The sequence below is a fragment of the Gobius niger genome (genome assembly GCF_951799975.1).
Source record: "Gobius niger genome assembly, chromosome: 12".
Classification (NCBI taxonomy): domain Eukaryota; kingdom Metazoa; phylum Chordata; class Actinopteri; order Gobiiformes; family Gobiidae; genus Gobius; species Gobius niger.
This window is the reverse complement of record NC_136863.1, coordinates 7,125,068-7,197,156: the sequence shown is the minus strand read 5'-3', so window position 1 is coordinate 7,197,156 and position 72,089 is coordinate 7,125,068. Positions and strand designations below refer to the sequence as shown.

General features: G+C 41.5%; 5 protein-coding genes across 5 annotated transcripts in view; 1 reads left to right on the top strand and 4 right to left on the bottom strand.

The window, feature by feature from the left end:
• Nucleotides 1–18,047, bottom strand: part of nell2a (neural EGFL like 2a) — a 222,823-nt gene extending 204,776 nt beyond the window's left edge. Inside the window, exons 1-2 of the mRNA XM_079568360.1 lie at nt 17,583–18,047; nt 16,885–17,013 (exon numbers count right to left, since the gene is read on the bottom strand). Of these exons, the coding sequence (XP_079424486.1) occupies nt 16,885–17,013; nt 17,583–17,634 (181 nt within the window). The 5' untranslated portion in view covers nt 17,635–18,047. The remainder of the gene's footprint in view (nt 1–16,884; nt 17,014–17,582) is intronic.
• A 10,095-nt stretch (nt 18,048–28,142) lies between these two features.
• dbx2 (developing brain homeobox 2) lies at nt 28,143–33,227 on the top strand. The gene is made up of 4 exons (XM_079568016.1): nt 28,143–28,713; nt 29,441–29,539; nt 31,142–31,326; nt 32,974–33,227. The coding sequence occupies exons 1-4, from the start codon at nt 28,389–28,391 to the stop codon at nt 33,145–33,147; spliced, it is 783 nt and encodes a 260-aa protein (XP_079424142.1). The 5' UTR covers nt 28,143–28,388; the 3' UTR covers nt 33,148–33,227.
• A 1,269-nt stretch (nt 33,228–34,496) lies between these two features.
• Nucleotides 34,497–38,935, bottom strand: LOC306971667 (prolactin-like; the record flags this gene model as incomplete). Its single annotated transcript, XM_079568013.1, has 5 exons — nt 38,879–38,935; nt 38,636–38,808; nt 38,082–38,180; nt 36,369–36,554; nt 34,497–34,706 (listed from the first exon to the last, which is right to left on the bottom strand). The coding sequence occupies exons 1-5, from the start codon at nt 38,886–38,888 to the stop codon at nt 34,497–34,499; spliced, it is 678 nt and encodes a 225-aa protein (XP_079424139.1). The 5' UTR covers nt 38,889–38,935.
• A 3,309-nt stretch (nt 38,936–42,244) lies between these two features.
• On the bottom strand, nt 42,245–43,859 carry szl (sizzled; the record flags this gene model as incomplete). Its single annotated transcript, XM_079567869.1, has 4 exons — nt 42,245–42,563; nt 42,991–43,083; nt 43,278–43,444; nt 43,585–43,859. 4 exons carry the CDS (start codon nt 43,857–43,859, stop codon nt 42,253–42,255), a joined length of 846 nt encoding a protein of 281 aa, XP_079423995.1. The 3' UTR covers nt 42,245–42,252.
• A 1,430-nt stretch (nt 43,860–45,289) lies between these two features.
• On the bottom strand, nt 45,290–67,556 carry mov10l1 (Mov10 like RNA helicase 1; the record flags this gene model as incomplete). Its single annotated transcript, XM_079568358.1, has 25 exons — nt 45,290–45,335; nt 47,607–47,698; nt 47,772–47,912; nt 48,136–48,243; nt 50,063–50,212; nt 50,306–50,479; nt 53,340–53,486; nt 53,582–53,681; nt 53,832–53,953; nt 54,545–54,691; nt 56,454–56,635; nt 56,897–56,969; nt 57,044–57,132; nt 57,210–57,265; nt 57,355–57,446; nt 58,082–58,152; nt 58,220–58,397; nt 58,953–59,067; nt 59,288–59,485; nt 60,345–60,629; nt 63,337–63,474; nt 63,934–64,121; nt 64,264–64,376; nt 65,061–65,220; nt 67,371–67,556. 25 exons carry the CDS (start codon nt 67,554–67,556, stop codon nt 45,290–45,292), a joined length of 3,351 nt encoding a protein of 1,116 aa, XP_079424484.1.
• Nucleotides 67,557–72,089: the final 4,533 nt, after the last annotated feature.

Sequence of the window (72,089 nt, the reverse complement as noted above, 5' to 3'; positions counted from 1 at the left end):
GCTGCACACCCCTCTGTACCAGCAGAAGATGAGTGCGGGCATTTTATATTCTCACAAATTTGATACCCATAATTTCTGGCGTATAAGCTGCTACTTTTTTCCCACACTTTGAACCCTGTGGGCAATATTACGGTGCGGCCAATATATAGCCGCCAACAGGCACTAGAGGCGTCTCTAGCAGTAAACGCAAAAGTGAGACGGGCTTGGCGAAAGATTACGGCTGAACTTCTAATCAATCATGAGTAACTTTTAAAATGATGAAGGCTCACTTTAGCCTAAATGTGGAAGGGCTTTGCTCGCCTGGGGAGTGGTCCGAGCTGGAGATGTGGCCACAATGCGGACAGGCTACATGTCACATCCCTCCACATTGAGGTCGGCTACACTGGCCATTTCTGCGGGCCTTTTTTACACATTTATCAACTGCTGTCCCTGCCGCCCTCCCTCTGCCCGCAACTGCACCATCTCCGGGATGAGGTGCCTCTTCCTCCTCATCCACGCCATGGGCCGCCCTGAGCAGATGCACGGCACTATGAAAACCTGGGGCTTATATTTGAATGTGGCCTGTATGTGTACAAGGCAAATTTAGCTGGCACGGCTTATAGTACGGTGCGCTTAATTGGCCGAAACTGATGGTATTCCTATTTTCAAGGCATTTTAAAGAGGCTGGATGCAAGTTGGCCATTTTATCCTCACTACTGCCACCTCAGGCCATATGTGTAACTGCAGCTTCTATGTTAAGCTCGTGCATGACGGCATTCGGACCCGAAGTAACACCTTTTTGAGTGACAGTGCAGGATTTTGGAGGTGGTGGTGAGTACATCTGAGCACATTCTACACATTAGGACATTGCTGGAACATGAAGGGGGAGGAAAATACATAATTTTAAACTCCCTATAGTCCCTTTAACGTTACATAATGTGAAATAAAAAAGTACAGCTGCTTTGTGAGTGTTTTAAGTTCACATAATGGGTAAGTCTGCACAGCATATCACCAAATGATCGTTACTGCTGTAATGGTGACCCAATATCTGAATCCTGAGAAGCCGTAATATATCGCAGAATCACTGAACTCTTCCACATGACACAGTTTTTTGCTGACACAATGTAATACAAAAAACATGGTCACTTAAACATGTGAAATGCTTCAGTTTTAGTTATGATTTTAACATATGTTGAAGTAAAAATATAAAATTACTCTATTATATTCATTAATAAATAATACACGATCTTTACACTGTGGCTTGTTAAAACTGAGCCTGAACCAGCCCTAAGTGAATTGAAACAACACAAAATGAAGTGTTCCTAGACACAAAAGCGAATTGGCAACACAGCTCCACAGCTCCACAGCTTGGTATTTAGATCATGCCTCCTGAATCCCAGGGCTTAGCTACAAACCTTTTTCTCACACTATTCACTTCTACCCGCCTTTACTAACAGAGCAAGTACAACACAGTTTCTCACCAAAACTCTAGACACCAAAAAGATTAGGCTCCTGCCTCAAAACGCTCCGCTAATTTTATAATTTCCCTAAGGACACGTGTAGAGCACGACTAATATCAGGTAGAATCACTTGTGCTTTTGTATGTGAATAATTTGTGGGCTCTAGTGGATTGCCAGAACAAAATAACACATCCCACGTCTTTGCGGTTTTTCACCAAAAGCATTTTACAAGTACAAGATCTCTCGAGCTATCTGAGTGAGGACGCCAAAAAAACCATCGGATCAGGAGAAAAGCAAGGAAAACCAAATTTATTTACAAGAGGCACATGCATCGATGTGAAGCTTGTTCATCTGGTGAAGTGTGTTGAAGCTTTGTCCTCAATAGAACATGTAAAAGTCTGTTCATCTTGTCAGTCTTTTGTGACACTCTGGCAGGATGTTAAATTCACACATCAGGGTTTAAACAGGTAGCAAGAACCCAAACGTAATGCTTTTTAATGCCATTTCGATGCCCAAATACATTCTTTTTAATGGCACAAAACAAAACAAACATGTGCATATTTCATTTGTAAACATTCCATCAAACAGAGGAATGAGGGGAAATTGCGTTAGTCCAGAAGCAAATTGGACGCAACGGATCTAGCTTCGAATCTAATGCTTTTTATTAACATTTAAAGTCTCAATTTTGGCACAATTCATTGACTTTAATGCTTTTAAAAGTCCGCGGAAACCCTGTATATGCCATATTTTCCAGACTATAAGTCGCTCTGGAGTATAAGTCGCACCAGCCAAAAAATGCATAATGAAGAAGAAAGAAACATATATAAGTCGCACCAGCCAAAAAATGCATAATGAAGAAGAAAGAAACATATACAAGTCGCTCACCAGCCAAAAATTGCATAATGAAGAAGAAAGAAACATATATAAGTCGCACCAGCCAAAAAATGCATAATGAAGAAGAAAGAAACATATACAAGTCGCTCACCAGCCAAAAATTGCATAATGAAGAAGAAAGACACATATATAAGTTGTCCAGGAGTATAAGTCGCACCAGCCAAAAAATGCATAATTTAGAAGAAAGAAGTCGCTAACCAGCCAAAAAATGCATAATGAAGAAGAAAGAAACATATATAAGTCGCTCACCACCCAAAAAATGCATAATGAAGAAGAAAGAAACATATATAAGTTGAACCTGAGTATAAGTCGTACACCCAGCCAAACTATGAAAAAAGTGCAACTCATAGTTCGGAAAATACGGTAGAGTTGTTTTCTTTTTGTGTTCCTGATACACATGAGACCTGACCTGAAGATCCAGGCTCACTGTGGTCCCCTGCTCCTGACATTTTGTCCCAGTAGTTTTGAAAGACGGGTCAACTGTAGTGCAGGAGTTTTCAATCATAGACAGATTTTTTTTTGTGTGTCTACGATATAGTGATTTGGCCGAGTTCTGAGCAGGATGCCACACCTGTCAGTATCGGCCACATTATTGTGACAGTCCCAGGCTGGACTTGAAAACCAGTGACCCATGAAGGGCATTTGACAGATGCTAGACTATCTATTCACCAAAGCAGAGCAAGCGAATAGTGCTGGGAAAACTGTGTTATGTGTTATGTGTTAACTCACTGCGCCACATTTTTTATAACAATTACGCTAAAATAAATGACTCGCAGCGACTTATCGACTCCCATCGCTCATCAGGTGATCTCCTCTGAGCTGCAGGCTGGCTGCGGCGCCACGGCAACCACACAGTGAAAAAGTAGTAAACTGTGTGGCACGATCCCGTGGGCACATGACGTGACAAATAAGGACCGTTCAATAACTGTCACCATAGCGCCATGCTGTACATAAGGGCCACGAGTGAGTCCCAGTTCTCCCCTTGTTATGTGGAATCCCCCCTCCTATGCCGCGCTTTAGAACATCATCTTTTATTGAGAAAATTGCCACTTCACTGGTAAAAAACTTTGATCTCCACTGGTATAATCCCATCAAGCTACGTAATTACAATGAAACATGACAACTGTTGAAGTCACTTTAACCGTGACATTTTTTTTTTTTACATCGAAAGAGTCTAAAAATATGTGGTATGTTCACAACAAAGTAAAAACGAACCCACGCACTCAACATGTCAAGGTTTTCCTGTCTGAAAAATCACCTCTGCATGTGTTTAGACAAATATGCAAACTGACAGATGGAGCCGCGTACATCCCCTAAAGCGCCTTGTTGCCGAATATTATTCCACCTCTCGGGAGCATTTGCATTCGGCAGACCGTCCCTACCCCGCTGCGTGTCTCCGCTCTGCCGGAACAAATACCGGACTCCGCCAAGGGCACCTCCAGGACTTGCTTTGGACAGCAATTTCTCCTCAATTCTGAAATCGTCTCCTCCTCCTGTGACCGGCCGCATGACATTTCACAATACAGGCTTCTAATAGCAGCCTCCAAATCGGCCCGAAAGCATTAATGTCCCGGGGGAGAGGAGCACCTCAACCCACCAGGGTCAACAAAAATGTGGGAATCGTGGATTGGTTACAGCTGAGAAGGCAGGTGGAGACTGGGAATAGCAGGCAACAGTTTAGATGTAATGTATAGCTACAGGAGGCAATGTGTCAAAATACAGGAAGTTGGGCATGTGGACGGGGATCGGGGGAATAGTTATAGCTCTATAGCCTTGGTTTATTAGACTTATTAGAGCAAAATGAACTATTATTATAAGTTATTACTAGTTAAATGTGGTGTATTTTTCTTTATCATTGAGGCAAAGATTATGGCTGAGGTTTGCAAAACTGTAGCTGGTTTTACAGCGGACGCACAATCTATATTTTTACTGGGGAACATTTCCATTGTATTACACTGTATCACATTTAAAAGTTTATATTCCTTGCCTGTTTCAAAACTAGGCAAAAAGAAGCAACTCAAAACATGTTTTTTTAAATGGGGGGGGGGGGGGGGGGGGGGGGGGTGTTTATTTTATTTTTAGAGCTATTTATCAAGTTGCAATGGTGTTGTCTTGTTAAAAACACAGTTGTATTTCTAAGCACTCACGCATCTTGGAGTAATCTTTAAATCTGTCCCTATTTTTTGGCTATTTTTAGCAGAGCCACGGCAGAAGCTCCCAAAAGGCATCTCCTGTTCCCATAGAGCTCCTCCTGAGGTCCTACGTATACTGTTTTCTAAGGCCGACACAGATTTTTGGGGATTTTAATTGGCCAATGCTGATATTTTTGGCCGGTTTTTCAAATGTCTGGTCTATAATACTAGTATCTATAAATACTTGGCCACTCCAGCAGTAGCCAATTTTATTACTTGATTCATAGTTTCTGCCCCAGCTTTTATTAGCTGCCGTTAGCTTTAGCAAACTGTTTCTAGCCATGGCATTTTGTGGGGTGATCAACAATACAAACGCGGCGGTAAAAGCTAACTCAGCGTTTGGATTCTCCCAGTTCTGTGCTTCATAATGACATGCTGCATGTCCATATTCACTGAGGTTTAGTTGGTGAAACTTTTATTGTATAAACTTGTAGCTACGAGCTAACCAGTTTTCATGAGGCCTTTTTTGGGGGGACTCGTTTTAAAGCAGAACTAAGTCACTTGTTTACCTAATAACTCCATTCCCTCTGGGGGTAATACAAATGTTAATGGGATAATTGGAGGGTATCTCATCTCTCCCTGGTGTCTCTGGCCAGAAAACCACAATTGCAACTTTCCCTGCACCGGGTCGGAGGAGCAAGACACACTATACACACGATGATTGGAGGGTATTTCATCTCTCCCTGGTGTCTCTGGCCAGAATCACAAAGAAGCTAACAGGCTAACGGGCAAAGCTAACTGCGGGCTAGCACCACTTAAACGGTATTTACAGCCAAGTTTGAGTAAAAAAAAAGATCTCCACTGTATAATTGGATGAACAATATCCCTCTCTCTCTTTGTCCTTTCTGTCAGTGTAGTATTTACTCTCACGGACAATTAATGAGCAAAAAAACGCAACATGCTACGTCACCTGCAGTGGCGCTTATGGGGCATGAGTTACTTAGCTCTGCTTTAAAGCCTTGACTTAGCTCCTTAAAAAAACAGGAAGACTATCATTTTCAGTCCCGGAAATATTGGCTTTAATTGACGCTAGATTGGCCGATAGCCGATATTATAAAATTCCTAAATATTGGCCCAATATCTCGGTCGACATTAGGGTTAGTTTAATTGAATAACAAGGAATGAAACTACTGGATATTTGGTTTCAGCAGTTTTAGATCAATATTGCATTTTCTAACCAACAAAGCGTAACAACAATAGCGATGAAGATGTGCTTGACAAAACCCCCTCTTTAACATCAGACTGTCAAGGCACACTCACAGTCACTTCTCAATTCGGTGCATAATTCATTCCTTCCCTCCTCAGTCACTTCGCTCAAAGTACGGCCTCTCCAACCACCTCCAGTCACATCAGCACATTCAGGCGAGGCGGGTGCAGCGCTTTGCCCACGGACAAACACGTTCAGTGACGGGGATCCAACCACCCGGCGTTCTTTCCGTTTTTTTATTTTTAACATTTCATGCACACTTGAGAAACTGCTTTTGTTCTATTATTAAACCCCGTTCCTCCGCCTCCCCGCTCCAGACTTGTGACCGAGCGCGGCACAATGTATTGCATCATTACGGCAGAGTCCTCCAGAGCAGTTATTAGCAGCTGCCTTCGCTCTCGCCTGTAAATTGGAGCTGCGCAGTCGCTTCTATCCACAACACACAAATTGATGCAAAATAAATAAATAAATAAATAAATCCAAAGCGGTCTCCTCTCCCGCCGCCCTCCCTCCAAGCACGCACACAGAGCATGCCACCGCGCCGCCCGCCCGCCGCCGCCTCTGTATAATAAATTACTTTCTTCCAGGCCGTTTCGCTCGAGACTCGGGGAAATAATCACCACAACATCCGCGGAAACACCTCACCGCCAGCCTTCAAACGCGCAGAGAGGGGAGCAGGCTCCTGAGACAGACAGCGTTCAAAGACATGGACACAATTACAGCAGGAGAGACTGGAGTTCTGCTTCTGCTGCTGCTGACAACTGCGAAGGAGGTGACTGGGTTGTTTGCACTGTGAATGACTTTCGTTCTTACACTGGTAGCCACAAAGGGGACAGAGGTGGGCAGTGAAGACAGTCGGTGTAAACAAGTGAGACCAATGGTGCGGATAATATGATTCGAGTACAGAAGGTGGTGAGGGTCCTGGAAATTTGTGTTTTTGACGTTTGCTTTTTGTGGAACTTTGCTGACAGTTCTACAATGATTGGGGGAATTTCCCTAAAGCTTTTCGAGCATCCCAATCTTCACAGGGATGAGCCTTTACCACAAAAGGTCTTTTTCCGCCAATGTCTCCTTTCACAATATACTGAAGGAGAAAAACATTGAAAAGTTTGTTGACAGATGCAATCCGCCTGAATTTTTAACCTCTTAACACCGACTTTAACGGAGTGCATTTTCTCCAGTTCGGCTTTACCAAAATCTCAACGCTTCTTGCAGTCTACAGGCCAGTGTAATGCCTCATTTGAAAGCTAAGACCTACAAAACTGATGTAGGATTTTTCCTTGTGCATTGATGCCTCGTTGTTGTCACTTTTTCGTTGCTTTTTTGTCACGTTTTTGTTGTGACAAAAACATGAGAATACTGCATTTTCATTCTCATTTACGTCTTGCTTTTGTAGGTGGGGGTTAAAGGAACAGGCCACGGTTTTTCCAAACTGAGATTCTTACCTGACCTTAGACAAGGTGATATATAAATAATGCACTTGTGCGTGCCCGTAGAAGAGCTTGATCTTCACCACGTTTGGAGCTATAGGAATATACTGGGAGGGGCCAAATGACAAAAACATCTTTGGTCGTTTTGCGTGGCTGGGCGCACGCACAAAGACCAGACAGGTATGCATCAACTTGTCTAAGCTCAGGTAAGAACATATTTCAGCATGAAAAAACAATTCAGAATATATCTTTCAGGAGAGTCCTGGTCTGAGAGGAGGACCCTATTGTACAAGTTTTTAGTGATAGAGGAAACCAGTGTCACTGGAAGAAACCTACGCAGACACAGCGAGAACAAGACCTGACCCGTGGAACCTCAGGGACCTCGTTGTTATGGGGCGAGGCCGCTGAGAGCTGCCATGCCATGCCACCCATTACAACAACTAAATACAAAAATGTCAAATTTAGTTAATTTCAACCAATAGGCAGACAGAAAGAGAATAGATGCTTTTGAGGGTGTGGCAGAGGCTTCTACGTATTCCATGGACAGCCAAGAAAACAAACCAATACTTCCTGAAAGAAATACAAGTGAAAGCGTTTCCGATGAACATAATAGAGAGGAACAGACTGTCTTTCTTTGGGCATGTGGTCAGAGCAGACGACTGTTTAGAGAAAGCCATAGTGCAAGGGGCCATGGAGGGAAAGTGAGGCAGAGGAAGACCTAGGACAAGATGGTTGGACAATGTGCTGGAAAACTGGGGGTATTTCTGAAGAACTGCCTTGTTATGGCAAGAGACCAGATGAGATGGAGATGCCTGGTCGATTCGGTCACCAGGCAGGGGTCAGAGTCAACCTGATTTATTTTTTCATTTCTACTTGAAGCAGCTCTACCTGAATTACTCAGTTTTCAAACCGTGAAAGTCGGAGGTAGTCGAGCACAATCTCTCAGCTGTTGCCGAACCTCTTACCCCCAGCCTTAACCAAGCTTTACTCCACGATCCATTCACCTTCAGATTTATCAAGGGTCGGGTAGTGGAGACCAGAGACATCCACACTTCCCTGTACACGCCCCCACCGACATTCCGTTTTCTTTAAAGTATTAAGTAGTCGTGCTGCCATGAAGCTACTCTTTGAAGTACAATTCATCCAACAAGTACATGCAACATACTATAGAAAACAACAAAGAGAGGTGTGTGGGTGTTGCATGTTTGGGGGGGAGGGTCGTTCTCCTTTGTGGAGCCTTCAGGTTATTTATATAAGTCTGGACACATACAGCTGTCCAGATATTAAAATCTAGGATGGGGGGTGCTAATAATGTGATAACAGCGCTGCGGATCACCTGACAACACTGACGGAGCAGCACCTCCTGGGGGGCTCCTTCATGCATCTGTATTACGGCTCTCCCCGGGGGGGCGTGGGGGTGGTTGACTATGATGCCCTATATTGTAGCACTGACAGCTATGTTCCAAAGAAGCATGAGGAGGGCCATACTAATCATCCAAACCCCCCACCGCTGGGACGAACAGCAGATATATACGAATGCAATCGCGGTGGGAGAGAGATGGCGAGATATACGCGGTGCTGCGCTGGAGATTTCAAGAAGCGCCGGGAACCAGAGTGAGCAGTCAGATAACCAATACATTTTTGCTCTCAATATTTATCATTTGTATATTTATTTGCTTTTTTTTCAATGCAGTACTTTATTTTTTGGGCGAAGTAAGTTGTCTCTCATTATATGTCGTGTTTATTGTAGGATATAGGATAGGATTAGTTTTTGAGGCATACAAAGGTCTTCAATAATATTGTTTATTGCGACTTCAGATTTTGTTATTGTGACAGGCCTAACTTGATCTTTGCCAAAGGACTGAAAATCTTGCAGCGGTAAAGCTAGTTACTAAACCAATAACTTGATCTTTTTGGTAAGGTCTGCCTTGCTATGCACTGACCCACCTTCAATCAAAGCAGACAGGACCCAAACTTTGACCTGCTTCACAATTAATATTTTAGGATGATACTATGGGCACCAAGCACTTATCTACCTATGACAAATCCCCACACGGTTTGGGTATTGAATGCAAAAGGTATAATTTTATCTGGGCTGCGGGTAATTCCAAATGTATCTAAGTTTGATTAATCACAACTAGCAATTATTTTATCCAGTCCAACATTACTTCTATAGCACAAATTATAAACACGAGTTTCCAAAGTGCTGCACAACAAGAAAATCAAATATTACTAAACCAGAAGCAAGTAAATAATTAAAACCAATAAAACATTAAAAGCTACTACTAAAAACTCAATAAGACATATTGTTCTTTGCAAACATCAAACAATCCAATCTCCACTGTAGTTTAGATCAGTAGTTCTCAACTTGTGGGTCAGGACAAAAAATAAAATGTTGACATATTATTTTGACAGTAAGTTGGAATATTGTACCCCTCCTGGAACCGCCACCTTAATGTGGAGGGGTTTGAGACCACGAATGATCCTGGGGGCTCTGTTGTCGGGGGCTTCGTGCCCCTGGTAGGGCAAACAGGTCCTAGGTGATGGGTCAGACAAAGAGCGGTGCAATGTGATTCCCACGACCCGGAAAGAGAAAAGTGGAAGAAAATGAATGGATGAATGGATGAATGGATGGATGGATGGATGGATGGATGGATGGATGGAATATTGTATTGCCCTACTGGTTTAGACAATGCCTGTGAGCTTTAGCATTACTACAGCGGCCCATATTTCAGGCTTTCCTTAAACGTCTAAATTTACATTTCAAAACATAAAAAGAAAATCTAATCACAAATGCAATGCAAGAAAAATATAACTTTTCCTTTATTGTGCATCCCTAATTTCATACATATTTCAGTGTGGATAAAAACATTAGATCTGTACTAAAGACTCATCTATTTTGAGCTTAACAATCACCTTAAAGCCGTACATTTATTACGAACGCCCCTCCTCCCGTGCTGCCTCTCTTCTCTCTGCCCCCTCCCTGTATCAGAGGTAACGGTCTGTCCTCGGGCGTCCAGGCAGCGGCGCTGGGACTGCGCTGACGCTGGATGTGTTCTGGCTGCTTCATAATGAGCGCTGGTATGTCACTGTGGGGAATGTGTCCCGTCCCAGCCCGCCAAGCGACTACACAAGGCGAATCAGCAGCGCGGCCCCTCAAACAGCCGCCCTGCCCAGACACAGACACCCGCTCACCGCTTCCCTGTTTTAGGATTTATGTATCCTCTATCTCTCAACACGGCGGGGCGATGTCCGCTCGAAAATAAACCACAAGTCTGTTCTGCTGTGCATGTTTCTCCTCACCACTCTCATCACCTAAAACCTTCATACTGAGGTAGAAAACAGACTTTTGACCTGGTTTAAGTTATTCTCTGAAACTACTTGGCCAATCCACACATGGAACAAAAACTGGCATAAAGTTCAATATGATCTCTGTCAGCACAAATGAACAAGTTATTCACTGTGGCATTAAAAGAAATGGGGGCTTTATTCAACATAGGATTAATGTGGACCTATTGATCAATGTTGATTTTTCTGTGTGACAGTTTCTAATGCACCATCTTATGTCCAGAATGTCGGTGCTGAAAACAAGGAGAAGCACCACCAGAGTCTGTTAAAATGTTATCGAGTAATTTTGATCAGAATTTCAGCTTTAAAGGCTCATGTAAGTTATTCTCCTCATTATTTGAAGGGAAAAGACAGTATCTGGCATTTTTCATTTGGGTCACGGCTTGTCATCTTAGAGTAACAGTGGGTCCTGAAGCCATACCAATTGAGAACCACTGATTTAGATCTATTCTTGACCACAAACAAACCACAAGTCTGCTTTGCGGTGCATTTATTTACCCACCGTCTAATGTAAACATTGCACATGAAGAGTAATTACAAATCTGTTCAAAGAATAGATTTAGAAGCAGAAACCTTTAGCAATGCTTAGAGCAACCATTCAAATTGCAATTTTGTTTTCGTACATCGACATCTTTGAACTGTGCGGATGTCTCAAAAGCCTCCGTTCCTTCACCAAGCAACATAAGGATCTGATGTCTGTGTCTCGAAATGATAACGCCCCCCCCTTAAACTGGGGTTTGTCTAGAAAGGTGACAAAAATAAATCTGTGCATTAGCCATGCATGCATCTATCTGCCTTCCACCGTGGCCCGGCATCATTGACTTAACATAAACCATTTGAATGACGGATGTAGGAAGCTGCTGCCATAAATATCGCGCCCCCGTCGCCGGCCTGTGTGAGAACGCACTTATATCAGAGGTGCTTCAGAGAAACAGGAGCGTATGGAGACAGAGAGGAGTCAGTCACGGAACAGATGAACAGCGCGTTTTATTCCGGCAAAACAGACGAAGCGTGAATGTCAAAACTAAACAAGGCTCAAGCCGAGAACATACCGGTCTTAAAGCAGGACTAAACTAGGGCTGATCCAGGAAAAACCCAGGCCTAAACCAGGTACGAACTAGGACAGAAGCAGGTCGAAGCCATGGACTGAGAATTGAGGATTGAGTTAAATTTCACTAAACCTTTCGACATAGTTAATAGTTTTTGCTCGTTCGTCCTTTTTTCTTTTTCAAAATAATTGAGAACATATATGATCATAAATGTCATCTCTGTTATGTCTGTCTCATCTTAATTTGTGTTAATGTCTTATTGTCTTACACTGAATGTCTTGCATTGTTTGTCTATCACCCTCGTCTTTGTCGTGAATAAATAAACGAACAAAAACTAAAAAGAGACTAAAAACATCTGTGCTTCCAGTGACAGTTTGAAAGAACCTCATATCATTAAAATCCCTGCCAAAGGAACAAGTCTGTTCTTTGATTGTGAGTGTCGGAGCCATTTTGAAGAAGAAGCTTAATGAATATGATTAAATATGCTTGAATACAATAACATGAATGTAAAGGAGACTACCTAAATATCAAAAAAATCAAAGACATACAATTTATGTGGGATTGTCATCGAACAAAACTAGACTAACATTGAATAGAATCTTTAGACTCAATCTTGACTAAAACTACATTTTGTTTTCGTCCAAAGAGTAAAACTAATTTAAAAAATGTCTGACTATCTCCAACCTAACAGCCTTAAACTGGAACTAATGCCATTGTCGGCCATTGAACAACAAAGCACAACCATGTCTCGATCATTAAATTACTGTGGTATTTGTGGGAATTAATTGATCCAACCCCTCCTGGAACCGCCACCTTAACGTGGTGGAGGGGTTTGAGCACCCAAATGATCCTGGGGGCTCTGTTGTTGGGGGCTTCGTGCCCCTGGTAGGGTCTCCCATGGCAAACAGGTCCTAGGTGACGGGTCAGACAAAGAGCGGTTCAGAAGTCCCTTATGAGAGACCAACAGGCTTGGTTAGAACCATGAGGATGGATGGATGGATGGATGGATGGATGGATGGATGGATGGATGGATGGAACTGATCCAAAATCAGGACAAAACCAGAGGCTAAACTAAGACTAGCTCCAACATCATGCCAGACATCCAACAGCCACGCCTTTCAACAACAACAAAAGCCGCACGACCGTCTCCTCCATAACTGTCTTTGAACGCCTCATTTCTCACCCACTGTCATGAGCACTTGTGAGCGTGGTCTACATGAAGGACATCATATAGATCAAAAAGGCCTGGTTTCACAGAGAGAGAGAGGGAGGGAGAGAGGGAGAAGCCGCTGAAGCTGTCGCCACTTCCCGAACGAGTCTAGCCGTCTCAGCCGCTGTGCAGAAGATCAGAAGATACCGTATGCGAGGGGGGGGGGGGGGTGCTGCTGCTGATGAGAAAGACCGACAAGTAGAGGGCCGTTGAAGAACATACGGACAAAAGCACAGTCGCTCAAGTGTTTGGTTTCATATAGTCCATGTAATATAATGGGTAACGTACTGTGGAGGAACAAACACAGCTCGTCTTAATCTTTGTATTACAGTTTGGTATTGTTTTGAAAAGCTCCTGCAATGTCACAAGCTTTGTTTCCGTCTAGAGCTGTATCAATTTTTGATCTTTTTGATGGTAGAAGAACAAAGGTAGAAAAATGCTATATAAGTTGAGCCCATTTACCATTTTTCCAAAGGAGAGCTGGCCCTACTCTGCAAGCCATCAATGTGTAAGAGAAAAACAAATCCATTCGGTGTACAAGTGGTCATATAAGGCAAACTTTCAAGCGACTTTCTAAAGGTTTAAACCATGTTTTAACGTTTTTCCCTCGTCAAAGACATAACTGGAGAAGTATTTCATAACATTCACAGTTTTAAGTAATCCTTGGGCAAAGCTGTTAAATTTAGCTGTTTCTTCTTCTACGGTGTCAGCGCCTCGTTCTGTACTTCCTGATTACAACTGTTCAAACCCCCAAACTTTCCTGCACATTTTAAAAGCCCGTAATCCAACATTCTGTGCACATTCTCTGTTTATCATCTATCACATTGCTTCTAACCACACTGTGTTTACAACTCGGAAGTTATACCCTGAAAGAAAATTGTTCCTATAGCTGCCAGCAGGAGGCGCCCCAGTCAGGATTTTCACCAGCTCTTTCACCTGCATTTCATTGTTGCTATTTAATTCTTACAGAGACATATTTTCAAATTATAAAATGCAAAATATCAAAGCTGAGGCCCCCAACATAACGCTTTTAAGTCTATTTCTAAGCTCCATATGCATGTCCACTTTAAGGAGACAGCTGTTCCTATTTGACTGAAAAAGGACTTGAACTTTTGGTCCAATGTCACTTTCAGAAACAAAAGAGGTGGAGCAGTTTGAACCTGAGACACTTTCTTTTCCCTGGCCCAATCTTAATGAAAACACTGATTGATTTATGCTTGAGATGTTTCTACTGATTGCACTGACTGTACTTTTGGCTCGAGTAAAAGGCATTAAAGCTTTAGCAGTTTGTCTCTGTCACAGCTGTTCTAGTCTCTGGGCCTCAGCGCTGATGGCCACCTGCTACCGACAATAGGCAACAATTAGGAGCGCACATTAAAGCGGGGTGCGATGGGGGAGCGGGGTGGGCGCGTCACGTATAAAGACGTAATGAGATTAGGCAAAACACAACGGCGCTCAAAGCGGAGACAAAGTGCGGACGTGATGAGCTGCTACAGTGCTGACTGCTTATGATGCGCCTTGTTGTAAGTAAAATTAGCCTCATACAGGACAGTGTTCACTGCTAGGACTGCTCAATTTGGAAACTATGTAATCTTTATGTTCCTGTCACATTTTTAGATCTGAAATTTTAAAATGCAGAGTCTGTTCATAGTAGACATGCTAAACACGTCCATACACATAAACATTTGAAAGACTGCAAAATGAACTGCTAAGCTAATGTTTGTACAGGTTTAAACTACAGGGTTAGCAGGTGTTATACAAAGTAAGCCCCCGTGAAACTGGGATGTTGTTTGGAGAGGACTTACTACTTTGGAGTGGACATATGCAAAATCTACTTTCACAACATTCACCCAGTTTTGAGAAATCCTCGGACAAAGCTGTTAAATTTAGCTGTTTCTCTTCTACGGCGTCAGCGCCTCGTTCTGTACTTCCTGATTACACTCGTGTCATTGTTCAAACCCAAAAACTGTCCTCCACATTCTTAAAGACCATAATCCAACATTATCGATTTTGAGTTCTGTGCTCGAAGTGTGTTTATCACGCTCTGCTGGAGCTGCTAACCTCGTCATTCGTCCAACCTTGAAGTTCTTTTTTAAAGAAAACTATTCCTATAGCTGCCAGCAGGAGGAGCCCCCGTCAAGATTTTCACCAGCTTGTTCGCCTTTCTCTTAATCCGCACATATATCATACATACTTTCAAATTATAAATCTCCATATTATTATAATTGACCTTTTATTATTGACCTTTATTTAACCAGGATAGTCCCATTGAGATTAAGAATCTCTTTTTCAGGGGAGTCCTGGCCCCAGAGGGGAATCTATTGTACATGTTTTTAGTGGTAGGGGAAACCGGAGTACCCGGAGGAAACCTACACAGACATGGGGAGAACATGCAAACTCCACACAGAAAGGCCCTGTCCAGGTGGGAATCGAACCCGGGACCTTCTAGCTGTGAGGCGTGAGCGCTAATAGCTGCGCCACCGTGCCGCCATATGCATGACATGTCCACTTTTTTTACATTGTGAAAATGCTAAGGTAGCATGCACAATACAGGACAATATTTAGCCTATATTGGGCACAAGGCAATGTGAAAAGACCCAGGAAACTGTCTAAACCAGGGGTGTCAAACTCATTTTGCGTCGCCGAAATTCAGCTCCCACGGCAGGTCGTGGGCCACATATAATAGAGAAAATATTTCCAATAAATTAATAATAATCAGCTGTGATTTGGTCAAAGCCCAAACTTGACTGTAGCTTCAGTAATAACAACGGCTTACACTTGTATTGCAAGTGTAATTATTATTCATTATTATTCATTCACTCCACACTCAGTGGTGGTAAGATGTTATTGAAGCCACAGCCGCCCTGGGGCAGACTGTCCATTTACCACGTGTCTATGTAATGTGTTGTTCAGATCCTGAGCTTTTATTATGTCAATGCCCTCTGCTGGACATGTGTGGAACTCTTTCCTTTTATTTTATTTTATGTAATGCCCCCTAGTGGCTAGAATGAGCATTATAGTTATTCTTTAAAAAATCATAACTTCACACAGGAATGGGCAAGAGACTTACTTTTTTTTTACATACTCTGGAATTCATGCTCTACATGGCAGCGGCCAGATTAGATCATGTCGTGGGCCGGATCAGGCCCGCGGGCCGTATGTTTGACACCCCTGGTCTAAACTGTAGCTACAACAGAGTAAATGGCCTAAGACAAGCCATAGTCATTTAGGATTAGATTCAAATACGGACTAAACCGTCTCAAGTAAACCATGGATAAACCAACAGTTGAACTCTCAGGTCCAGAACAGCTGCTCTATTCACTCTTTTCAGCTTGTGCAATATGATTAAGATCCTTTCTCAGATGGAGACATGAGCCAATGTATTAAACGATTGGCATTTTCATGAGAGATATCCAAAAGGGAATTCCACAAATGCTGAGTCTGATCATTTCGGGTAAAAATGTCCACATACCTCACAATTTTGAACCAAACAACAATCAACCATAGAAGGTTCTCATCTAAAAACACAAAACAAGTTGACATTTGAAGAAATTGTGGTCATTGCTCCATCAATCGTGACGGCTGTTTGTCATTATTATTCATCACAACATACCCAGCTGGATGACTGGAATAAAATTGTCACTCACAGCTTTGTTAAAAGTACCAACAGGGATTTGTCATGTCTAATTTACCAAAGCAAACACCACAACAGTCATTTTTCATTTTCTGTTGTTTATTTTGTGAAAGGATATCAGTAATCGTAACACTAATCAGTTATAATTAGATAAGTGTTGTTAAAATGCAGTGTAATATTCACTCCACAGAAACGCTTGATAGTAGAGGTGACCTGGGGCAAACTGATAGGAGTCTGACTGCCAATCGGTGCTTATGGCGCCCCCTTCGCTTTGCACAAACCCTCCGATGCCACTGTCAGGGGCATAAAGTGCAGCACCCGGACACCCATCTCCAGATCGGAGTAATTAGCTTAAAGTGCATATTCTGGCTCTAGTTACACTAACGCACCCAACCAAGGTAAGCCCAAGTGCCTTGCCCATGAGCACGTCCACAACATCATCAAAAGCGTGGGTAATCGTAGAGGACATTTAAACAGTTACCTTGGAAGTGGAAAGCTCTGGACTCGCTGTGAAAGCCCTGGACTTGGGTAACTCCATCCAAACCTTGTCCCAAAGTGAGCTCATCGAACACGCCGATCCGGAGCGCAGGGTCCACCCCGAATCCAACAACTACAAGGGAAGAGAAAAGGCAAAAACGTTCACTGCCAGTGGTATGGACAACTGTGCTTCAAATATACAACATACGGTGTTTTAACTAATACATTTTGGATGCAAAACAGGAATAAAATGATCAAATTCAGTGAGTGACCATGAACATTTTGTGTAATTGCGTTCTCATCCGGAGCTGAAACAGGACTAAACAGATTCTAAAATGGAGCAATATAAGTGTCAAACCAGGACTAAACGAGGACCGGACCCTTTCCAAACCAGGTCAGATCCACAACTTTGCACTGTCAATGTTATCCTCGGTCTGGGATAGAAATGTGTCCTGGCTAAACCACTTCAGTTCACATTACTAACTCGCTCTGTGATCAACATAATGGACAAAGTGCTTGATAAATCAATATGCAAGTGCCATTCTCAGATTATCAATACAATTAGGCCAGTTGTAAACCATTCCAGTACGTCTCATTACAACGTTGTAGCGCTAAAAGAAGGGATGCTAGTGCGTGGTGCAGCCCTATCCACAGATGGGTATAGCTCGCTCTGTATCCTTCAGATGCGTATCGCTGTCCTACCTGAGGAGGGGCAAAACACGCCAAGAACCACAAATAGCTGTAACAATCCCATGGTGAAAACGTATGGAAAAATTAGTCCATGTTTTGTCCACTTGAAAGGAGCGTGTGTTCTTCAGTCCAAAAAACGCGAGCAACAACAACAAAAAAAGAGCGATATCACCTCGAAACGCTAGTAATCCCAAATGCGCAGAGGAGGCATCATGACAACTTTAGATGCCCGATAACGCAGCGACAAAAGGCAAATCCAGATGATGAGATTATGAACGCAAGCGGCCGTCTATTCAGGGTTTTTTTAATCCGTGTTAAGGTTTCCCTCTGGGGTGTGTGCTCCCGTCCGCGTCCGTCCGAGCGCTGTGTGCAGGTGGCGACGGGACGAGTGCGTAACGGAGCGGGGGCTTTGGAGACGCAGCAGCTGCACACACGGAGCGGGAGCCAAGGAGGAGCGAGCACAGCGACTCAGGGGAGGAGAGGAGGACGGAGGAGAGGAACAACCTGTCGAGGGGAGAGCAGGGGAGCGAAGGACGAGGGAGCCCTCTGGTGGGCGGATGGGGGATTACGGGGTACCACGCCTTTACGCGGGGATTGTCGTTGACCGTGGGAATGTAGTGATAGTGCGTAATGATGGGTTTTCAGCTTTAAAAGGTGGGGTATGTGAGAGTTGTTTCAATGGCATTACCCATCAAACGTTTAACATCTTCCCCCCCCCACCTGAACCGAGCATTATCCCCAGTCTGGCTTTGCCCAAATCTAAAAGCTTCTTGAAAAAAGCTTCTTGGAAAAAATCGTCAAAATAGCGACAAAAACGAGGGTGAAAACAAGGCACAAAAAAAGCAAATTAAGAGAGATAAAAAAAAGCAACAAAAATGCCACAAAAGAGCGACAAAAAAGTGACAAAATCTTAACAAAAAAGCAAAGGAAAAAAGTGATGTTTTAACAACTAAAAGTGAGCAAAAAATTACTAAAACATGACAAAATGTGACAAAGACTAAGTGACAAAGCAACAAAAAAAGTTATATTTATTCGCCTTTAAATCAGGCTTTGCACTGGCATATAGGCTGTGAGCTCCGAGAAGCTTTTGGATTTGGGTAAAACCAAAATGCGCTCAGTTAAGGCGGGTAAGAGTTTAATATATTGACAAATATGCTTTGCACTGATAACTAAAACAATCTTTGATGTAAAATTATTTTTTGTTGTTCATTTTTTGTTTCATTTCTTAACCTCTTATCCCCCACCTTAAGCGAGTGCTCCAGATTTTGCCTCCAGTTTGGCATTATCCAAATCTAGAAGCTTCTTGAATGGAGAGCTTCCAACCTATAGGCCAGTCTAACGCCGCATTTGAAAGCTAAGACCTATGAAACTGATTTTTTTTTCTTGCGTTGTAGCCATGTTCTCATCACTTTTTTGACATTCTATTTCATCGCATTTTTGTCACTTTTGAATACTTTTTGGTTGTGTTTTCATCCTTGTTTTCTTCTCACTTTTGACGCTATTTTGATGGGTTTTTTTTGAAGGAGCTCTTAGACTTGGGTTATGCCAAACTGGAGGAAATGTGCTCAGTTCATGTGGTGGAACGGCCGCCAATCATCCAGTCAGAAAGCCCTCAGATGGTGTTGGGTTGCCAGATCACACAGCAACATCCAGCCAGAAATAAAATATTAGGTTACAGGATTATAACTTGCCTTCATTTTTTGCGTACCATTTCTTAAACAGCAGAGCATATGCTAAACAATTAGGCAACTAATATTATCACACTATGTAGTCCTTCCGTTTCAGACACGCCCCTAATTATACTGTAGAGCAATGGTTGATTGTTGGAGTGATTTTTTGGGGGGTCGCGGCCTTTGGGAAACCCTGCTATAAGTAATGAAGGTCGTCAAGTATTGAGTTGATGGCTTTGGTGTTATAGTACAAAATAGTGCCATATTAAGCAAGCTATCAAATTATATTTCAATTATTTAATTTGTACAAATGTGGAGCAAAGCAAGAAGCATAACTAAAGTCCAGCTGTAAAGTGTTTTTTAAGAAAAGTATTCTAACTAAAGAAAAGTGTGAAAACTTTAGAAAAGGGCCAGACCTAGCACAGGTATAATTTATTTCTTTGTAAATGTTGTGACCTTTCCCCATGCACTCTGCTGAACAGACTTGGCCAAAGGAAGAGCAGACTTTTCTGCTTTGGATTTATTCTTTAATCCAGTGTTTTTCAACCACTGTGCCGTGGCACACTAGTGTGCCGTGAGATATTGTCTGGTGTGCCTTGGAAAATTATCCAATTTCACTTAGTTGTTTTTTTTTTTTAAACAAATTCATTATTATCCGCAAATAATGTGCCGTTTTCGAGTGTCTGTGCTGTCTAGAGTAGAGTAACCATGTAATAAATACTCAATTTCAGGTTGCTAATTTCTTTGAGACAAGAGATTTGGTGATGCATGGATGCGGCAGGTGGCGGTGACTGTGGCACGGTGGCTAGCGAGACTATACAGTGTTCCTATTCAAGACACTTTGATGTGAACAACTGAATATAGGCTACAGGGTTACGTTTTTTAAATATTTTCTGCTGGTGGTGTGCCTCGTAATTTCTTCAATGAAAAAAATGTGCCTTGGCTCAAAAAAGGTTGAAAAACACTGCTTTAATCATTGAAATCAAAGTGTGCTTTGCCAAAAAACACGATCAAACATTTTCACTTTTCTCGGAACATTTAGGGGTGTGTATTTGATTTGTGTGAAGACATAAAGGACAAAGGTGTCAGTGTGCTTATCATGTTTTAATGAGATGATTGTCTTTTATGTCTTTGATGGACGATGTCGCGGAGGTCGTGCTCCATCAGGACTCAGCGCTGAGGTTATTGAGGAGTAAATTGATGTGAAACCGACAAAAGCTGCAGGTCACAGCGACACTGCAGGTTATTCTCTTCAGGTGAAAACATCTATTCAGATTCTTTATCCCTTTGTATGGGAAAAACGGATTGAATAAGATCATAATGTATCCAATAAGCAAATCGTCATGTCAATAGCTCAAAAATGTATGATAACGTTTGAGTTAGGTGGCAATAACCAAATAAATGGTCAAATGGTAAATGATCTCATTTATATAGCGCCTTTTTACCTGCTTTAGGCATTCAAAGCGCTTTACATCGAGGAACCAGTCACCCATTCACGCTCTCATTCATACACCAGTGTACGCAGACACTGGAGGCAAGGAGGGTGAGGTGTCTTGCCCAAGTACACAACGACAGTGTGCACCTGTGGGATTCGAACCGCCGACCCTCTAGACAACCCGCTCTACAATCTGCGCCACTGTCGCCCCAACAAACACAAACAGTCCAGAGACACACAGGACAGTGGGTGAACCCTTGTGGCAACCCCTTGGGCAAGACACTTTCCCCACACAAGCCTGCATTTTGTGCATGAATGAGTGTTGGTGGGCAAAGGGGGATTTCATGAGTCTAGTCCCGAGCAGTATCAAATCAAATCAATTTTATTTGTATAGCGCTTTTCATACATGTCATGTAACACAAAGTGCTTTACAGATTTAAAAACATTCTCTCACACCCACTTCCTTCCAAAAAAACCAGACACATTGTAGCATTCACACTCCCCCCACCCACCTCCCCAGAGACACACCGCACAAGCACACAATACACACTCAAGGTAAAACAGTGGAGATTATGGACAAAAGGCTAAGATAAGGCTGGGTGCAGATAAACCAGGTAAGGGAACACCATCCAAGGAGCCGTCTGCATCGGGAGTGGCACCTCGGCTGCAGCCACAGGGACCAACACAGGGTGCCCGGACAACACCACACCTCCATCCAGACACCCACAAGACAGCACCCCAGCAGCCACAGCCAATCACCGCTCCCAAGGCAGAGGGCTCCTCCAGAGGAAACTGGAAGAGCATAAAAATTGTTAAAAATCAATAAAAGTAAGTAAGTAAAATTGAATAATAGGATAATAAAAAATAAGACCGAGAGGTAAAATACATAAATACAGAATTAATATTAATAACTATTAAATGTCAATTTAACTAATTATAAGGTGCTGATAAATAATAATAAATAGGCCTAGCAAAAATAAATATCAGTTAAAAGCTATTTATTTTATATCACTTAGCAGCAAGGCCAAGTGTGAAGAGTTAATGAACAATGAAAAAAAGAAAAAAAAAGCACAATTATTATCTCTCATACAAAATTCCCCTTTAACATTTTCTCGCCGTCAAAAGATTTTGAGAAATATTTCAGAGAAAGTAGAGTACAGTAAATAATAATAATAATGCACCGGTTTTATATAGCGCTTTTCTGGACACTCAAAGAAAAGCTTTACATTGCATTATTCATTCACTCCATACTTGGTGGTGGTAAGCTACTATTGCGGCCACAGCTGCCCTGGGATAGACTGACGGAAGCGAGGCAGCAGTCTGTGCCATCGGCCCCTCCGACCACCACCAACCACATACTCACACTACATTCTCTAGGCTTCCTGGTGCTCCCAAACGGTCTCCCATCCAAGTACCGACCAGGCCCCTCCCTGCTTAGCTTCCCAGGTCTGACGGGATTGGGCAGAGCAAAGGCGGTATGGCCTCTAGTAAAATATTGCAGTTTCAATCATTGGCTAATTCATATTTATTTGAATACAGTACATAGAATAGTGAATTTAGGCCTTTTGTTTGTTTAAAGTGCATGTGTCAGTGTCAGGACTTACTGGTCACGTAAAAACCTCCACAGTTGACTTTCTACAGCAACCTCAGACAGGAAAAGCTGAAACGCACAACAAGTCAGCATCAAAATAAACACAAGTGACGTGCTATTTACAAAATCCAAATCTCGTCAGTGGAACTTACCCAAAGACCGCCGACAATGAACTTCAGCCAGCGCAAAGCATCATGGGAGAGCGTGTTGTTGTTGGCGGGAGGAGGTTGGGAGTGGAGGACGGTAGATATGATTCTGGGGAGAAATTCAAACACCGCTCTCGCTGAAGGACCCGGGATTAACCAACAGAACGTCTCAGTCCCACCGGTGAAGACATTTCCACTCCAGCCAAGATCACGTCTGGAGGCTTTTTCTGGGCAGAGCTTTATAGATCACTCATGCTACACTCGCACACATAGGGAAAGGAAGATTAGTCCACAACAAGGCTGCACAATGACAAAAACTCTTGCAATAACTGTATTATTACTGTAAAGTAACTGTGAGTGTTGCCCAAAGTGCGGCCCTCAAGCTTCTTGTTGAATGGCCAGAGATGGTCATTTTTACTGCAAATTTAATCCTTCAGCACAATTATAGCCTCATACGCTAACATTTCAGTGAGTAAGAACTACATTAAAGGGACTAGATGCAAGTTGGTCATTTTTTTTACTCACTACTGCCACCTCAGGTCTTACGTGTAACTGCAGGTTCTATATTAAGCTCCTGCATGACGGCAATTCGGACCTGAAGTAACACCTTTTTGAGTGACAGTGCAGGATTTTAGAGGCAGTTGTGGTGAACAGGTCTGGGCTCATTCTACACATTAGGACATGGCTGGAACTAGTAGGGGGAGGAAAATACTTAAATATGTTTAAACTGCGTATAGTCCCTACAAGTGTAAATAAAGGTGTAGGACATCTCTCTTAAATGCATCAGTTGAATGTTTCACTGCATTGACCACCGGTTTGTGGCCCTGGACACGGTCACCACTGCTGTAAAGTAACTCATGCCACGTACAATAACTTCTGTGCAAAAGCCTCTGTATCAGTGTCTCCTTATCACTATGAGTGTAGATTTTGCACTATACTTGGGTACCTGATATTTCCTGTGAAAACAGTGACTTATCTTGCTGTTACACTAACATTTTAACACAGTAGGTTCCATTAATATTGTGTTTGATTTGTTATTGTGCTTTATTCATTATTAAGGCGCATTGAGTTGCCTAGGCGCATTGAGTTGCCTTGTGTACGAAATGCGCGGTATAAATAAAGTTGCCTTGCCTTGCCTTGTACAACTTTTTATGTTTTGATATTAGTGCATAAGTGACCTTTCTATGACCCAGCAGCTGCTAGGGTGGTTTCATAGCACCTTCACTTACCATCCCGGTGGCCTGTAGGATGCTCCAGGATCAATATTTTTGAAAGGTTTCTTGTAGGGTTGCACTGCTGATTGAACTGCATCCATGTATACAGTTCAGGATACATTGCATTCCGAAAACCAACCAGAAACCCTAAAAAAGGCACCAAGCTAACCACCCATACAGCCACTAATATTACCATAAAAAGTTGCATAGTACAGCTTTAATTGAGGAAGTAACAGGCAAAATAGTTATTGTTCATACAGTGATTTAGTGACGTAACCGGATTAATACACAATACAATCATCACTCATAGTACCGTCGGCCATTTTGAATACCGAAGTAGCATTATGCAGGCTAAACTATCTCATCAAAGAGGAAACAGAAAACCTTTCTCAGTGATTTTTACCGTTTGTCATGTCAACAGAGTCTCAGTCTGAGTCAGCGTTTAAGATGCTCAAGGCGCTAGCATGCTACCTGTTAGCAACCATCTAGCCTACCATTGGCAGTTGATTCAATCAACTGTCAGTGGCTTCAACACGATAAACACATGTGTGGCTCACATCTATGAACACTGAAATACTACAGTAACAGCAGCTTTGACCTCCGTCCCATGTTGTAGCAAAGGTTTGGAGTGTAGTGCAGGACTTTCTCTTGGAGAAGTCAGAACTGAGCTGTTGAAGCTAAATGCTAACCGGTAGCATACTAACATTTTAAACACTGACTTACTGCTTTCTTCACATAAACATGCTTCTCTGGGGCCAAGTTTTTACTGTTATCTTGATTACGAGTACATAAAAATGTCACTGTCAATCAGTTGTTGTTTCATCTTACATACATATAATGCTACTTCGGTATTCAAAATGGCCACCATAACAACAAAGGTCACATGACTGAAAGGTATGTATATAATGGTTTAAAGAACTCTGTCTATTAAAGTTCAGTGGGAATTCATTGTGGATACCCTTATGCCTGACTCCGCTTTCTCATTTGTCCAAAATTGAGAAGTTGCTCTGACAAATGTCACCTTCTGGCATGCAGCAAACTACATTTAGTGTGATGTTTTATGGATTGATTTGATCTGCTTTCTTGTCATTTCATACAACTGTGAAACACTTTGAATTGTGTACGAATTGTGCTCTACAAATAAACTTGCCTTGCCAATCACATTTGTAGTAAATAACACGACACCTCTTTTCCCCGAGGTCTATACAAGCAAGTGTAATTACATTGCCCACAGCTTACCGCAAGAAATGGAAAATAAAGTATTTACAAAGTCAAAAGCAAAAAGTGCCCACACACATTTGACTGAGAGCACTTTAATGACAAGAACAGTGCTTCATTTCTAGGACCCAGACAGAGATGGATGAATCTGAATCACGCCCAAAGGCTTTTCTGTCGTCATGAAAGTTCAATCTAGAAACTGCCCAAACAAATGAAGAGCCAGTGATTTGCGAAGACATGAGTGAACTTAACTTTATCAGGTCATACTAATTGCTTCATTCAATGTTATTTTGGCTTTGAGGAAAATTCACAATATAAAGTTGGACTTGTTCAGCCTCTGAGCATGACAGACTGCCCACGGCATTTTTTTGGAAATTTTGGATCTGTTCTACTGCACGAATACGGCTTCACCTTTAGGAATCCTTTACACAGTCCCCAACAAATCAGGCTTACTACAACTAACAGAACAGTTTATGTCCAAGCTTTTTTTCTTTTTAAAGATATGACTTGGGTAGTTTCTCGAGGAAGCAAACAAAATGTGAAAGGTACAATGACTGATCAGAGTTCATCTTTTGAAATGGCCAATTTCACCAACCAGGGTTCCAACAGGTGGCAGCAAGTCAAATGTAATGCTTTTTAAAGCCAATTAATGCCTAAATACAAAACCTTTAAATGCCACAAAAGCAAAAAAAATCATATTGTCAAAAAGCAAAGAAGCATTTCGTAAGATTTCAAACAGAGAATAAGGGGAAACTTTGATTTCCAAAACTAAATTGGACACAACAAGCAACTTCCGAAACAAAGAAAAGTCAGAACTGCAGCTAAATTTGTTTTAGAGCATAGTTTTTGATATATGTATACAGTAAAAATAGTAGAGCAATGTCATTGTTGTGGGTTCTGCCTCTTAAGGAAAAAAATAATTAAATCTAATAGCTTTTAATGCTTTTTAACCCTGATTACTGGTTGAAAACGAAGACATTCCAGTATTGTGCCAAAAGAACAAAGACACTATAATATTCCTCATACTGTGAATGCTTTGAGGTTCTCACACTGCCATCTTGTGGTCAAATAGGTTTGTTGCAGTGCCTGAATCTAGAGACAAGAAACAGCAGAAAATACTGTTTCAACAGAGTTTATTTTATTTTATGAATGGTTTGAATGAATGAACTGGATTTATTTGGTTGTTGCAAGTCGGGAATCTTGTTTTGACTGAAGTATTATGATTAAATAAATAAATTCCAGAACAGTAACAAAAAACGAAAAAAAGTATTTTTAACTTTGCGATTTCATTTGTAAAATTATGTTATGTTCATAGACAAATTATTAGTTCCAAATATTTCGGTGATGTCTGTAACCAGACCAAACAATAAGATGAAAATCACAGAATCAATTTTACTCTAAATGTCATATAGTTAACCCAATTAGTGTCTGAATATATTTCCCCAAAATGCAGATTAAACTCTCATTCAGAACAAGTATCACATTAAGGGCATTAGCCTCCATGTTTAGCCCCTATAAGAAAAGCCATATCTGTCGGAGGTTGTTTTATGGACTGGGAGCGCTGCGCAGACACCCCCATCGGCGCGGCTCCATTGTCGATGAGTGCAATAATGAAGCGCCTCATTGAGCCCAGGGCTTGAATAGGAGCCGGCCTTTCACTCTGCATGCACAAGCTCATTAGAACTCAATAGACACACAATCGTGGCCCTCACATTAGAAACTTCCTCCTCTGGGACAGACACTGCGCAGAAAAGGCCAGTTTGCTGCTAAGCTAAGCACATTGTCCGCCTGATTCATAGAGCCTGGCCCTCCATTCATAATATTAAGTTCGAGTGGTGGAATATCAATTGCAGTGGGCAATGGGCCGCTATCTTTTTAAGGGCTTTAGTGGGGTTAAAAAGGAGAGAAAGGGGATCTGCGCTGGTCTACAGAGGGCTAGTGTTCAACAGCACTATTGTGGGAACGGTCAAAGAAGGAGCCCAGTTTTCCCTCCATTTCAAAAAGAGGTGGACATCAAATAAATTCACATGAACTTGCTCCAGCGTGTTTCCAAGAGCCAGGGTCTGAAAAAGGCCCAATTAATGCTGCCTCCGAGACTGGAATCTGTAGTAATACAAAGTGGAGAGGCCTAATGATGAGCTGTGCAAAGCAATGGGAAAAAAAAGAGAAAGTGGTGCTGAACAAGAACCTAGTGGTTAAGGCTGTAGCACATATGCTGGGCAGATTGCCAGACTCACTCTGAACATTTCACTTTCACCCCTTTTATTCTGGACAGTCCGATAAACCCTAAAGGTAAAAAAGAAAGAAAAAGTAATAGTCTGTAGTTTTTGACCATGGGCCTGTGGGTTTATGGTTAAAAAAGAGACAAACGGCAAAGCTACAGTATTTACGTGACCTAAACCAAGTATCGGAATTGTATTTGATGATGTGTTGGACAAACACATGCATGTGCCACTAATTTCCTCATGAATGACGGATACTTGACACTAAACAGCTGTAATTGTGCTGTGGTCTCTGAACACACAAACACACTTCTCAACACAAAAGTGCAACAGTCACAGAGTGACAGAGCGCTGGGCCTTCTCCACCAGCTCACGAATAAAACCTCAAATTTGATTACAAGCAACCTTTGGCTCTTTGGCCATGACACAATGGGCTCGGCTGTCTGGGCCAATTTCCATGCTCAGCATGAGGTACACACACGCTCGCCTGGCGCGGGCTGCGCCCCTCATGGCCCCCGTCCCGCACACAGGCTGAGTGGATATGCCTGTTTGCTGTGCCCTGCACTGCTTTGGGTTCTTTGGTCTCTGTTGGGATTTGAAAGAGAGTTAGAAAAGTGAGGAAAGAGGCATAACACTTATTGAACGCTTTAAATCCCATGATTTCAGTCCAATGGGCTCTAATGCAGCATCAGGAACAGACACACAATGATGTTGTGCTTAAATGCTGCAAACTTTCCAGTTTACTTTCTACCCAATTAGCTGTGACAATCATTTCTCAGTGGAATTAGAATCTAATCCAGAAAACATTTAAAAACTTTTTAGGCACTGGGAACTAAAAATAAGGTTTGTTGTAATTCTGCTGATCGTACAGTTTTTTTGCGCTTGTGAAAGAGCTCGTAAAGATATCTTTGAATTGCAGATTCAAAAAGAACCACCTTTTTAAAAGGCACAAAAATGCCAGTTGCAAATGAAGTAGTGTGGGTTTGTGAGACACAATGGAGCTTTGAGAGAGAGAAGGAACTATTTACTACTGCAGAGCTCTGTTCAGTGAATGTTAAACTTAGGCCAGCAGTTCATTGTCTCTGGTGTCTATCATTTAATAGGCTAGTTGACATAATGAATGAGCCAGACCCACCTTCTGCCACTCCAATAGACCCAGCCTTATCTGAATTGTGAACACATTAGTGTCTCTCAGCCAATCACAGCGCAGCCTGCAGCCGAGCGCCGGCCGAGGGAAGAGGAGCTGTGAACTTTTGTTTTGCTCTGAGTTTAATGAAGTTGGCCTGGTCAGTCCCACAGGATTAAAGACTCAGAGCTGGACTATGGTCTCACTGCAGAGCTGCGTCAGGACCAACATGGCCGCCTCTCCTCCTCCGTTAGCGGGATTCGGCAGCTCCGGGAAGTGCTTTCTCATCGACAACCTGCTGCAGCCACATCCCTCCCCGGGACGAGCGGAGGGGCTGGGGAGACGATCTGTGGGACCGAGGACACCGTCAGGGGGACAGAGGACACAGTCTTTGGGACATTTGGGGCAGTCCAGCGGAGGGCCCAGGACATCGGCGAGTCTCAGGAGGAGCTGGAGCTGCGAGTCCGGAGGAGGGTTCCCAAGTCCAGGCCACAGTCCAGAACCAGTCCTGCAACACTCAGGTAAAGTCCACAATCGTTCATATTATTGACAATCATTTCTTTTGGCCACCAACACATCCAAAAATGTACCAATAACATAACAACACAACTAAAATATTCCGGTATATGTTTTTTTATATTATAACTTCTACATTACTACCCACTCATTAATCCACTCAATTAATCTAAAACACAAATCGATATTCCGGCATGTTTTAGGAACATTGTAAAAACTGACTGCTATCACAATTATTATTACACCATTTTCACATTAAACTGTTTCTGTTGTCTTTCATTATGCTATATACATAATATATCATATGCTGAAAAAGTCTACTTATGAAGGAATAGAAAGTGAAGAGAGCTGAGTATTGGCACACAGCTCCAACTATAGATTTCAGCAGCCTCAAATGATACTTGGCTCTGAAGGAAGCTCACTTTTTCCACTAAATTGAATCACGACTTCATGGACTCAAAACATAATAGAATTGATTAATAGTGTGTCTTGAAGTTTCCTCGTGGTGCTTCACATTGATCTATTCCCTGATGCCAAACAGTTTCCACTGGTAAAAACAGCAGTGCCTATAGTTGTCCACATCCAATCGCCAATAATCCCATCAACAGATTCATAAACCAGGGAAGGGGAAGTGAATTGGAGTGCAGTGTTGTGGAGTTCAGACTTTAGTTTACTGGATCTTTCAGTGTCTCATCCTGACTGACTCTCCCCTCCTCCCTCTCTCCCCTGCAGGTGTGCTGAGCCGCGCTCTTCTCCGCGGGCCCGACTACTCCGAGTACCCGTACCTGCTGGCGTTCTGCGGTGGGTCCAGCCCCCCTCCCGTCTTCTCCAGTGAGTGTTTTCTGCCTCAGCTCCTCTCTAAGCGCGAGCAGCGGGGTCTCCCATGCTCTTCACAGCTAATTACTGATGCAATGCCAAAGAGCTAATTCTGCGTTCAACTCTGCACAGCTCTATTCATACGCATTCACGGCTGTTTGGGACGGGGCGAGGGGAGGGCTGCAGGCCTTTTATAAGACCCCAGGGCCCCCTGTTTTGTACTGGCACATACGCACTTTAGTCGAGCAAATATGCAGAGCTAATAAACATCCTGTCTTCTGTCATATTAAGATGATCAGTACCGGGTCAAAACCTCATGAAAATAAGCTTAATAAGTCTACAGAAGTCATGTAAACACTTAAAGCCTCTACTCGGGCAACAGCACATGAATAAACAGTGATGGATTGTAATGTAAAAGAAATAGTCTTGAGAACAAAGTAATATAGCAAATCAATAACAATCTCGAACAAAAGCGCTGAAGTTTAGCCAGAACAATGGACAAGTGAAGTCCCAAAGCAATTCAACGTCAGTATCTAAACTAGGCTTTTCTTTATCCCGCTGATGTGAAAATGTGTAGACTTCCTGAACCAGGGTGGAAAAAAACAGTTTCTTGCAATAAACAAAATGTTATTGAGAAAATATCACAAGATGAACCTCTCATCAGCGGTCATTGCAGTCGTCGTGTAGCTGATACTTTCCCACAGTGCCCAGCAACACAACAAAGCCCGAGCTGGCCGTGACCAATCGACACATTCAGTCCACCATCCACACGCGACCTCACCTCAATTTTTCACTGCAGCAATGAACTCCAATGAGCACAAAACCTGTGGCCATCTCAGTGCAGCGAGGGCAGCCCCAGGAACATCCCACAGCCTTTGTGTGGCTAAAGAGCTGAGCGCGCCCACTCCCCCTCCTTTCTCCTGTCCCTCAGCGCTCATTCCTGCCCATTGGGGACCCCTTGACTACGACATAAAGCATTCAATGCAATTGACTTTTATAGACTTATTCGAGCTCATCTTCGCATACAAACTGCCTTCATACCTGCAAGTGAAAAGATTTAGTGTTGGGCCACTGAACCATCGAGTAATGGCATTTCCATTGAAGTGCCTTATTGTGGGGGTTCCTCAGGGCTCTATAGCGGGGCCGCTGGAGGAGACACACACGTTGCCCAGGGATGACCTGGTAATCAGCTCTTTAAGTCAAAACCATTGAGTTCCAATAGAGAAGTGAAAGGCATGTCCAAACCTGTTATGTGCTCCCCAGAGGTGGTCTATGTGCACATTTGTCGTACAGATTAAAAAGGCAAGATTGAATGGACTGGATAAATCGTTCGACTTGACTTTTGTTGTGCATGCACCTGTGAGTGAAGCACCGTGGGATTGCTCACCACAGCTCACCAAATCCCCTTTTCTCCATTCAAATGCCTTCCTATTCTCTTTAGTCACCCCGAGTTTGTAAAATTGGGCAAACGGAAGAATGTGATCAAGTGTGACAAAACCCAACATAATCTCAGTGTTAAAGGAAACTGTTGGATCAATGCCGTATGCAGCTGTTTTTACACCAACAGAAAAAAAAGATACTCATCAAGTTGTCTAAAATATTTTCTTTACCTTTCAGAGGGTGCAAATCTTCCCATGTGGGCTCCGGATAACAATCCCAAAGCTCGCCGTGGGATCCTGAGGAGAGCTGTATTTTCAGAGGAACAGCGGAAAGAGCTGGAGAAGACCTTCAGGAGACAAAAGTACATCAGCAAGACAGACCGGAACAAACTGGCAGCGAACCTCAGTCTCAAGGAATCACAGGTAAAAGCCTAATTTGAATTGTCAACGCAAAAGAATATCTGCAAAATATATCGCCAGTTACTGTTACCTCAATATTAGATGCTGCAAAAACCATAGCACAAGAAGCCACTATACATTGCAAAATGAGGTTTTGCAATGTATAGCGGCGTAGAGAAATATATAGTACTTTTTAAAATCTTTCTAATTATGTTTTTACCCTCAGTTGGTCATGATTTAATAAGTAGTAAGTCTTATTTAGAAACAATTTGATGAAAAAAGTAATTGTAATCAGATGTTGAATGTCAATGCTGTGAACCAAGGGCGGACTGGCCATATGTCCATTCTGGAAGAGCACAGAAGGGGACACTGGCTCTAGGGCCACCGGTCCCGCCTTGACCGAGCTTTACCCAAATCTAAAAGCTAAAAAGAAAAGCATCAAAATAGCGACAAAAAAGAGGATGAAAAAGAAAACAAAAATGTGACAGAAAAGCAACAAAAAAGTGACAAAAAATGTGATGAGAAGTCAACAAAAACATGACAACAAAGCAACGAAAAAAGCAACAAAAAATTATAGAAAAAATGTGACAAAAACACAACAAAAAGCCACAAAAAAGTAATGAAAAAACAACAAAAATATGACTAGACAAAAAGCTACAATCACTTTTGTAGGTCTCAGCTTTCAAATGAGGCGTTACACTGTTGCTCTCCAGTTGAGAAGCTTTTAGATTTGGGTAAAGCCAAACTGGAGAAAATGCGCTCCGTTAAGGCGGGTGGTAAGTGCACATTTACGCTAATTTGGGCCAGGCTGGTCAGACTCCAGGGCTGTTTTTCAGTCCCAGTCCGCCCCTGCTGTGAACTGTGTTGAAATTGTTTAATTGTTTCTATAGGCATCAGCAACGCTTTTAAATGCCTAAATAGTATATTTTAATGCCACAATTGCATATTTTATTTATTAAAATTTACAAACATTCCATCAAACAAAGGAATGAGGGTAACATTTGATATTCAGAAGCAAACTGGACTTTTGAGCAAAACCTTTTTTTTTTTGCCAAAACATCAGCTGAATGTGTTTGACCATAACATTTGAGATTCAACACCAGTTTCATTTAATGCTTTTTTAATGATGTTTGAAGCCTTTGTTTTGGCACAATTAATTTCATGACATTTAAAGTGCATGGCAGGCTTAATGCTTTTGAAAATATGAGTTATTTAGATGGGTAACATCAGGTTTAAGTACTTATTATCATTTTATTTCAGTGAAGCATCAATTTAATGAAGTATTTTTATTTCAATGCTACTACAAGAGCTGCTGACAGGAAGTGACATAGATAGAGGTAAAGTTCATAAAGCAGTTTTCCCATTGACATACGGTAATATGGTTGGCACGGCAACAGTTTATTTGCCTCTACCTATGTCACTTCCTGTCAGTGTCCAATAAAGTGAAGATATAAACATCACAAAAACTGTCAAACTAAAGAAAGCTGGTAGCAAAATCTGTATTTAAGATTTAACTGTGTTTTAGCAATGAATGCTTAGTAATGCCCTGCAGAAACCCTGTGTTTAAGGTTTTTCAAGACAGTTAATGAATATTGCAATTTTTTCTTGTATTTTGCCGCCCAAGTGACCCCACAAAGTCCACTAAAGGCCTTCCCTGTTTCCGCTTTGCAGGTTAAGATTTGGTTCCAGAATCGAAGGATGAAATGGAGGAACTGTAAAGAGAAGGAGGCTCACACTAATCGCTCCCCGATGGACGAACTCGTGGCTCGAGCTCAGGACGACGAAGCGACGCAGAATCACGACACGAAATCAAACGAATCCGCTTCAGAGAAAAGTGATTCTTGATGGATTTTTGATGGACAATTGAGTAGCAGTGTGAGCGTGTACAGTGAATCAGTGGTTCTCATCTGGTGGTTTGGGACCATTTTCAGCGACTAAAATCACTGTTTATCAATCGTTTTGGAGTCAAATACAAACAGCAGATTGTTTTAATCATAGGTTGAAATGTATGATTTTATTTGGGTCATGACTAGGGCTGGGCACCGTTAACAATACCTGTAAGGTACCAGGAAAAACGTTTAGGTATTAGTGGTATTGAAAAAAATAAAAATATTGAAAGTAGGTACCAATAAATAATAAAAATAAAAACTTTAAATCCAAGTTTTGATGCTGTTAGACAGCATTGAAGGAACTGACTTGGATGTTTCAGCTCAAATAAATGATTTTTTCCCCCAATTCTTTTCCCAATTTTGTAATTTTCCCAATTTTTGCCCATGTTTTAATTTTAATAAAATCTATTAATTAAAATAAATACATTTTATTACATTTTTTTAAAATTTTCTAATGTTATCCCGATTTCCCCCCATTTTTCCCTTATTTTTCTCAACCGTATTTCACATTTTCCCCCCAATTTATTATTTTTTACCCCAAATTATTCCATATTTTTGCCACACTTTCTACCAATTTTCCACCATTATTTCCGCAATTATTCCTCATTTCTGAAACATTTCTTGACATTGGAGATTAACCCGCTATTGTACATTTGCAGATCTTCATCGTCATTAAAGTCCTGTTTTCTGGTTCCAGATGACAAACATTAAAGTATCAGTATCGAAAACCAAGTATCGTTACGAATCGGTATCGAAGCTCTAGTCATGGCTCGTTTTCATTGGTCGGAGGTGCATCCCGAGGCTACACCAGATCAGAACCACTGCTGTAAATGCCACGTAAAGACTAACAGAAGTAGAGTGTGTTTCGACTCGATGTGCGTAGTTGCCGTTGCATCATAAATGTAGTTTAATTGCTTGGTCAATCAAATCCTTACACTTCAGTGGGTCGAGAGGCGATTTCATGCTTATTGCACTGATATATCTTTCCACGAAAGAAAACAGCTGTCCTATAATTATCTTAAGTGACTCATTCACTTTTAAAATAGGACTTTTTTTCTACAGTTTCCAAAGCACTGCATGCTTTATTAGTGGCACCTATGTAATTTCGATTGGGATGTTTTGTAAATATATTTCTTGATCTTTTTACTTGGATCATTTGTAAATAAAGATTTTTAAAATATGTTTGGGTTGATTTTGAATTCTTTGGGTTAAATAACGAATGCACTCAGATAAGGATGATAGATGTTTTTATTTATAGTTTATTTCAAATGCTGAAATATTTGAGAGTGCGTGACCACGTTGCCATTAGCAGTCCAGCTTGGGGACAGTGGAGCACTTGAGGATGCCCAGGTACGTTTGTATTTTGTTGGAGTCTCGCCTGAAGCACTGGAGCAGGTCGAGGTGGTCCAGCGATCGGAGCTCTCCACGTTTGTAGAAGGAAACGTCAGGGAACGGGTCCAAAAGATCAGGAGAGACGTGGCTCAGAGTGTTACTGTCCCGATCCAACGGCCTCATCTGTGATCACATCATAAAACGATTCAATGAAAACGCACACATTTGAAACATAAATACTAAAAAGATGCACCTACGGGAATGAATACAAGTCTTAGTGACTGAAAACACGCTTCAATGGATAGTTTTGTGCTAGGAGTTTCCCATGGGAATTCACGGGAATATATGGGAATTAACAGGGGGTTAAAAACAACTGACGGTTGCTTCTTTACAGACATATATAAACTGAAGCATAAACATTTAATTTGATAGTTATACACTGAAAAACAGAAATTAGATGTCTCAAAGAAATCATTTTTGCGATGTCTGACACCAGGGTTTGAAGAGGACGGTGTTTTAGGATGTACAAATAAGCTTTTAGAAATGGAACAGACTTGTATGTGTAGTGTATCCATCTTTCATACAGTATATAATATAACTGTATAGCATTACAATATTATATTGCTTAAAAGTCTTTAATTTAGGTCTGTTCTGTTTAAAGGCACACTGCGTAACATTTTGGACTACACTGTTGCCATCAACACAAAACATGCTCCCAATGACCAGCTCAATACGGAAAAATGCTATTTTTGCAGTGGATAATCAAAGAATGGATCTGGAGGGCCTAACCTGTTTAACTCTCAAACTTTAATCGACATCTCCATAGAGACGAGCTGGAGACGTACCCACTCCCAGTAAAGTTATAGTCATGTTTTAGCAGAGGTGAGCTGCACAGAGCAAAAGCACATGATTGATTGGGGTATTTTCCAATGGTGAAAATATCTGTCATAAAATAAATAAATGTGTTTCAATTTTGTTTATTGGATGAAATCTTACGCAGTGTGGCTTTAATGCAGCTCTGTGTCAGACACAGGCCCCGCCCACTCCTCGTTCAGTAATAGTAATAGTAATAGTAATGATAGTAATGATCTGTCATGATCTGAGTAAGAGGCAGGAGAATTTAACCAATCACAGTGTGATAAAACAAGATCATGATATCAAACTTTGCTGTTTGTCCCACTTATTGAAAGGAGTGCTAAGCAGGTTTAGAAAGTTAAGTTATGTTTTGACATGAGGATATGGTCCTCACACTTCTCCTATGGGTCGGGGGTGTGATGTCACTCAAATGCATATTTTATGGTTCAAAAACATATATTTTAGCTAATGGTTCACAAATTGTTTATTCAACAAACAATGCAAAAATATAATGTTTTCTTAAGCATTTTTAAGTTTGGAAAATTCCCAAAATTTCTGAGCTAAAATTCCCATTTAAAGTCTCTGAAATGTATCAGGAAATATCCGTCCCTTTGCAACCAGCTAGGGTACACAATTATGTTTGGAAAAACAGATGCTATCGATGCTAATGAGCTTCTATACTATGTACTACTAATTTTCTGAATGAATTTGTGGATATAGTATTCATCTTACATTCTCATTTTCTTTTGAGACAAATAAAAAGTTACATGGTTACTTTTTTTCATCCACTTTTTCATGTAAAATCCCATTATTTGACAGTCTGCATTATTGAACAATGGTTACACACATGTTGAATATTTCTATTGAGGATTTTCTTAAATGAGGTGCAGTGTTTCAATATAATTACTCATTCCATTGACATTTTGTTGCGTTTTCAACAGCTCAGTGGCAGAAAAGTATCTGCAAAAGAGTACAGAATCTCTCTCTTACTTTGGCAGTCACTTTGAGCACTCCCTCCCTGAGCTCGCGGACCATGTTGCCGATCTGCAGCGCCTTGTCGGGCCAGGTCTGGTTTGAATCCTCGCTGCGCTGCTGGGACATGCTCCAGTGAAGCTCAGAGAGGGGGTCGTCCCACGCAGAGAGGAGACGGAGGATCGCCTCTGTCAGCGCTTCATGCTGAATAAAGAAGCACAAAAACAAGGAAATACAACCACAGAAAATGTTTTGGTTGTTTTGTTCATTTAAAACTGCATTGTATTTGAAGCTGTACGTTTTTTTCCCTCTAGAAAAACAATTTGATGAACCGTAACTGTTGCAATGTGGAATAGTTTTTAGCTTTCAATAGAATTTAGTTCGATTGTGGATTTTTCAACAAGAACTAAAATATCTGCTTCCATGAGGTGAACACAAATATTTCTAAACTTAGACAAAATGCTTGAAAGAGCTAAAACAAAAATGAAAAGCTTAAATCAAAATTGTTAAATTGTGCTGTTTATCTTATTACAAAGCAAAAACAATGCTTGTTCAATACGCAATCTTATTTCAAGATACAAACCAGCTCAAATTATTTCTTCCAACCCCTTATTAGCCTTTTATTAAAGGAGCTATACCTAATTTTACTTCTAGAAATGGAATGAAATACATTTTGTCCTCCTTTAGTATTTGTAAACTCAAAGGTTTGTGGGGAAAACAGCTTGCATCAAATTATAAAACATTTATATCAATTTAATGACCTTTCAGGCTATTTTTCTAGCATTTTTGTGAAAGTGACTCTGAAAAGTGACCCTGCAAGTTGTGAAATGTGCCTATAAACTTAGGTATATAAAGAATTTGGATGCTACAAATATATAAGGAAAGTTACGAATGACTTTTGACCACAACTAACACTTTAATTTAGTGGCTTCCCCTTTCATTGTTTGCAATAAAAAAAATCAGGTATAGGACCTTTAAGTTAAGAAATGATAAAACATCATTATTCTAGTCCAGGGCTTATGCAGGAAGCAGAAATCAAATGTAATACTTTTGAATACATTTTTTACGCTAAAAATACAATATTTTTAAAAACAAAAATGTATATGTTTTACACATGAATTATTTCTAAAGGTTTGCAAAAATTTCACAAAACAGAGAAATTAGGGGGAATCTACTGTCTATATCTATATATCTATAATATCTACATTTGAAAACATACGAGACCCAACAGACAACTTGAGAGCAAACATGAAACTGCTGTTGTACATGTTTGGGTCCACATTTCTCGTTCATTCAGTCAATACATTGAACTCAACTCAATAAGCTTTATTGTCAATAGTACTACATCCACGTCCAGAGAATGAAGGGAAGGCAACTTTTTTATACTGTGCATTTCGTACACAAGGCAACTCAATGCGACTTTTTTTTCTCCATACATTGATGATGATAGACAAAAGTTAAACGAAACAATATCTAATACATTTAAAGGTTTAAACTTGGAGCAGTTTATTTAAATGATTTTTAATGTCCCGCTGAAACCCAGCTCTCATACTTACTGTCTGTATACCAGGATTTAAAATGAGTCAAAATAACGGAATACATTTGATAAATTAAATAGATTTTTTTTTTTTTTGCCTTTTTGTTTCTAATAATACAAGCTATTAGAGAATGCAGTTAAATAGTTTTTGTTCCCCACTGAACAGAACTCATAGAAATGTTTAAAACACTCACTCCGAGCCTTTGTGCCTTGTCTTTGTCGCCTGGTGTTACGATCCAGTGAGTGTGGCATTTCTGCCTCCCAATAGTGTTCCTGCGCGGGAAGTGGTTTTCCTAAAAAAAACAAACAAAAGACTTCAGGGAAATCTCGGGGCTAAACTTCTCAGGCTCGAACCTATTATGAATTAACGATTCTTCAAGATTATTATTGTTGTAATTCCAAGCATGAGATATTGAGCTTTTAACCCACAAAAACATGGCAACTTGCTCCCTCAAAGGAGATTTCCTCTCAACAAGGTTAACCCACAATTTCGGGCATTTTACAATATCAATATGAAAACATTTAACGACAGAAACATTTAATATATATTGCCCAATATTTGACTACATTTTCAACAGGAGAAGTTTCAAATTTATACTTTTAATGTTTCTTCTCATTCAGGTGCAGTGCCTTAATATAAAAGCATTTACCTTTGCGGACATAAAGTCTCCAAATCAATATGAACGATAATGTCTGTGATGTGACTTTACATAAAGTTCATTCAAAATAAGCAGGCACGAGCACTCACGATTTCAGAGTGGAGGTCGGTGGAGATGCCGAACATCCTTGAAGACTGTTGTATGACGCGGTCAAAGAGATCAGCCACAGACGGGACGTGGCACTCACTCTGCCCGTACAAACAGATAGGAGCTGCATCAATGCAAAACATCACTCCCACCAATGTGTAGGAAGCAATCCAAGCTGCAGAGAGAGCAGAGCATTGTAAGAAAAAAGTTAACATTTCATTTAAAATACAACCTACTTTCTTTACCTGTGTTCATTGCGTCTGTGTGATGTCAAAGCAAAGTGCCAGGGAGATGGATCGGCTGAAAAAGGCTTCTCTTCGTAGCTCATTTCTGGACTTAAATAATGACGATGCAGGTTGAACAATTTGGCTTCTGGGAAACAAAAGTGTGACGTTTCGCTAACGCAAGAGACACAGGCCTGACGCAGTTGGTTACTCATCTAAATGAAGTCTAACGTAAGCAGAAAAGCAAATAGTGTAAACAAGGTTGAACTATAAAGAGCGTATAAGACAAATGAACAGGGACGGGGGAAAGGATCCAAGAGATTTCTGTGAATTACACTATGAGGTAGTTTGTGCTTCATTACCTTCATGATGTCAGCACTGTAAAACAAGGTAATTGCAGATTTAAACTGTTGTCACAATTCATTTCTAATATGGCTATTTTTATTTGACCTGATTTTTTTTTTTACCGGGAAAGTGCCAGTGTGATTCAGTATCTCTTCGTCATGGATGGAAAGGGAAAAGTCTCACGTCAACTTCCATATCTGAATTTATTTATCAGACTGGACCCCCCCAAAAAAGTCGCCACATGGATTAACTAACGGTTCTGATCTGGGGTCTCTGCAGTTGGTCACGTTTAGGTTCAGCAACGCTATGTTCCCAAAGAATGAGATCTGAACATCCTGAATGCCCACGTTACTCCAGCATGATGGCACGGGCATATTTTAACATAATAATGCCAGGATTCATCGGGCTCAGGGAGCCAGAGTCCAGGTCTTAACTGCATTGAGAATCTTTGTGCTGGAGAGGGCTGTGCACAGTGGTCACACTCTCCCATTATCAATACAAGATCTTGGTTAAAAAATAATGAAATCTTAATGCAAAACTTGATGTTTTGCAGAAGCTTATTGTAACAATGTCACAGCAAATGTGGGCTGTAACCAAAACTAAAGGCGGTTCCAGTCGACTGAAGAACAGCTTCATACACCAGGCCATCAGGGAGCTGAACTCCCTGCCTTCCCTCCCCATCCCCCCGTTCCACAATCAAGGACGAGATAAATATAATTTCACAAAATTTTGAATCTTTTGAAAATATTACAGCATGCAACTTTCTTGGTCAGGCAGTGTATGATAGTTGATTAAATTCTGATTTAAAAGAGCTAATTTTGGTCAGGGCAATATCTAAGAATGCTGCATTTTCCTTTAAAAAGAGTTACATTGCAAATAAGTAAGTAATACATTGATTCAAGTGTATGATTAAGGTTAGTTTTTAAGACATCCAGAATTATCTGTGCAACATATTTTTATGAAGTATTGCATGTGCAACCTACACATTATAGAAGTGTAATTCTATGTAGCCTATTTGAAATCTATTCTTGCTAAATAAAGTACATTGAAATACTTGGGGGTAGATTACCACAATAGAGGACATATTCCTAATGGAAAAAATAACATACAGACTGAGACTACAAGAACCACAATGGGAAAAAAAATGGGAAAAATGGACACTGTACAAGCAAAGTAATTAATGATGTAAAACCCAGTCATGTTAATGTTATTGTTCATTTTTAAAAAAAAAGTAAAAAAAAAAGAAAAACTTGGGGGTAATTTACCAAGCGAGACAAAAAAGCATATTTACATATCAGTTTTGGGGGCCTGACACTGTAATATAATAAATGGGAAATGGTAAATTGAGTGCAACATGCCCAGAAAAAAGCTGATTTTATTTTTCAGCTTGTGATAAATTGTGCTCAAAATAAACCCCGTCTCGACTACTTTTAGTGCAAACATTTTGGGAACCCACTGATATTTTCCTCATTTTGTGATTAATATTTCATGCATTCAAAACACATCAGTCACCAGGGCATGTTTCGAGAGTCAGATTTAAGCGGCGTTTCCTTGGACGGGACAGAGGCGCCACGGCCGGATGAATATTCACACAGAGCGCCCCTGAAAGAGCCCGGGGTGGAACAGCCCAGCGCTGAAAACACTCCATTCAGATGCAAAGCGAGAGATCGGTCTTCTCATTAGCTCCACTTATACGGCCCATACAAAAGCTCTGTCCATTCAAAACACACTCATTTGTAAGACTTTGATGAGGTGCCTCTGTAGAGCACTTTACTTCATTAGGGGAGCTATGTTTGTCAATCTTTTAGGTCCATACAATAAAACCGAAGCACAAAAGAGCTCAAATTTCAAAATCATAGTATAGCAAATGCAAGTTTTAGTGCAAAAGGTAACTCATTCCTAAATATACCCAATACTATTTAGAGCAATCAATGTCAATAGAGATAAAATAACATAATATCTTTTACACGTTAATTGGTCATTTTATCAAACAATTAAACTACATTGCATTTAACATTAACAGAATTTGAAATCAAGACTTTTCCCCCGTAATAATCATAATCAAGGCTGTCAACATGGGGTGGGTGGTGGGGGCAAATTCCATGGGTCCCCCACAACAAGGGGGGCCCACAAATAGCCTATTTCTATTCAAATAATAGGGCTAATAAAGCTGAATCAAAACACTAACAGGTTTGAAACAGTTTAAAAGGTTTAAAGCTCTGAAATGTTCTCCATGTTTCCTTTGATGTTTCCGTTCCACTATAAACATGTACATTAGGGTTGACTCTCCAGCCAAGATGAAGATTATTCTGAATCTTAAGAGACTGAATAAAAAAGGCAAATGAGTTTGTGTGAGTGTTGTTGCTTTGTGAAGAAAGGATTAAGCGTAGCATGAGATCGAGGTGAGGAAAGCATTTCCTGGATGTTTTTGATGAGAACAACTTTGTAACAAGACATGTGGAAAGTGGGGACTTACTTTCATTTGTTTTGCTCATATTTTAATTGTAAGCTAAAGCAAAATAGGCCATGCTCATGAAGTGATACTGGGATAAAATGACAAATGTATAACCCTTTGTACCTTTTTTTTATACAATTAGAATATGTGCTACGAAGAACAGACTTTCCCTCATGGCTCCAGAAATCAAAATATCATGTATTGCACGTTCATTATACACATCATTTATCATAAAATCATAAAAAAAACGATCTGTGAGGACATGGTTATTATAATATTTTGGCAACTCAACCCACCACAATTAAATTAATCTAAATGACCTCACAGTTCAGTACAGAACTCATTACAAAAACACTGAAAAGCTTTTATGTATACTTAATATTATTTATTGTTGTCACACACAAACACACACATCAACAAAAGTGTTATAAATATCTCATAGAATATACAATCAATTTTACATATATTTATACTTTTTACAAGTCTGAGTGCATTTCTTTCCCTGTGCGCTGAGAGCAGGAGACATTATCCCACGCAGCCTCACAGGAAATGGTCAGTATATATAAATTTTGCATCGATTCCCTCCATCTGTCCATCAACACCTGTGATGCTTCCACTTTCGGGTGGCCACTGCGATGTTAAGGTCCTTCTTGTGCCAGGGGAAGACGTGGTTTAAGCCCAGAGTGCCGTCAGACCGGACCGCCCCGGTGAGGACGTACAGCTGGGAGCGTCCGGGCCGAGCCAGGCCGTGCGAACATCTGAGGTTGATGAGCAGCCACTGCTGGAGCAGGTGCCGCGTGTCGTAGGGGAGCAGGGGGCCCTGGTGGATGAACTCTACGCGGCCCTCGATCTCGAACTCAGGGTCTCCGGTCGGGACGCGGCGGCGGTGGATTTTAGCAGTAACAGCTGCAGAGAGGGGAAATTATGATTAGATTAGAAACATTTCATAGGTTTGATAGATAGATTTTGGTCAATGCATTTTGAGAAAAAGCAAAGGACTACAACAAGCATGCCGTTTTTTTGTGTGTCAGATGCCTTCCCTGACATTGCCCTCAGAGTCAGGGTAAAGCTGATGATAAATCTGGATTGGATTTGAGGTTTTTTAATTTAGAACCATGATTTTTATTAAGGGATGAGCCAACCATTTTTTTTTTTCATGTAAAACAGCCCAGCCATGAGCTTTTTTCACCAGTGGAAAAGCTTAAAAAGCTCCTAAATCCGCAGACCTGGCAACATCTTTGTTTACACAGACCTGGGACTGGCACAAAGTCTACACCTGATTCCGGCCCTCGTGCAATTTACTTACAATACTATTAAAAGCAAGACTACTCACCAAAATCATCTAGACAAAATGAGTCCAGGACTGTTTTCAAGGCCGGGGCGTGTTCCACTGACGGGCAGTTTTGGCAGGCAGGTTTTGGCAGACCTGGAAAATGAAATAAAATCGTTAAAAAAAAACTTCACCAAAAACACATTTCAAAACACTTCAATGCTCAGTTGCAGGATTTAGAAGTTTATGTAGGCAGTAACGTTTTAGTACTAGTAGTAGCAGCAACAGATGTATGTAGTAGTTAGGTTGAGTTAGCGTTATGGATTTAAATATCAATGTTTTGAGCATACCTTTGCCATAGTGGTTGAATTTGGCGTGCAGGGACAGACACTTGTCGTCTTCATCGGGAAAGCGGTCGCAGTTTAGCTCCTCAGGCCAAGAGTGCCCCTGACAGGAGAGCACTGGGGCGCAGCTGTCCCTCACTGCCACACACAGGCTGCGGCACGGCTGGATGAACCTGAAAGGGAAAATATACTTTACAAATGGATCCAGATGGTAGGCTATGATCATGCTTTCTACTGCTGTCATGAGGGCATGCCTTAGCTTTCTGAATAGATTTTACTTTGCTTACTGGACAATATCATTAAAGCTACTTACGTGTCGAGACAGTCCGGGGCGATGAGGGAGCAGAGGAAGGCTTGCGCTTGTGGGTGGCATCCCGTCTGCAGGAGCGGTCTCCAGTCTTCGGAGCGGGGCACGACTTCGCTCTCCAGGTTACTGTGGCCCAAGAAATTCGGCAGGCGCATCTCCGAGTACCCCACGTCTTTGCAAGCCCTCATCTGGTTCGGGATGGCGACGCAGCGGGTGGACTGCCCCATATCGAAAGCCGCAACGGGACAGGCCAAGGCGAAGAGTGCAAGCAGGACAGCCATGGTAAGGAGTAGAGGAGGTGATGCGTTTTGGAGCTAGTGCTGGGATTGTGTGGATGAGAAGAGGTCTAACGCTGGCTTTATATAGAGGGGGTAAAGACGGCCCAATCAGCCAGCGAGTCTGTTATCAAGTACCTATCAAAGACGCGGCAGAGACGATGTATGGGAGACAACGACTTGTTTTGGTAATGACTGGAGACACAGGGCGGAGGGAGGGGCGCATTAGGTAGATTTGGGTGCTTGTGTGATTTGGGACGTTGGAGAGGGGAGGGGTGGAGGTGGAAGGAGACTCGAGATGCATGAGGTTACTGATGTTTGTTTACGGTTTATACAAGTAGCAGCAAGACAACGCGACAGCTTTTGTGATGCCGTTTCAAGGCCCAGTTACTATGCTGCAAAAAGTCATCGTGAAACAAGTAATTTTGTCCTTGATTTGAGAGTCTAATTTCACTTACATTAAGATAAAAGAAATCACTGCACTCAAAACTAGATAAAAAAATGTATCTTAATTTACTTGAAATAAAACTGTTGTAGTTGTTTTATCTTAAGTTTAAATATCATGCCCATGGACAGATTTCTTGAAACTCGAGGGCAAATTCAATGCTTTGTTTTAATTTCCTTTAATTCCTTTAGTGACTTTAACTAATACTTGGTGAATGAGAGGTGGTATCTTTTTTTAAATTGTTGTCAGTGGTTTTTGCTAAGATTCTTCTGTGTGGACCTTCAGTGATGTGTCGAGATCAAAGGTGAGGCAGGAGACAGAGGTTTGCTAATGAGAGCTGTCAATTAGGATCCAGGGACACTGTAATACTGTGATGGAGACTCCCCGTCTGAGAGAAAAATAACACATTTTCAATGTGGTCTTTAGTAAACCCTATGTCTTACTCCTATTTTCTTTCTCTTTGAATTTTTGTTATTTTCCTTCTCATTGCAAATCAGTTTCTTGTTTTTACTTTAGATAAAATAGATTTTCCATAATGAGCCCTCTTCTTTCCATAATAAAAGAACAAAACATGACTTGACATCATGCACCTATATTCAATCAGATCTGGGATAAATTCATTTCTTCATAGAAAATGTTGAGAATAAGATCATAATGACATTGTTCTCTGCAGTGTCCAAAGGCTCGTTGTGGATTCAGGCTTTGTGTCCCCAATTTGATAAATATGCTCATGCCTTTTGTTTCATATGGAAACAAAAAAGGTAAAAAAAATAATCTGCACTCCTGTTTTCATAAGACCAACACTCATCCAGTGTTGCTGAGATTTGATCTTCAAAGCTGCAGACACTTCTGTCACAGTTTGATCTCGGGAACCAAGTCTCTGATATAACAAACGAGCCACATTAGAGCTGCAGTCTGTCTCCATGTTCAGATGTTTATCTGAATGAATTGCCCGAGGGCCTTTGAGGACTTTCTCCCATGGGCCAGGTCCCTATCCGGGACAGCCCAGACTGGCACCTCCTTCGCTCTGTCTGCTCCTGCAGCAGGAACACAAACTTTCACAGCCCAGACTCATGCCTCTCATTCAGGTAGACGAGCTCAGACCATCAGAGGGGACTAACTGGGCAATTAGAGTCACACTCCAATTTGGGAGAACAATGGGCCCCCACATTTAGCATGGTGCCCCTGCCAGGAGCCCAGCGGGGGGCTGTTGTTGGAGCTAATGGCTGAGCTGTAGACACACAGTCTGTCCTGAGTGTGGCCCAAACCCCGGTTCATGTGAAAAGAGCACAAAGGTTAGACACCTGTCTAACCTAAAAGATTTAGATGGAGAAAATAACTAGAGAATAAAAAGAATAAAAGACGTGACCCGAAGTAAATCACTGGCTTGTTTCTCAGCTGGTTTGGTGCCAGGGCCCGTTAACTTAAGACAAGCCGGCACCTAAGTAAATATTGAAGTCAGTGCATAATTTGATCCCATGTTTGGGGTAATGCATTCCCCCAAATTTCAGTTTTTCATGGTAAAGGCTCTGGGAACTGTTTTTGGAGGATTCGGAAAAGATCTGAGATGATGGTGTTAAATGAGAGTGTTCCAGCGACTGTTTTGGCCTGCAATAGAAGCTTCAGTCCATAAATTGCTAAAGCTATTCTATATTACAATTGATCTTTCCACCAGTCCATCTTCAACTTTATCTGGGGTCGGCTTGCAAGTCTTCCAGCAAGATTTAATAGTTACAAAAATCTATTATATGTAATATTTTTGTATACAGCATGTTACAATTGATGAGCGTGGACTGATAATTGTTGATTCTGACCAGGTTTCATTCAGATCCAATTTATAATAGAAGACTCCAGTGAAAGAGAATGACCTGAAAATATATTTTAATTCACTCTAGAGTCCGAATCAAACATTAAAGACACACTTCAAAGCTGGAGCAGAGACTTTGAGGGGCCTGTCTGTCCTGCACAGAAGTCGGTCTGCTGCATATGACGCGTCTGCGCCCCACCCTCCTCCTCGCACCAGGGCCTGTGCAGACTGACAGTAGCACTCAATTGTCACATCCAGTCTCCGGGAGTGTTGGGCAGACGCAGCCACGCCGAGGCGGGCAGACAACAGGGAAACAGACCCAGAGCCAAGGCAGGGGGAAGAAAGATGGGTCTGTGTGAGTGCTTCTCAAACTTTCATGTATTATCTGAAGACCAAGACTAAATCACCAAATCTACAAGTGACAGAGACAAAACCAAAGCTAAATGAACACATAACCAGAGCAAACCAAGCCCAAAAAAAGTAAACCAGGACAAAGAATAAAGGTCTAACCGGGGCTAAACCTCACAAATGAAGACGACCTGGAGTAAACCTGTTACAACCGAATACATCTCAAATAAAGCAATAAATAAAGAGGAATATGCTTTGTGCAAAACGTTGACATTTATTTCTCAAAAAAGCTTAATATTTTATAGAAACAATATGTAAGTATTGACCAATTAACTTATATATACAGCTCACGCCACCCGGAGGCACTCGTAATGAAAGGGGACTTCTTATGCGCTTGGGGCTTCTTTGGCTCTGTTAGAACGGAGAGGAAAAGGAGCAGATTAGAGGTTTAATAAATACATGTACACCTGTTTACCAGACTTTATAACAAAGTAATTTTGTAACTTTAGAGAGCGTGTGTATGCAAAAAAAAATAGCCACTGGTAAATCAAGCCTGAGCAAACAAAAAGGCCAGGCCGGGCTTCAATCTCTTGTGAGCTTCTTTTTGTGAGCACAGCCTAAAGCAAAAATGTAAGATCACACAACAAAAAAGCAACAAAAGAGTGACAAAAAAGTGATAAAGAGCGACAAAAAAGTGACAAAAACACAACCAAAAAGCGTCAAGGAAAAAAGTGACAGCGAAAGCAACAAAAAACAACAAAAACAAGACAAAAAACCCTAAAAAATGTGAGAAAAATGCAAGGAAAAAGTCAGGATCAGTTTTATTGGTCTTAGCTTTCAAATGTGGCATTACTCTGGCCGTTAGGCTGTAAACTCCAGTCGAAAAACTGGATTTGGGTAAGACAGAAGTGGCGAAAATGTGCTCAGTTACGGTGGGGGTTAAGGGGTCAACTTGATTTTAATTTAATTGCAGACCATAAACATGGAATACAATGAGATACAAACAAAAAATGTGAAAAATAAATGCAAATAAATGTACAGATGATAAATACTGAGCCCATAAATGTATTGATTATCTGTCATTCATTGAACTATAAGTCGATATAGTATTTATTTCTATACAGGCGCGTGTGAGTAACATTATGACACATACACTGGGGTTTCTTTGAGGCAGGGTGGAGGGTCACAGCCCAGATACGCCCCATTGATGAAGCTGTACTCCAGAAGGGACCTGAAGCAAGGATCCTACATACAAACACAAATAAGGTCAAATCCTTACATTTTAGAACAACCGTGAACTGTTTGGTCAGGTACTCACCCGAATGAGGATGTGAGGGTTTCCAACGATTAAAAGTAAAGCTTTAGGTCGAGTCACAGCGACATTGAAGCGCTTGGGGTTGCTCAAAAAACCGAGAGAGCTTTGCAGGTCATCGATCGGCACCGATTCATTAGAACGGACCTGCGTTCACGAAACACCACACGGAAGCAAAAACAGTGCATTGACGAACGTTTCGCCTTTTGATGCTGCAGTTTCGCATGTGTCACAGGTTTGTAGCTACAGTTAATGTTAAGTATGTTACTGTATTGTACAGAGTCTATAACACAGATCAACGTTTTTGCTGAAGCATCACAGTGGTTTGCCTTTTCAAAATAGAATGACGAAAAGTGTTCAAAGTACGCACAGTGGAGAGGATGATGACCAGAAACTCTTGTCCTTGAAACTCTTCCACAGAGCCCACTTTAATGTCAGACAGGCCGACTTTACTCAGCAGGAGACGGATCTTCTCGGACTAAAACACAAGAGAAAAAGAGAAAATTCCTTTTCACCGACTGCCCTGCCACAAAAATACTTAACAGTATAACATACTGCATCAGGGTCAGAGGAAAAGAGAGACACCTGAACTTTTTTTGATACCTATACTAAAATATTTGTCATCTAGAACCAGAATAAAATGGGGGGGAATTTGGAAAAAATTGGGGTAAAAATATGAAAAAAATGGGCAAAAGTAATTTTTTAAAATGTGTAAAAAAGTGGGGAAAATATTGGGAATCTTTTTTCAGTACCTGCTTTTGATACTTTCATTATTTCAGAGCCACTAGTACATGAACTTTTATCCCGACACCATACTGGTATGGCTTTAACCACTGCTCAGCCCTATACATTAAAGACTCCAATTGAACAACAATTTAAGCAGGAGAGTCCTGGTGAGATTGCGAACATTTTTCCAAGAAAGCCATAACCCCAAATGAAACCCTATTGAACATGATTTTAGGACACCAGAGCACCTGTACACATGGGGAGTACTTGCAAAGGGGACACACAAAAGGCCCAGGTCCAAGATCAAACCGCTGCCCCACCTTGCATCATGAATAAACAACAAAAAATGTTTGCACAGCTAGACAGGTCCCAAAAGACTTTCTATTGGCATCACGATGTGTAAAAATGATGCCTGTGCAATTAATTTCTTGATTTTTGACTGCAAATACTATCTCTCGCATGGTGTAGTTTTTTGTGGATGTGCATGTCTGACTGTCTCGTGGACACTTTATGAGTTTTCAAGGGCCTTAATTCTGACACGTTCACCATTTTAACAGATGTTCGGACTGTGAACAGTCACAACATTTGAATGGACAACAGTGACAGTGTTTGGTCCAAGGCAATGCTGCCCTCTGCTGTTCTGACTGAATTCTTCACTGTTATTGGGCTCTGTTTACTGAAAGCAGTGGGACACAGCTACCTCATTAATATTCATGAAGTTGGTCAGTAATATGCATGACATCATCAAAAGCATGGATATTGGAATCGGTTTAGTACAGGGGTTAAAGCAAAAACAGTGATATCACTACATCTATGCAGGGCAGCAGAGTGCGCACATTCAGAATAATACTTTCAGATGGTCCTTTTGCTGTTGTCTCACATGGGTAATTTGCTCAAATTAAGAATTATATGTCAGATTTTAAATAGGAGCAGTTTTTGTCTGGATGCATTTTTAGAGCTCTCAATGGTCTGACTAACATTACAAGAACAATGAGCTTATGAAGTATACCATTACATACATACTGTATACGCTCAAACCTGTGAATGTAGGTTTGAGCGTATACAGTATGTTTGTGTGTGATTGAAAACGTTTTATACAAATGTTGCATCAATGTATTTTATTATTGTAAATTGTGTAGAAAGGCCCAACCAGGGATATGAACTGTGAATTAGCACTAGCTAAAAGCTCTTCATGCATCACATCAGCTGCAAACATTAATTGTAACTATGTTGATTGTACCGTCCCTGACAAAAAAAATAGAATAAAACCACGTCAAAAATGACTTATGGAGCGGAGTCTGTAGGAACCGCCCAGTCCAGTCCACGCTGACATAGTACACTCACTTTAGGTCCGAAGTGGCTAATCTTTTTAGCAGAGCGTCCAGTGCCCCCTCCTCACTGCATCAACTCCCTTCTGACTGGCTGATAGCCGCGGTTCAACTTATTCACCACAGAAGTGTCACTGAATGCACTATCCCGACATTACTTTTGATTTATATATTTCTGACAGATTCTAGGTGACGGATAATATGTTTGATGACGGAAATCCCACACTGCTATTCTGCTCCCACCTGTTTCCTGTAGGGGGCGATGATGCCGATGTCGGAGGCGTTGACAGGGTTGTAGATCTTCTTAGCGAGCTGACAGCAGTAGAGCATGACTTGCACTGCCTCTGCGGGGTTAAACCAAGATGGATTGTTTCCCTCCCTCATCTCTGTGCCCTAAAGAAGAAATAGACATTAGAATTTCATTACAGTTTATCTGATAAACTGTTACAAAACAATCATAACCAAAGAGAACAGTGCAGCTCTCACCCTGACTCCATGGAAGAGCAAAGGGAAGCCTTTCTTGGGCAGTGCCTTCCACTGACAGAGAGACTCCACCACAGACTGAGGCGCCTTCACACACAGTTCCCCCTCGTAGAAGAGTCGGGACGGCAGCGTCAGCAGAGCCTCGTGGGAGCGGTAATTGTAGATCAGCTTTGTTACCTGTGGATAGAAATGGAGGATGTCATTTGTGCTCACAAATGACATTATGAGTTAAGTCAGAAGCACAAGAAGGTAGACATTTCCGGTCTTGCTAATTAATGCTCTAAGCAAGTTAGATAATGTTCTAGTTAACTTTTCTTTTCTCATACAGAGACTCAAACAAGCGGAAATGTGCGTGTGAAGCGTTAGCTCTCAATTGTTCAGTGTTTCATTGTATTAAAGGTTAATCATCCGGTCTGGATTGTTAAAGAGGGGGTATTATGCTTTTTTCAGCCACATAGCACCAGTCTATAGCACACTACAATGATGACGAAACCTTCTGTTGGTCTGTCAATGCAGTAAATTAGAAGAACTGCCTTGTATAAAATTGCTCTTTCAAAATGGCGTTAGCAAATGACTTGAAATAGGCCCCTGTCTCTTTAAGAACCTCTGACCTTTTCCGACACGCCCCCTCCAAACGCATCACAACAACACTGCGCTGTCTCAACAGTATTGAAACTACGATCGGTGCATTTTAATTTTTATTGTTGGAAAGGAGCTACTGTTTATCACTTTGGGAACAATGGCCACACAGGATGTGATTTGAAGACGAACCTTCCACACCGGACGCTTGGACGGGGCTCTTGCCTGAAAAATAACTGCGGTTTGGAGGCTATCTCTTTGCATCTGCCATGCCCTATGGATCTCTAACTATACCCCCATGGACTACACCAGGATCTGCAGGAGCCCATACGATTCAAAAGACGGACATTATCTGTGCAGGTGGACAATGGTTTTTCGAGGTTACCCGTTAGCTTGTTATAATCGACTACAGCTCATTGTTGATGAAAAGTCTGCAATAAACCACAAATGTGTAAAGCCAGGCTCATTGTGTGATCATCGTAAAGGCTGCTTTGAGTAGTTGCCTGCTTTATTGACGTTATTTGTGCACAATATGCTGCCTGTTTTCAATGAATGTTGTGAAGGTGAAGGTTGTTAGCTTGTCGCGGCTAATAGTGCCTTAGCTCCGGGAGAAAACCACTCGGCTACGACTCACTGTAGATGAAATGTGAGCAATAAACTGCACAATCAACAAGCCAGGCTCCGTGTGTCATCATCATAAAGGCTGCTTCAAGCAGTTGCCTGTTTTAGTGACGTTTTCAATGCATAATATGCTGCTTGTATTCAGTGAATTTTCCCGTTAGCTTATCGCGGCTAGCTTGTTAGCTCCGGGAGAAAACCACTCGGCTACGACTCACTGTAGATGAAATGTGAGCAATAAACTACGAAATCAACAAGCCAGGCTCAGTGTGTGATCATCATAAAGGCTGCTTCAAGCAGTTGCCTGTTTTAGTGACGTTTTCAATGCATAATATGCTACTTGTATTCATTGAATTTTCCCGTTAGCTTGTCGCGGCTAGCTTGTTAGCTCCGGGAGAAAACCACTCGGCTATGACCCATTGTAGATGAAATGTGAGCAATAAACTTCCAAATCAACAAGCCTGGCTCCGTGTGTGATCATTGTTAAACGGTTCTTTATGTGTGTGGTGGTTTTATTGACTTTATGTGTGCATATTTCTCGTTTTCACGTGATGACTCGAGGTTTAGCTTAGCATTAGCTTTCTCCGGAGGCTCTGTGCATCATCAAGGCCCAGCGCAGAACCAGCCACTGAAATAAGTTTTCTTGTCACCGGTTTTAATCCTGGGTGTTTAGGTAACAGAAACACTGATGTGTGTCTTTGTAAAAGTCTGCTGTGGCTCCAGTTCACAACACATGAAGCTAATCCTCCATGATGACTCTGTTTACATCTTAGGGCTAGACACTGCGGGGAGGGGGTTCTGCTGAGGAGCAGTGGTTGGTTACTCGGCTGGTGACGAAAGGTCGGAGGCGTATCCTGGAGGTCGAGGGCGTTTCCTAAAGGAATCAGGCGTTTTATCCCTAAAATGGCCGCCATCAGAGTTTCTACAGATTACTCGAAAATACGTGAATGTGCCAAGGCAACACTTCAGGCATGGTTTTAATGAGGGAGTGACTTAATAACATGATGTAAAGCTTGAAAAAGTCGATTTTGCATAATACCCCCCCTTTAAGAATTAAAGCCGTTTTCAACCAAGAGACTTCTGCAGACTCTTAGAAAAGCAGGATATGGAGCCTTGCTTCCGTCAGTCTAGCCCAATGGGTGGCTGTGGCTACAATAGTAGCGTCCCACTATCATCATCATTTACATTTGTTTTTTATCTGCTTTGCACCCTTTTTTCTTAAATAAATAAGTGAAAAAACAATCCCTGACTTACAAACTGAAAATGGGTCTCGGTCAGTGGCATAACTTAATTCAATTCAAAAAATGAAAATAGAAAAGAAACCACAGTTCAAAATGAATAAATCAACCACAAAATAATCGTATTTATAATTATATAAAAACTATCTGCATCTCCAGCAGAGACACCCCCAGACCAAACGATCAGCCCCAACTGTGAGACAGTGTTTGGTCCAAGTGCTGCCCTCTACTGTCCTGACTGAATCCTTGATCATTATTGGACTAAGAAAGTAGTAGATCACAGCTGCCTCATTAATATGCATGACGATGGTCATTAACATGCATATCATCATCAAACGTATCAATATCAGAATAAAGATTATGGGTATCACATCGGCCCGCAAGATATTACAATATATCACAAAATCGATATATTGTCACACCAGAGTATGACTGCAGTGTGGTGGCTTGAGAAACTTGGAAACACAGACTAGCAAAGCCTTATCTTAGTAACTGAAACAATAGTTATGTTTCTGAGACGTCTCATCGAATAGTGTTGATACAAATTATGCAATCACTATTAACTTCATATACTGAGATATATATTTAATTGCAGCACTCACCAGTCTTGGGTTGTAGCCCCAGTCGTGTCGCGAGTACAGGGGGTTGGCCATGAGCCTCTCCAGCAGAGACACCCCCAGACCAAACGCAGTGGCCAGCTTCGACTTGACGATCGGCCCCAACTGACGAGGGTCTCCAGCCAAAACTATCTGAGCGGCACAGGGAGAGACAGGAGTTTATAAAATGCTTCAAACAGAGAAAATATGCAGGGAATAATGTTAATAATGTTAATAATAGCACTCACCTGTCCGTCTTTTTCAGAGACGAGGCTTATGGGAATCAGAGCTTCTGGCTCCGTGGCCTGACCCGCTTCATCCAGATACACGTGGGTAAAATGGCCGACTCTGCAGAGAATATAAATAATTCAATACAAAAAAAACATATTACAATAACACAAACACAAAGTCAGCTGGACTTCTGGGATTAAATGACAAGTTTAATATCTCTTTTTACACATAAAAGCACCTCTGATGCTCCCTGCTGCTCAGACTTACTGTATCCCGACGTTGTGGAACATTCCGGCGCTGGAGCAGGTGCTGACCACGATGCGGTGAAAGCAGGCGGTTCTGACGTCCTCTCCGGCTTTGGAGTAGGCTCTCAGCACTTCAGGGATGGCCTACACACCCACAGATGGGACAAAGTAATCAATCAGGGCAGTTTATGCAGCTCCAGATGCGCACCCCCCAAATCCCACTGTACACGGAAGTTAGAGTCTCACTTTTCCCAAAGACTTTTGTATATTAACATATTGACCGTTAAAAAAACAAAAACAAAAGACAATTCCAAACACTTGAGGTGGGTGGGACTGTTGCATTTGATCGATTTTTCAGTTTATTCTTTGGCACAAAAAAGGTCAGATAGTGTGTATATTTGATAAACATGTAGAAAGAGTCATTGTTTTGGAGATCATTGTTGCTCCGATGAAGGAAATCACACCAAAACAAATTTCCACGTGTTTATCTACTAATAATTAATTGAAATTGCAGAATTCCAGAAAGACTACAATTACTTAGGATAAACAATTTCCTCTTAAAAGAACAAAACATTAATTCAAGGGATTCATCTCACTGTAGTTTTTATAGTTCAGTTTTCTCTGCCCTATTATTTATTATTCATCAAAATGGCAGAGAGGCAGATGGTCGAGGTTCCAATTAACACAAAATCAAGCAAACTCCGCGAAATCAGCTTTACAGGTGAGCTGCAGTACCTCGTCTTGCCTACAGGACGCGTTGACACGGGCCAAACTGGAGGAATCCAGAAAGCCGCTGTGGTGCAGTCTGATGCAGATGAGGTCGGCTGCGCTGTTCGAGGGAGTACAGACCAGCAACCGACTACTGGGCAGGAAATGGTAAACCTGTGGACATGGTGTGAAATAATGAGACCTCTGCAGAAAAGGTCAAATCTATCAAACACGTGACATAGTAAACATAACATAATGTTGGAGTAATTGTGTACATGTGCACGACACAGACTTACACACGTCCACCTGTACAATTCATTCTTTTCAATCAGTGAGCCATTAAGGATTTTGAGGTTGGCCTGGAAAAAATATGCACTCAATAAATAATTGGCCACTGTTGTGTGCCCTGACTGTATGAGAAAAGTAAACAGCCACCCCTGCCTCATGCTCTGAGCCAGACACAGAGGAACAACATCATTCATTTGATCATGTTTTAGACCGTGGTGCGCAGCGGCCAATGGGCGAGGAAAGCACTTCTCTTTGGTCCTCATGGCGCGGAGCTGACATTGCTCCAATACCACCCCCGGTGGCCAGGAGTGACTCCAAAAGACACTTTGTAAACACTGGATTCCAATGAAGACTCTGCAACTCTCTAACACTGCTTGAAAGCCTGGCTCCAAAGAGTTTTTGTCTAGAAAATGGCTAGATTTTATCCACGCTGTTTATTTGTGCAGCAGAATTTAAGGTTTAAGCCTTTGACTGACAGGCTCTACAGCAGGGGTCACCAACCTTATTTCAGCTGAGGGCTACTTTAAGAGCATTAAGTTGTTCGAGGGCTACCAGTTAAAAACAAATCCTAAAGACTTAAAGCAGTACTAAGTAACTTATTTACCTTAATAAATCCTTTCCGTAGTCCCTGTGGGGGTAATACAAGTGTTTATGGGATGATTGGAGGGTCTTTCATCTCCCCCTGGTGTCTATGGCCAGAAAACCATGTTTGCAACTTGACTGCCCCCGGTGCGGAGAAAGCAATACACACTAATGGAATCACGAAGAAGAAGCTTACATGCTAACGGGCAAAGCTAACTGCGGGCTAACGTCACTTTAAACAGTATTTACAGCCAAGTTTGAGTGAAAAAAAATATTTCTATTATATAATTGGCTGTACAGTAACCCTCTCTCCCTTCGCCTTTCCTGTCAGCGTAGTATTTACTCTCCAAGACAATTAATAAATTAAAAAATCGTAACTTGCTACTACACCTGCAGTTGCGCTTATGGCCTCTAGGGGGAAGAGTTACTTAGTACTGCTTTAAACGTACACTGTTCACTTATAGGACATATTATATTAAAATAGCTTTATTTTAAACTCATACCGAGTCACAAGAACCGAAATAACTGTAATTTGTGTAGAAAAAGTCCCAAGGGCTACTGGACATGCCCCAAAGGGCCCATGGGTGCCCGCGGGCACCACGTTGGTGACCCCTGCTCTACAGCATGTGGAGGCTCGTAGCCGATCCCCCGCCTTTTTGCCCTTTTATGGAACATGCCCTGTGGGAGGAGCAATGCATTGTTAATTTCACAGGCCACATGGGCTCATTACTATGAATGGGGCTGAATGGCTGACCATCGATCTCTTGTTTATTATATCTTTGGCTGCAGCATCTTTTCGGCAAAAAGTGAATTGTAACTCAAAAAAACTAAATATCTGAGAAGAATTAGGTCATGGTGAGTAACTAGCAGTTCATGTAGGCAACGACAACCAAGCTTATAGTTGGGATGAGAAAATTCCAACACAAAGTACACGCATGAAATAACATTTTCAAAGCGCTATATACAATACCATACATTTTATACAAATCACGTATAGTGCCCTCTGTATAATTACAAAAGGCAATAGTTGTGTAATCATGAAAATGCACTGCTGTCATGTAGTCACCTGCAGTATAGCCTCTATGAGAGTGATGGTTTTGCCGGTGCCTGGAGGTCCAAACAGGATGTACGGAGTGGGTCTGCACTCTCCAGACAGGATCCTCTTCACCGCTTCTCTCTGAGGGGAGTTCAGGTCCGGGTTAAAGAAACGTCCTTCGCAGGGCACGCGTTTGGAGGGCAGAGAGCCGTCTGTGAGGAAATAAAACAGACTCTCATCCTGATGTTATTTCAAAAACTGAGGTAAGTGTGAGTGGTACTGCAAGATCACATTACAGCCCGTTTTTTCTCTTGTCTCAACTCCTACTTTGCACATGCACTGACGCTGGTTTGGTCTTGATTTGATGTAAGACGTGATGCATGTTACCTCTTGATTTCAGCATTCTCCTCTTGGTTGGAACAGGTTGCACAGCACAAGCAATGTCCCCAAAGTGACAACACAAACTCAAATACCTTTCGTCTGTGTTCCCTTTGTCTTCATGTCAATTGAGATGCTTGACACTTTTCCATTCTCCATGACTTGCACCTGTAATGGACAAAATACAACATAACAATAACTGCAACACTCAGAAAATCATTTATGTATCACTTAATCCCCACATTCTCCTCTTCTTTCTCCGCGTCAGACTCATCGATCCACTCTCCTGTCCACTGCGGAGCTTGGACTGTTACTCTGGTTGGAAAGAGGACTGAGAAATCGAACAAACAAAAAAAAGTTAATGGAATAAACTTGGTGACAAATGTGTGATTTATAACATAAACTTACTTCCTGCAAATGGTTTGACCTGATCCAGCGCATGGTGACAGCGTCTTATGGTTAATCTGAAAGCAAACGGTTGGAAAAGACTCGTCTAAAAGAACTGACATAAAATTGGTAAATATTGCACAAGTTTTGATGTTTTTGAATTCACCTGTTGTAAGAAAACTCGATATCTAAAGGCTCTCCGAGGTAACTGCGTTGAAAATCAAAGTTCACCCTCAAACTCACGTCTTCTCCGTTGATCTGGAAAGTGACAAGAACATGATTTACAGGCAAATCTCTCATCCACGGCTGCACAATATATCGCCAATTTATCTGTATTTCTAAAATACACACAAGCTCAGTTTTAGCCATGATTTTCTCAAAGTAAAATACTTACTTTTCTGGTTTAAATTAAACAGAATGTATTGTGTTGACATTGGTAAGTAAAATATTAAATGAAAGGATGCTGACTCACAATATACTACATAATGGTAAGAAGAGGCAGAAGAAGAAAAGAGGAAGGAGAGGAAGAAGAAGAGGTAGAAGAAGCGCAAGAGGAAGAAGAATCGGAAGAATTATGTGAAGAGAAAGGAGAGGGAGGAGAGGAAGAAGAAAAAAAGACAATGACGACGAAGCAGAAGAGGAAGCAGAGAGGAAGGAGAGGAAAGGAAGAAGGAGAGGAAGAAGACAAAGACAAGGCGGAAGAGGAGAAAGAAGAAGTGGAAGGAGGAAGCAGAAGAAGAGGAAGCAGAAGAAGACAAAGCAGAAGAGGTAGAAGAGGAAGTAAAAGAGGAAGCAGAAGAATAGGAAGAAATTGTCATTCTTTCACACTTCTTTTTCACCCTCCATTCAAACTTGATTTGAATGTTAATTAAAAACAATGATCATCATCGTACCTCTGCGATGTAACTAATGACCTCCACCATCATGCCGTCACTCAGAGGTTTCTTCAGCACAATTTTATCACCTGAAGAAAAAAAACAGGATTATACAGGTGGGAACAAGTCAAATTTAATGCTTTTTAATCCCTTCACCTAAATTAAGATTGGGCCGCCCTTCCGTCAGCCCGAGCACCTCCACGTGCAGGTAGGTGGAGCCCTTCTTGAGCAGCGCTCCGTGGATGGAGAACTCCTTTATCTCTTGCTCAGCTTGAAGCTCCTCCAGCCACAGCAGAGTGGAGAAACGTGCATGCATGTTCACCGCTGACAGCACCTGTGGATGCACAGAAAAGGGGGACGATGTTATAGCAAATAGGCGCTTTCTGATGCTCTGGGAGAATTTAGCTTTACTCATGCCCCTAAAGGCCATAAGCGCCTCTGCAGGTGTTGTAGCATGCTACAGTGTTTTACTCATTAATTGTCCGGAAGAGTAAATACTACGCTGACAGAACAGACAAAGGGAGAGAGGAATATTGTACATCCAATTACACAATGGAGATATTCTTTTTCATTCAAACTTGGGTGTAAATACTGTTTATGTGGCGCTAGCCCGCAGTTAGCTTTGCCCATTAGCTTCTTCTTCGTGATTCTATTAGTGTATAATTGGGGTCTCCGATTTGTAGGCAGGAAAGTTGCAATAGTGGTTTTCAGGCCAGAGACACCAGGGAAGATGAAAGATCCCCCTATCATCACATCAACTCTTTTATTACCCCCAGAGGGACTACGAAAAGGATTTAAGGTAAAAAAGCTACTTAGTACTGCTTTCAGACAGTGATTAAATACATATATGTACAATTTTTTCTCATATTTTGTACACAAGTTCTCTCACCTCTCCAAGACAGTGCTGTACCACCAGGACATCACTCTGTGCCTCCACACAGTCTCTCAGAGCCTGCGGCACCGGAAAACTTGGAAGGAAATTCGGCAGCCGGCGTTTACTGAGTCTACAAATATGAAAAAAATTAGAAAGTCTCTTACTTTACACCAGTATCGATTTTGCCTGTTCAGTGATCGCTGTTGTAAGACCATATCTCCGCAAGAATTCACCAAATAAACACCAATTTAAAGCGCAGGAGTGGGACAACACCTGCCACCTGCTATAGTGCATGTACGGCAAAAAAAAGCATGTTCCCTGGTTCAGATTAAGATCTAAGTATGCATTACTTGGGTGCATCTTTGGGGGCTGACACGGTGATGACGTGGTTGTAGATGTGCACTGGGTCAGGTCTCTCCACGGGGCTGTAGGGGGCGTAGGGCTTCAGCAGAGCCTCATCCTCACTCCCCACCGCGACATCCAGGCGCCTCCCGATGGAGAAGGAGGAGAAGTGCAGCAGCAACAGCTCTGCACAACACCCCAGAATCCTACACAGTTTTAAAGACACAAATCATGAATGAACAGGTAACAGTAAAATGATTTCCTCTAACTTATTCCAACTCAATTGTGAGCTGTTAGCTTTGTGATTTAAACCTCTGTCCAATGTTATTGCTCCTGAATACGTTAAAAATGTGCACTATGAAATGAATCTCAGTGAATATCTGATTAGTTGTGCAATTTTTAATATATATTTTATCTTTTAGCCCCTTTGTTTAGATGTCCCCAATTTATACTTTAAAACAGCCATTCCCAAAGTCGGGCATCACAATAATCAATTGGTTTTATTTTACAGCTAAAACTACATAAAGTCTATCTGGCAATACCAGGCAGCTAAATACTGGTGTAAACTGCTGCATTTATTGAAATAAATGTATTTTTCTTTTCAGAATAGATTTTTTTCAAAACTTGTTTTCGTAGATGAGCTTTGTGCATCTGAGGTCCCCCAAGGGACCCCAGACTGCCTCTAAAAACTGGTTTAATGGCAGGGTCATAAATATGTTCTTTTTGGGGGTTTTCTCTGGTATACACCAAGAAAAGAGCCACTGGTTTATAGGTTTATGCCACAGGATCTGGCAACTAAAAGAGCCAAAACAATTAAAAGTATGTACACAAACAACTTTCATATCATATAAATTAAAATGTTTTTGTAGTTATGAAAATCAACTGTAGGATTTTTAAATATGGAAAACCTGCTTGAGTTTAATGTAATAGTGAATGAAATAGATATTTTACTAAGTGTTTACAAGTGCGTTTTATAGGAGGTATGCGACCAAAAAGCATCAGGGGTACACTAGGACACTGTTCCATAACTTTTGTTCCATTCTTTAACCCAGACATGAGACTTACTTGGTGTTACAGGCCACAGTGACGGAGACCCTGTTTCCCGGTGGGATCTCGATTTCTCCCTCTGCTCGTCTCCCGTCGACCCCATCTTCCTCCACATTGTTTTTCTCTTCTTTGGTCACACTTTTATCATCTTCAACTGTCCCCGGAGCAGGGTCTGGTTCTGGAGATGACGGTTTTGTTTGCGCTATTTTGATCCCACTGACTTTAACCAGAGAGAACTGTTTCTCCGAGTCCCAGCCGGCAAACTCGCAGGACCTCAGCGTCTGCGTATCCAAACCCTTATTTCTGTTTCAGCGGCAATGTGCAGAAAAAAAAAGTATGAGCAAAATGAGCAAAACAATCAATTCGGCTTAGAAATGTGGTATAGCTCCTGCATTACTCACAGCTTATACAATTCTTTTGGAACTCAAAGGTCTCAGAATTTACTTCATCTGATAGTTATTTAGTTCCAGGTCTTTGTCCTTAGGGCTGTTTCATTCACGCTAGGCTAAGTCTAAAGTCTTTATAAACTCTGCACTTTCATCACTGGGAGGAGAACATATAGGCTGGTAAATATTAAAATGATATTGTGCAAGAATAAAAAAAGCCTCACTTTTCTGAATCAAGTTCATGAAACTGCTCTTTGAGGGGTAAATTACGAAGCTGGATTAGAGTGTTTGCGGGGTCAAGGTCAGGATTAACCCTGAGATCTACCCTGACTTTCTATCAGGGTAGATCTCCATGGTAACATGCCCCGAGCGCAAAACCTGCTCTGGACCAGGTTAAGTTCCAGCTTAGATAAGAAGTGAAGAAGTAAGAAGGGAGTGAGTAGCAGAGAGGGAAGAGGAGGAAGCACCTTGAGAAGCGGCGAGAGAAGTCCTTTATATGAAAGCGTGCATGGATTTTATAAAGTAGCAGTATCGTGTCGCAACTTTTACTACACATGCATCTGACACAGATTCAAGATGACTACATGAAAAACGCATCACACTACGATTGTTGCAAGTTGTAATAAAGATTCTCCTTATGTGCTGCTCGGTTCAGACTCAAGTCGTTCATGGCGCTGTATAATATACAGTATTTGTCAAGAGTTTGGTGATGGATTTTGATATTCAGAAGAACTGTGTCCCTTCTGAGATTAGCCACTTAGCTCTGACTCCTTTCGTTTCACATCCTAAGAGAAACCCAAGGTTAGCTTAACCGACTGATAACGCGCTTTGTAATATCATTTATCCAGAATCTCCGTGTCTGGGTATGTCAACCCAGATTACAGTAACTAATCCAGGTTAAATTCAACCAGCCTCGCAGCAAAGCCCTCTGGTATCGAGTTTTGGTGGAACAGAAAATTAGACTAGATTACAATAGATTGTAAATGTCATTAAGGCTGCAACGACGCGTCGACGTCGTCGATTACGTAAATACGTCGACGCCGTTTTTGTGCGTCGACGCGTCGCTTGTTTACATTTTACTTCCAGCGTGGCTGCGCGTAATGCAAACGCTGCGACCGAGGGGGGAAAAGCACGGCAAAAGTCGTCAAAAGTGTGGGAGTATTTCCAGAAACGGCCTAATAATGTTGTTGTTTGCACACTGTGTCGAGCGGAAATGTCATATCACAGCAGCACAACTAACCTGGCTAACGCCAGACTGCTGTGTGCGCTCCAATCATTTCGAACTGCAGTATCACTTGTGGTTTCAGTCTGGCGTTAGCCAGGCTACAGCACAACGGCTATGAACGAACATGTGAAACGAAAACACCCGCGGCTGCAAGGGCCCCGTATCTCAGTCAAACTACGGTGTTGTTTCACTGATTAATCAACGCGTTGTTACGGGGACAGGCTCTTCCAGCGCGCACTCACTCTCCGCCTACTTTGCCACATATAAAACCAAAACGGAGCAGTCTGCTGAAGTGAATGAGCAGGAGAGACCGACCGCCTTCCCCGTCTCTCCCAACACGCGAGTAGGCTACTTCTCCGCTCGTGCCCCGCTCGGCCGTCTGTCTCCCGGTTCTCGGTTCGCCTCATGCTGCCCTCATGCTGCCCTCATGCGCGGCTGCATCCCGTCCCCGTGTCCCGGGCGCTGTTCTCATGTTTTCTCTGCGCGGACTCGGGGCATCGGCCACACACTCATTTAAACTCTCTTCTTGTTGTGTCTAGCGGAGAATCAGGACAGTAGTTTGATGGATAGACGAGAGTAAAGCCGTGTCCGTGGCCTTTTTGTCTCAAAGAGGAGTTGAATCCACATGGTTCTCATGAGCACAGTTACTTACAGTAACTCTGGTTCTCTGAATGTGCACAGTCTATAACGAATTGGGCGACTCACAGGCTAATTCTCAGTGGTCAGACAGAAATAACCGTCAGGTGCAGGTTTCAGTTAGTTTTAAATCAGCGGTTCCCAAACTGTGGGTCAGGGTCAGAAGTGAGAGAATGGGCCCATTTGCCATTTACTATTTTAAAAAGTGGGGAAAATAGACTAGTAGTAAATAAATATATAAAAGCCATGCCATTTGGACACATCAATGTTTTTTTCTTCATTTTAAATGAAAAAATAATCGGTAACATGAAAAATAATCGATAGATTAATCGAAAAAATAATCGATAGATTAATCGATTAATCGAAAAAATAATCGATAGATTAATCGATAGAAAAATAATCGTTAGTTGCAGCCTTAAATGTCATATTAAAGCGTGCACTCTCTGAACACGGAACCTTGTTCTGCGGCTAAAGCCAAGAATAGCGTGCTGTGACTTGCTTTATCTTCAACAGAAGATATCTCCCAAGTCATAAAATCTTATCAGTGACACATTATTGCATTTTCCTTGTTTTTTTTAATCCCACTTTAGTCCTGCTTTAGCCCTTGATAATTGTCGTGATCCATATGACTCTCAAAGCGTAAGTGAAGTAATAAATAATGCTCATTTTATTTCATTATATTTGGACATTATAATACGTCATTCCCTGAGGGGGTGGTTTGAGAACCGTTGACCTAAACTATTTTATTAACTGACATACTTACTGTATCCAGATCACCAACTGTCTTCTTTCCCCCATCATCATATCGCCAAAATTCCCATAGTTGGACACATCTAAACCTCCTTTGTTTTCCATGAGGGCCAGGAGGTCGGCTTCTGAGAAGGACGCAACAACACTCCCACTGTACAGCAATAAAAAACACAGTTACCCCATGCTTTTTTCAAATACAGCATCACATTCAGAATCATGTTTCCCCTCGGACCAAAGCAAGCAAAGGAAGGACTAAACGCAACATTAGGAGCCCGTCAGCTGCCATTTTTCAGAGGAGACAAGACAATCCTCTGAAACAAGCACAACATAATTTGCAGCAATAACTTTCACGGTGGTCTGTAATTAAGAAATTTACTTTGCATAAGCCACCACTAGATTACTGTCATTTGTCTTTTTAACTTGTTTCTTGGCTTTTGGTGGATAATCCCAATAAATTTTACTCAAAAAAAAAATATATATATATCATATGACATTTGCTCACTACATTGTCACTTTACGACCAACAGGTTTTATTTTAAAGTAAACAAAACAGCTGAGAAAGCAGCAAACCATCTCTATTGCCACTGCTTCTCTATAGTGCTGACAGTACCTTTGTCCACAAGGGGCGATGCACAGGGCCCTCCAGTTGTAGAAAGACTGGCTGCTTTCCACCATCACCAGGTTCACGGTGTCCCCCAGAGTCGGCTGGTAGTTTGCGGGAAGGAGGAGGGAATCCAGACAAAAGAAAGCAGTGTCTTCTACCACACCACTGTTCCCATACACGTTGGTGACCTGCACCTACATTCAAAATGATACGTACAATACATTGATAAGATTCAGGTCAATGACATAAGCAATAACAACTGTATCTCAAAGTAAACTCATTTGTTGCTGATGCTAAAAAGCAAATACACATACTTTGCAGTCAGTGCTCCAGTACCTTGTCTAAGCGGCTGTAGCGCAGAGGCGCCACGGAATGAGCCTCTGTCGTCCACGAAGTGGGATTGATCGTGTATTTGGCTTGGACCCAGTCCCCCTTCATCGGTTCATAACCTGAAAGACATCCACACAACGCTTGCGTGAGTCAATGCTTGTTTATCAATTGTCGGGATCCTTGCCGTCTGAACCACTTCAGAGGAATTCACATTATCACAGCGCCACCAAGTGGTGTTTCCAAATCACCCAGGAGAGGAAAAAGACCTCCATCACTAAAAGTACCCAGAGGTGAGTAAGACATTTTCCACTCCTGAATGTTCACTCTGTACTTGGTTAAACTGTCAGGTACCACTCACTTAAGACGCTTTTTCATGCACAGTATTGTGGGTCTCGTCATGCTCTGTGTTCGAACACAGGACTGCATTAAACAGTCATATCTCAAAAACTATTCTCACATTCTAGACTTCAAAGTCAAGAATAAAGGGCAAGGCTCAAAACCATATTGTGAATGTTTCCTTACGGCACTAAAGAAATGTCGGGGGAAAAAAGATCCCAAATAATAAACTTGATTCTTTTTTTTATTAATGATCAGTAGCACAAATCTTGCAGCTCCTTGTAGTATTGTTTGCCTAAATGTGAGGCTTGGTGCCAGTGTTCATTTTGCATCAAGAGTCAGCTTTAGACCTAAACAGCAGATTTTTATCAAAGAGCCATTACTTGACCACCATCTAAATTGCTTTTTGGGATTTTAGAACAGTTGTGAAGTTTAGGAGCATAAAGTAACCAGTATAATGAGCTTACCTTCCCAGAGGCTGCTGCGTGAGAAGTGGGTGTTCTGGTTAATGTGGCCTCCTTCTCCATCGTACGACGTGATGGTGCCAATGAGCGGCCTGAGCTGCAGACTGTCAGCCTCCAGAGAGCTCTTCCCTCCGTCCTCCCAGGCGTCTGAGCTCTTCTCCACCTGAACAGGAGCATGATGTTACCCTCCCTCTCCGCCCACAGGTTTAGTGGTTCAGCTGCATCTTGCAGTTTCAAAGGTGCCACATAGATCTAGGTCTAGTTCGAGACAACAACATATAGCTATTTGAGGGCATGCTTTAACATTTGGAGTTGACAGGAGTGAACAGGAGGCAGCAAGTCAAATGCAATGCTTTTTAATGCTATTTTGATGTCTAAATCTGTGGTTCTCAACTGGTGGGTCGAGACTCAAAAGTGTGTCGCGGAACCGTTTTCAGTGGGTCACAAGCCTTTCCCAGGGAACATTTCTTTTAATATCTACAGTTTCACATCACATAACAAAATAACATACCAAAATGACCCTGGTGAAAAGTTTACACACCCCAGTTCCATATGGGCTGTATGCACAAGCCGCACTGAACCTCCATGTTAAGAGATCGATGGGGATACAGAATTGTGCAATTTGAATCTCACTGACTCCGGCAAAACCAAGAAGAGCCAATCATAGCACGGGAGGCGGGAATTAACTGTGCGTCATCTTCCGCGGTAAGATTTCCCATCAACCAGTGCTCCTCCGGCCGTAACCAAAACAGTGAAGATGACGGCCGCGACGCAACAATCTTTTACCAGTGCCATTTCTTCTGTTTTAAATGAGCTGGACGCAAGAAGCTGCTCTGAGGGCTTACACCAGAACAATTACTCGACTGCATGTGTGGACTACAAACAATTCACTTCCTTCACTCAATCCTGAGCTCTTTTAATATGTTTGGGACCCTGCTGATTTTGAATTTAAAAGATATGGAACAGGAAGTACAGCATTGATCTTACTGTCCAGGAAGAGATCACGTGGGGACATCGTGCACATGGAGAATATACAGAACCTTGTAGAGAAGGTTCTGTATATAATCAGTCCCTCCAGGATTGCGCAGGCATTTTTTGTGATTGTTGCGGGGTAAAAAGCCTGATTTCGCGGGCCATTTTTCCAAAAGTTGCGATGAAAAGTTGCAATTTTTTTTCTGCTTAAAACAATATATTTTTGCATAAAAAATGTACTCTTCTTTATATTTTACATCTGTTTTGACCAAAGAGACCCTGGGGAATAATAAAAGACTTAAAATATATGTTTTTTTAGATAATTGTAAAAAAAAAAAAACAGCCATGTGCGCCCCTCCCCTCTCGTCTCCTCCGCTCAGCTACAGAAAGTAGGCAGGGCTAAGAGGCACCTGCCTGTTTCTGTGAGCGCAGGGTCGGAGATCGAGCAATCAATGAGAATCTGAGGAGAACAAATATCTGATTATTTCACACATGGACATTGAGCTTTGGCTCCGGTTCAACAGAACTGTCAACAGAAAAGCTCACACTGTAAAAGCACCACTCGAGTCATACACACGCCACCGCATCACGGGGTAAGACTCGTCTAAACGCACACGCAGCATTTATCTGTCAAATAAGCCTATATCGCCAAATAAAGATCCAGTAGCAGAGAAGCAACTTGGACAGAGCGCGGTGCGAGATCCATGTGAACACAGCGGCTCAGGCTGTAAAGGCCCAGGCGAGTGAGAGGAGGCGGAGCAGATGCGAAAGTCCTTCAGTCCGAGGCGGAGGTGCTAGGCATATACGCCAAAATATAACAAGTAAAATATTTAAATGATCAGAAACTCACTTTAGTTGCGCATAAATAAAGATAAAAGAGTAAAGGAAAAGTTGCGAAAGAAATTGCGGATTATTGGAATAGTTGCGGGAAAGTTGCGGGATTTTGGAAAAGTTGCAACTCCACACTGATTTTGCAGAGTTTGCTTGATGTTGCGTTAATAGTTGCGATCGCAACATCGTGAAATCCTGGAGGGACTGATATAATGTAATGGTAAAGCCGCCCATTCTTCTTGGCAAAAAGCCCCAAGTTCCTGTAAATTCCTGGGCTGTCTTGCATGAACAGCACCGCCCTAGAGTCAATATTTGCAGTGAATAGACTGTCCTGTCCTTGCAAATAACACAACAAATCAAATATGTCTCCTCATTAATCTCTGCATATCAACGCTTACATGCACAACATTAAGGCAGTTGGCCCTTAACCTACAAACACGTTCTCAATATTGTTCTTTCATAATTCCCAGTTATGAAATATCGCCCCATCCCAGACTTAATCATACGTGCCCTCAGTGCTTTCCAGCCGCCTTGAATCCCGTCCCGAACGGCGATGCAGTTGACCAGGTCTCCCTCCTTTAGCGGCGTTCCTCCCAGAACCTCAGCGTTGGTGAAGTAAATGGCGTCATCGATCATGCCGTAGTCAAGGCAGAACTCGGTCACCACGCTCCCTCTCAGGTGACGAATGTCCTCCATAGCTGCAAAAAGATTATGACACATGTTTCATCAACTGCGTACAATTAAGCATTTGGGAAACACGATTTGCTGATGAATGTGTGAAATTGCACAGACACAGAGAGACATATCAAGTAAATTTTACACATTTATAATAATATTTTACATCCATCCATCCATTTTCTTCCACTTTTCCGTTTCCGGTCTTTTGTGACTTTTAGTCAAGGCCGTGGGAACCCAGGGTCCTGAGGGCGCTGCAGCATCCCCTGGTGGATAGTTTGTGAACTGCAGGCAAAATCAACCCCTTAACTCCCGCCTGAAGCGAGCACATTTTCTCCAGCTTTACCCCAGTCCAAAAGCTTCTGGAAAAAAGCTGTGAAAAAGCAACAAAACTGAGACGAAAACAATGATGGAAATGTGTAAAAAGTAAGAAAAAATTGATGAAAAAGTGACAAAAAATGTACAAAAAATGTACCAAAAAAATGACAAAAATTGACAAAAATTGACAAAAATTTGACAAAAAATTGAGAAAAAATGGATGAAAAAGTGACAAAAAAAAATTACAAAAAATTACAAAAAAAAGACAAAAATTGACAAAAAATGGATGAAAAAGTGATAAGAATTTGACAAAAAAAATGCGAATAATTTGACAAAAAAGTGACAAAAAAAGACAAAAAATGTACAAAAAATGACAAAAATGAACAAAAAATTGACGGAAAAGTGAGAAGAATTCGACAAAAAAATGTGAATAATTTGACAAAAAAGTGACCAAAAAAATTACAAAAAAAAGACAAAAATTGACAAAAAATGGATGAAAAAGTGAGAAGAATTCGACAAAAAAATGTGAATAATTTGACAAAAAAGTGACCAAAAAAATTACCAAAAAAAGACAAAAAATTGACAAAAAATTGACAAAAAAATGTGAATAATTTGACGAAAAAGTGACAAAAAAGTCACGAAAATTTGACAAAAATGAGATGACTGCCCAACAAAAAAAGTGATGAAAAAAAAAATCTGATGTGAGGAAAAAGATCAATTTAGTTTTGTAGGTCTTTCAAATGAGGTGTTACACTGGCCTACAGGATTTGGGTAAAGCTGAACTAGAGAAAATGCTCTCGGTTCAGGCGGGGAGTTAAGAGGTTAATAAATAGGAATTATGCACAGGAGAAGTATTTTGGGGGTAAATTTTGTCCCTCAGCACCCCGTTGCCGTATTTTCGTCACGTTTTGGAGAAAATGTGCTCGGTTCAGGCGGGGGTTAAGAGGTTAAGGTAAGGCCATACCTGCTGCACCAGAGAAAGGGCCGCTCTCGTCCGCCTCCACTGTCCTAAAGAGTGGAGAGAGGAGTTTGGAGAACACTAATCGCACTGCACTGATCATTTCTGCACTTCTTCTTCTTTTGCACACTAAACGCTGGAAACGCGGCGCATTAGCTTCGTCCAAAACAGCGCGCAATTAGCACGAGGGCTAAAACGTGCCTAGCGTAAGTTAAGTACGATAAGTTACTGACACGAGCAACGCTAACATGCGACAATACGAAGCGTAAATTAAATTGGGAAAAATATCTCGCATGACAAGTCCACAGTGACGTGAAAAACGGAAGCACACGAGGGAAGGAGGGGAACCACGTGCCGCACCGGCCGAAGCACCTGGGGTCACGAGAGAGGTCACGCATTCATGACGTAAGGAACTGGGGAGAGCATTCACTGTATCAGGATAAATTCTGTACTTTCTGTCAAACACAGAAAGAGACTCTTGAGCACTTGTTTTTCTTTTGTAAAATTGTTTTGTAAAACATTTTGGGCTGAATCGAGTAACTATATTTTCAAGAATTGTCAAAAGAGTCATTGTTTTACATTAAAATATATTATTTGCTATTTTGAAGATAACACAACCACGAAATCATTGCAATATGTAGTTAATTTTTTCATTCTGTTTGGTAAATTTTTTATTCACAAACAAAAGTTTTTGAAGTCACAATTGTATCTCCCCCTATTTTTAAGTGATGTAAAAAAAATGTATGAACTCAATGTTGTATGTAATGAATAAGAAAAGCTCACGACTCCAAGACTGTTACAAAGACTTCTTCAATGAAATCCCCTGAAGTGAAATGGTAAAATGCCTTTACCTGAAGTGAACTAAATGAACTTTCTGTTTGTTCATTTATTTTCTTATTATATTTTAATTATTTGTGTTGTGTTGTTTTGACATGAGCTCTCTATTTTCAATTTTCAGATGTCTTGACTTTAATAATAATAATAATAAAAAATCATCATTATATTATAAACAATCTGAAATAAACTGCTGTAGAGCAAAAAAAAATAAAAAATAAAAATCACTGTACCAGACTCATGAACGTAATTGTGTTCCAGCCATTCGTAGGTCCACACACTCATCCGATGCTAGCACTTAAAGGGGCTAGATGCAAGTTAGTCATTTTATGCTCACTACTGCCTCACTACTGCGGTCTTATGCGTTACTGCAGCTTCTATATTAAGCTTGTGCATGACGGCAGTTTATTTAGTTTGTTTAAGTTTTATGTTATATCCGTTTTTATGTTTCATGTTGCACAATTGAACCGAAAAATAATAGGCCTAATAAAAATAATGATAATTTCCAGTAAAAGGTAATGGGACAAACAATTACTCAAGTAAAAGTAACAGAGTGCTTGGAGAAAATGTTACTTGAGTATTGTGAGAAACTGTTTGAGCGAAAAAGTATAAAGAAAATTCCCAGAAAACTGCAGAAAATACAGAAAAAAAACGGAATAATTCAAAGAACAAGAAGCACGAGACAACTACATCTATTTTATCGATCAAAATGAAGCATTTGCCACTCAAGTAAGAGTATGGATACTTTAGATTTTAATTTTACTCAAGTAGAAGTGAAAGCATTGTATGAAAAAACTACTCTAAACAGTACAATTTCTTCAAAACGTTACTCAACTAAGCCTACATGTAACCTACTCAATGTATCTTTTTCCTCTAAGGTCGGGTCCTCCACCAGAGGCCTGGGAGCTTAAGGGTTCTGTGCAGTATCTTAACTGTTCCTAGCACTGCACTTTTCTGTACTGAGATGTTTGTATTTCCTGTGATCTGCTGTTGCCACGTCTCCAGTTTGAGGGTCACTGCCTCGAGGGCTCCGATGACCACGGGCACCACTGAGGCCTTCACCCTCCAAATCGATCAAATGTGTGAGTATCTATTGTGTGAGCGTGAGTATTTATTGTCCATCCATCGATTTTCTTCGTTTTTATCTGGGGCCGGGTCGCAGAGGCAGCAGTCTGAACAGAGATGGCCAGATTTCCTTCTCCCCAGACACATCCTTCAGCTGGACCCCGAGGCGGCACCAGACCACACAGCGTGTCCTGTCTCCCCGGGATCTCCCGAATGAGGCAACCAAAACTTAATACAACTTTTTGTACACAGACAAGTTAACATTTATTCCATAAGGGCTGGGCTATACTGACAAAAAATGTATATCTCTATATCGATGATGACGCGATATTGTTGCAAACCATCTGAAATATGCAGAAAATGGGCTGCAAACATCTGAAATTACATCGCTTTGTCGTTCATCAAGATAATTGTCCTGAACAGATGACAAAAGAGCAGAAACAAACACTTTATACATTTTTACCACCATTTTTGCTTACCCATTTATTCCCCAATTGTTTCTCTATTTTTCCCCAATTTCCCCACTTTTTCTTAATCATTTTTTTCCCATACTTTTCCCCCTCGTTTTTCTGCGCCATCATATTTCCTGAAGCATTAGTTTTTTTCCCTCAAACATTTTAAGGTTCTGCCTAGATGTAATTACTCTTTCTCACCACCAGAGCGCAGTGTTGACCTTCCCTGAATAGTTTGCATCTGCTACATCCATTGCCTTGGACTGAGTGCACATAAGGCCAGGAGTCATCAGATAGGTCTCTAATCTGTCTGCATATTCTTCCCACCTAATTTCATTTAAACACGTTACAGGAGGAAAAGAAAGGGGCGTCTGTTGGTGCCGTAGGAAATAACTAATGTCTCTTTAATTCAATATAAGCGCAGTTTGGGATGAACTTCCCATGGGCTTTCTGAGGAAACCACACAGTCACGAGCATCGGTGGGATAAATAAAGTACCTATAATCAAATCTCTTTCAATGATGCCGCAATTATGCTGTTTTCTAGACTATTTAGGTGGTACTTCCCCACAGCCCCTGCACAGTCTACAACATAGAAGTAGCCTGTTATTGTGAAAGAACATGAGGTTAAAGTTAAAATATTCAGCAAATACAATTAAAACATTATGGGTCATGCACAAGAGGGCAAATGTTCCTGTGCTACTACTACCACACTAGTATATGCACAGACGTGAGCTATTCAGGTTGTCCAGAAGAAGAGACGCGACTTGACTGGGTAAACTGGGCATGTAAGACAAGGCCAAAAGATCTCACACCTGCTAAAAAACTCACTGAGGCTCTATGGAAAGGGCATTGGGATACACTGATGGAAACTGATGGGATATTTGACCCCAGAGCAGGTCACCATGTTGGCATTTTCAGACTGGTTA

What these genes read in the sequence shown, in the direction of transcription:
- dbx2 (XM_079568016.1), top strand. Translation starts at nt 28,389, where the DNA reads ATGGTCTCACTGCAGAGCTGCGTCAGGACCAACATGGCCGCCTCTCCT. An exon ending in CCCCCCTCCCGTCTTCTCCA is followed by an intron (nt 29,540 to 31,141) that starts GTGAGTGTTTTC and finishes TTTACCTTTCAG; the next exon opens with AGGGTGCAAATCTTCCCATG. An exon ending in TCAGTCTCAAGGAATCACAG is followed by an intron (nt 31,327 to 32,973) that starts GTAAAAGCCTAA and finishes TCCGCTTTGCAG; the next exon opens with GTTAAGATTTGGTTCCAGAA.